The sequence below is a fragment of the Manis pentadactyla genome, chromosome 4 (genome assembly GCF_030020395.1).
Source record: "Manis pentadactyla isolate mManPen7 chromosome 4, mManPen7.hap1, whole genome shotgun sequence".
In the NCBI taxonomy this organism is placed as follows: domain Eukaryota; kingdom Metazoa; phylum Chordata; class Mammalia; order Pholidota; family Manidae; genus Manis; species Manis pentadactyla.
In genome coordinates, this window is record NC_080022.1 from 154034032 (window position 1) to 154106120 (window position 72089).

The window sequence follows — 72089 nt, forward strand, 5'->3', positions numbered from 1 at the left end:
ACTCTCTGTCCTGGGAACAGAGGGTGTCTTGTGATAAGGCTAAAACCGCAGGGGCAGACGGATCGCTGTCTGGTGCTTCTTCTGATAGGGCAATCGGCCGGGCTACTCTGTCAGCCTTATTGTTACCCCTTGTAATGGGGGAGTCGTCCTTTTGATGTGATTTGCAGTGGACTCTGCCCAGTCAGTGTGGGAGTTGTGAAGCCTCTAGAAGTTTAGTAATTAAGGCTGAATTAGTGATGGAATTTCCTTTTGTGGTGAGGAGGCCTCATTCTTTCCTTACTGCCGCGTGAGACAAGAGAATGTGGAATACGTATTTGGAGTCAGTGTACAGTGTGAGAGATGTGTCCCGGGCCAGAGTGCAAGCTCTGGTGGCTGCAATGAGTTCGGCCTGTTGATTGGTTGTACCGGGGGGTAGGGCTCGTGCCTCGATGATGTCTTCGAGGGAGACTACTGCGTATCCTACGTAATGGGTGCCCTCATGTTTAAAGGAGGACCCATCAGTAAACCAGATGAGGTCGGAGTGTGAGAGGGCTCCTTCGGAGATCGTGGAGTGGCACGGAAGGAAGTTGTGAAGGGCTTCCAGACAATCATGCAAGGGAGTATAAGGAGAGTAGGGTAGAGGAAGAAGAGTGGCTGGATTCAGGGGCTGGCAGGGGAGGAAATAAATGTCTGGATTTTGGAGGAAAGAGGACAGTAAGGTCAGGAGTCTGGAGGGAGGGAGAGTCTGTAAACTTTTGTAGGTTAAGAGGTCTTTTAGGTGATGTGGGGACAGAATGGTAAAGGGCGCCCCAAATATCAGTTTATGAGCTTCCTTCTGCAAGAGCTGTCCAGCTGCTAATGCCCGTAGGCAGGGGGCCCATCCCCAAACTGTGGGGTCTAATTGCTTGGAAAGATAAGCTACTGGGGCAAAGAATGGGCCATAATGTTGGCCTAGGACTCCTAGAGCTTGACTGGACCTCTCATGAATGTATAATGAGAAGGGCTTCGACAAATCAGGAAGATGGAGAGCTGGGGCTTCCACAAGGGCTTGACGGAGCTTAATGAAGGAGTGTTGGGGTGAGGAGGATAATGGTTCTTCAGGGGGGCCCTTGCTGAGGTCATATAGGGGTCTTGCCAACAGGGAGAAGTTAGGGATCCACGCTCTAAAATACCCAGCCAGGCCTAGAAAGGAAAGGATTTCTGTCTTGGTTTTGGGAATGGGCAGGTCAGAGAGGAGCCGTTTTCTGTCTAAGCTAATGGACTTTCTTTGTTGAGATAGAAGAAATCCGAGGTAAGTGACAGAAGGGGAAGAAATTTGAGCTTTGACAGGGGATAACCGGTAACCTCTGGAAGCTAGAAGGTTAAGTAGGGAGGCAGTGTCAAGTTGAGACTGTTCCCATGAGGGACTGCAGAGTAGAAGATCGTCCATGTATTGTAATAAGGTGGACTCGGAGTGATCATGATGAAACTGTTTGAGGTCCTGAGCTAGGACCTGTCCAAAAATATGGGGACTATCTCGGAAGCCTTGTGGCAAAACTGTCCAAGTGAGTTGTTCAGAATGTCTTGTGTATGGGTCCGTCCAGGTAAAGGCAAAAAAATCTTGGGAGGAGGGGTCCAGAGGGATAGAAAAAAATGCATCCTTGAGATCTAGGACTGAGAAGTGGGAGGCTGAGTCAGGGATTGTGATAAAAGGGTGTATGGATTTGGGACTAAGGGATGGATAGGGACGATGGCCATGTTGATGAGGCGAAGGTCTTGGACAAGGCAGAAAGATCCATTGGTTTTTTAACAGCTAATACGGGGGTATTAAATGGGGAGTAAGTGGGTCTGAGGTAATTTTTGTTTAAAAGATCTTGAATGATGGGTTGGAGGCCTATGAGGGCCGAAGTGGTTAGGGGGTATTGGGCCTGACAGATACACTGAGAGGGGTCACGTAATTTGATAGAGGCAGGAGGACATAGAGCCACAGAGGGGCTTGTAATGTCCCAAACTTTGGGATTTACAGGGTGTATGAGGGCAGAACTGGAGCTTTCATTGGGTAGAGGGGGGTCGTCGGCTATGAGGGCCATCAGAAAGGGAGTACTGGGGGCTGTGGGAGTGGATATAGTTATGGAAACATGGAGGAGAGAAAGGATGTCCCGTCCTAGTAAGGGGATGGGACACTGGGGCATAACCAGGAAGGAGTGGGAGAAAGGTATGGGATTGTCCTGGATTGTGCATAAAAGGGGGGGGGTTAATGGGAAAATCTGTTTACCTCCTACCCCGACTATAGGAGTAGGGCTTCGTGGTAGGGCCCCGGTATTCCCGCAAGACTGAGAAGGTGGCTCCTGTATCTAGGAGGAAGGAGATGGGGCGACCGTCTACTATTAAAGTAACCCTGGGCTCCTGTTTGGTGATGGAAATGGTCGGGCGAGAAGCCCCCGGGCCCCGTCAATCTTCTTCTGCCAGCCCCACTACGGAGGGCTTAGGATGGGGGTTGTTCGTCCAGCCTCCCCTTCGGGTGGCTGGGCAATCAGACCCCCAGTGGCCCTTTTTGTGGCATCTGGGGCATGGGGTGGTAGGAGATATGGGGGAGGGGCACGCCCTTGACCAATGTCCTTCTTGTCAGCACTTGAAACAAGCTCCTGGGGGGGGCTTGTTTGTAGAAGGGTGCCCAGGTTGTGGTTTTATCAGCTGGGCCAACATTTGGAAATTGGCCTGATCAGCCTTTTGTTTACGGCGTTCTTTCTCCTCCTCCCAGTTATGGAAGACTTTAAAGGCCACTGTTAGGATCTCAGTCTGTGGGGAAGCGGGGCCCTGTTCTAACTTTTTGAGTTTAGCTTTAATGTCGGGGTAGCTGTGAGCTAGGAAGTATGTCATAAGGACATGTCTCCCATCAGGCGTTTCTGGGTCCAGGCTGGTATACTGTAATAGGGCTTGAGTGAGTCTGTCTAAGAACTCGGAGGGAGTCTCCTCCCTCCTTTCAATTATGTCTTGGAGCTTTTGAAAATTGACTACTTTACGAGCTGCCTTTTTCAGACCTGCTATTAAGCAGGAGGCGAAAATATCTCGAGAGCGGAGACCCACAGCGGTGTTATAATCCCAGTGTGGGTCTTGTTCGGGGACAGCGGTGGGGCCAGGGGGATAGGTGGGGTCAGTCCTGTGGGTTTCGGTGGTGTGCGTTTGGGCGAAGTCCCAAACTCGTCTACGCTCTTCAGGAAGGAGGGTATTGGCCAGAAGCATGAAAATGTCATGATGTGTGAGGCTGTATGACTGGAGGGTCCATTGAAACTCCCTGATATATGTCGTGGGATCAGTGGAAAAGGAACCTAGGCGTTTCTCAAGTTGGGCTAAATCTCCTAAGGAGAAAGGGACGTGAACGCGCACGATGCTTCGGATCCTGCTACCTCCCAGAGGGGGGCGATAATTTTGGGAGGCCCTCGGGACCGAGTCTTAGGAGGACTGAAGGGTTCTGGCTCAGTCTGTGGGGGAGAAACAGGTGATGGGGGCAAAGACGGAGGAGGCTCCTGGAACTTAGTTAAAGGGGGTCTGAAAGGCTCAGGCTTGATCTGCAAGGGGGGGTGAGGTGGGGGAGGAGATGGTGGTGGAGGAAGGGGGAGGGGCTGTTGTAGGAGAGGAGGCGCAGGCCGCGGCAACGGCGGAAGAGGGTGGAGGGGTTGTAGGAGGGGGAGGGGCTGAAGGGGGAAGCCTGTATGGCGGAGGTTCATCGGCTGGGTCAAAGGTAATCGAGGAGGGACTGGGAGTGTGTGGAGGGGAGGGAGACGGCTTGCAGGCTAGAAGAACTTGGGGTGGGGAACAGGTGGTGCAGAGGCTGGGATTTTGAGCTAGGAGGCGAAAAGCTTCGATATAGGGAACTCCTTCCATTTTTTCAGGCGCTGGCAGTAGTTAAAGAGATCGCGAGTGATGTTAGGATCAAGAGCTCCCCCTGCGGGCCATTGGTTGTTATTGTCTAGGGGGTATGTCGGCCAATCTTGGGAGCAGTATTTACGGAGAAGTTTTGGTTTTATATCAGGCGTCAGGGAGAGAGTGGCTAGATGCTTGAGCAGGCATTCAAGAGGTGAGCTTTCAGGGAGGGATGAGGAGCCTCCCATGGCTAAAGGACAGAGAAGGAGACAAACAGGGGAAGACGAATGGAGATCCTCGGACTGGGAGCAGACGGCAAGGAGACAAAGGGCGTCCCCGATGATCCTTGGGGGTCTGCGGAAACTCGTATACGAGTCGGTTTCTTAGGAAGTGTGGGTCGTCACCCAGACTTCTCTAAGAAGGCAGAGTGCCGGAGTCACGAGGTACCTAGTACTAGGAATTTTCGGCAGAAGGAATTTCGGCGGAAGGAACAGAAGGTGGGGGGAAGGAGCATTCTCATCCTCAAAGGAGTCACCTCGTTTATAGCTGTTGGAGGAGGGGCCTGAGGGTCCGCCGCAGCCGTGAAGGCCTAAGGCGGGGAGAATTCCCTCCTCGTCCCCAAGCCTCAGGGCCTTGCCGGACGGTCACAGTCAATGGCTCTGCGATAGCTCGGGGAAGAGTGGCCCACTCCGGGGGAAAACTTACCCAAAGGCCAGAGAGGAGTGGTGAGTGTGAGGAGCCAGCGCCGGAAAAAGAGGACGAGGGCAAGCTGCTGCTGGTGTCGGGGGAAGATGGGGCCCAGTTGGGGTGTCCCGTTTCCTGGGTTCCGGCACCAATGAAGGGAAGGGAGAGACACACAGCAGCAATTCACCGGAGAATTCCGCTTTATTAGGGAAAGGTGTTGGGTTATATAGGAAGGGGCATGGGGTGATTGTGGTGTTACTTCTACAGGGCTGGTGGCTATTGGCTAGGTGCTGGGATTAGGGGGGCAAGGGGTGATTGGGTTTCAGGTGGCGCCAGCGGGAACTGAGGACCTGGAAGAGAAGCAGGAGGTTTGCCATCTTATGGGTGGGGGCCCTTCATAAAAGTTTTATGAAACAGTTTTATAAAAACTGTTTAATAAACAGTGTTGGAAAAACTGGGCAGCTACATGCAAGAAAATGAATCTAAATAATTGTCTTACAACATATACAAAAATACACTAAAAATGGATTAAAGACATGAAACCATAAAACACTTAAGAGAAAATACAGGCAGGAATCTACTGAATATCAGCAGTAGTAATTTCTTTCTGATACATCTTCCTGGGCAAGGGAAATAAAGCAAAAATGAACAAGTGGGACTCCATCAAACTGAAAAGCATTTGCACAACAACAAAACAAAAAGTCAACCTACAGAATGGGAGAATATATTTGCAAATGTTATATTTGATATGGGATTAACATCCAAAATATATATAGAACTCATACAACACCAGAAAACAATTCAATTAAAAAATGGGCAGAGGACCTGAATAGACATTTTCCAAAGAAGACATACAGATGCTCAACACACACATGACAAGATGTTCAACATCACTAATCATCAGGGAAATGCAGATCAAAACCACAGTGAGTTATCACCTCATACCAGCCAGAATGGCTTTTATCCAAAAGACAAGAAATAATAAGTGCTGGTGAGAATGTGGGAAAAGAGAATCCTCCTACTCTGTTAGTGGGAATGTAGATTGGTCCAGCCACTATGGAAGGCAATATGGAAGTTCCTCAAAAGACTAAATATAGAAATACCATATAACTCAGCAATTGCACTTATGGAAGTTTACCCAAAGAAAAAAATCACTGATTTGAAAAGATATATGTACTTCTATTTTTATTGCTTCATTATTTATAGTAGCAAGATATGGAACCATCAATAGATAAATGGATAAGGAAGATGTGGTATATATACACACATACATATACATATACATATAATGGAATATTACTCAGCCATAAAAAGAATGAAGCTGTGCCATTTGTAACAACATGGATGATGGACCTAGAGGGTATTATGCTAAATGAAATAAGCCAGGCAGAGAAAGACAAATACTGTATAATTTCACTTGTATTTGGAATCCCAAAAAACAAAACAGAAATAGACTCATGGACACAGAGAAGAGACTGGTGGTTGCCATGGGGGAGGGAGTAAGGGAGTCGGTTAAATAGGTTAGGGGGATAAAGAGGCACAAAATCCCAAGTATGGTATAAATTAGCCATGGGATGAAAGTACAGCATATGGAATATAATCAATAATATTGCAATATACTGGTAGTTGACAGATAGTAACATTTGTTGGGCTGAGCATTTAGTAATGTAGGCAACTGTCAAGTAACTATGTTGTACATTTGAAAACAATAAAATATTGTATATCAACTACACTTCAATAAAAGGAAAAAAAAAGAGAACCTCAGTATAACTTTTGACTCTCGCAAAACTGAACTTCTAAGAGCCTACTGTTAACTAGAAGCCTCACTTGACAACAAACAGTTGATTAACACTTACTTTATATATGTATACTGCATTTTTACAATAAAGTAAGCTAGAGAAAAGAAAATGTTCTTTTAAATTGCCACAAATTTCCAGGAAGTTTTCCAATTTTATTGAAAAAAATCCATATGTAAGTGGACCTGTGCAGTTCAAATTCATGTTGCTCAAGGGTCAACTGTATTAATACTGAATTAGTACCAGGCCGAGGTGGCAGCTGCCTTGAATCTTTGACCTCTGGTCTGACCTCTTTCCTCAGTCTCAGGCCCCTCCTAATGACACATCATCTTTATTTGAATGCTCCTTTTGGACTGCAAATTCAGTGGTTCTAAAACAAAAGTTAGAAAAACAAAAGCTAAACTGAAAAGATTCATCACTTAATTCCAAATGCCTCCCTCTAGGTTGTCATTCTCCTTAGCGACCCTCTCTCTCTTGCTCAGGACAAGCTGGTCATAATGACATTCACCTGGAACATTCTCTGCTCCTTCTCTGATTCCACCACTTGAACTAGCCTACAACTCGCCCATCCCCATCCCCAGGCCAGGTAGCAGGTGGCCACCCAACCTTGATTGGGTCCCCACCCTCTCTAGCTTAATGTCCCAAGGCTGCTGCCTGCCAGGTCTCTACCCAGCCTTAGCCATCTTCTTCCTCAAAGGAGTCCTCTGTTTTAGGCCAGCCTGTCCATGTCTCAATTCAGTGTTGTAGTTCACTATTCCCAAGGAGGGAATTGCCAAGGGCATTGCGGCTGAGAATCTGCCCAGGTGTCCTCAACCCTCTCTACTTCTTCAAGGGCAGCAGGGCAGCTACTTCCCCAAGGACCCTGCCCTCCCTTCTCTGAATGTGCTCTTTCAGCACTTAACTCTGCATCATCAAAGGGCTCTATTTCATTCCCCCACTAGACCAGGGGCTTTCCCTGGGACAGGCACTGTGTCTCCCCCATCAGATGAGTAGCTCCCTAAGGGCAGCAGCTGTGACTCCACCATCAGATTTGGGAGATATCCTAGGGCAGGGTCCATCTCCCACACCGGATCAGGGAGACTTCCTGCCCAGAGGCTGCCTCTCCCTGCATCAACCCAGGGGGTCCTCTTGGCAGAACCTATGTCCCCTCCATCAGCCCAGAAAAGGAAATGCCATGTTTCCTGTTCTTCTACAGCTCTGTCTGTGGAACTTGGGCCTCCTTTGGTGGGTCTTGGCTGAAGCCCCCTCTATCTAGGCACCCTGGATCCCACCTTTTCCAGCTGTGGCTGTCCTTAGTCCAGCTGAACAGAAAAGAGAGAGGCTACTGCGATTGCTCAGAGAGGAGCTCTCTGCCCAGGGCAGGGTCAGCCTGGAGTCTCATCTTCTTCAGTGCCTCACTCAAGGGCCCACAACACCTATTTACAGTCCTGCCACCTCCCCTTCCCCAATCCAGCAGGCCACAGGAGCCCAGGACTCCCAGAGTCACAGAGCCATTTGCTAATTAATTGCACTAATTAGCAAGGATGAGGCTGGACATCTGGACCCTGTCATGGTGAGTTCAGACCCTCAGCACACTCAGGCTGAGCATAGCTGCCCAGCAGGGACACCGTCTCCAGCCTGCCAAACCTGGGCCCCCTCCACAGGCACAGAGAACCCCACACAGAGTCAGTGCTCCAAAATGGGAAAAGAAGCCAAATTAGGCCAGAATCAGGGAGCCCTAAACTGCATCCCCACCAGACCCTCTCACCCCTAGTCTCTTCTGGGTGAGGAAGGAAGGGTGGGGATGCTTTGCCCAGGGCAGGAAGAAGGCCATTCAGTAGGTGGACAGCTGGGTTCCCTCTTTGTACCCCTGCTCATCTCCCCAGTGGTTCATTTGCTACTAAGCTCCCTTGAAGTTGCCACAATATTTGCCCCCACTTTTCAGATGAGCACACTAAGGCCCACTGTCATCTCTATTTGAATGCTCCTCTATGATCTTAAACTTGATGGTTCTAAAACAAAAGCAAACCTGCAGAGATTCATCAGTCCTGCCATTCATTCATTCATTCATTCACTCATTCATTCAACATTTATCGAGCACTGACATGAGTCAGGCACTATGCCAGTCACTGAGCATACTACTATAACCATAGATGTTAGATACCATAGAATATTATTCAGCCATAAAAAGGAATGAGCTTCCAATACATGTGACAACATACATGCACCTTGAAAACATTATGCTGAGTGAGCCAGACACAGAAGGATAAGTATTGTATGATTCCACTTATATAGATTACCTAAAACTACAAATTCAGAGACAGAAAGTAGAATAGGGGTTACCAGGAGTTGAGCAAGGAGGCAAGGAAGGAGTTACTGTTGAATGGGTATAGAGTTTATGTTGGGGATGATGAAAAAGAATAGGATATAGAGAGTAGTGATGGCTACAGAACATTGCAAATGTATCTAATGTTACTGATTTACAGATGATTGAAATGATAAGTACGTTATGTATATTTTACCACAGTGAAAATAATAATAATACAACAGAAGCTCCAACTCTAATGGAGCTCAGATTCCAATGGAAGGAGATAGATAACAAACAAAGTAAGTAAAATATATGAAAGATGGTGACAAGTACTATGAAAAAAAATGAAGTCAGAGAAGGGAACAGGGCTACAATATTAAGTAAGGTGGTCAGGAGGACCTCACTGAGCGGGCACCTCAGTGTGAGGCTGTGAAGGAAGTGAGGGAGGATGTGGACATTGCAGGGGTGAGGGAAGCATGCCAGGCAGAGGGGACAGAAGGCAAAGGCCGTGAGGAGCAGGTCTGGTGCCCATGTGGCCCAGCAAGGGGGCAGTGTGGAATGAGCAGAGAGGAGAGGGGAAAGAGAGGTGCTCAGGCCAGATAAGATAGAGCTGTGCATAGCTGGAGTGCTCATCATGCACCCAGTACATATCCGTGGAGACCTGCCACGCCCCGGCACCTACCAAGCACCTCTCCCACTGCCAGATGCATTCCTCATATCCCTCATCTACCTCTTATGTCCATAGACCCACTCCTCACACCTCTAAATGTGGCTCCCACTATATAACCCCCTCACCCCAGGTACCTCAATGCTCTCCTGAGTCTCCAACCCTCTCCTGGCTTCATTGCAACAACATTCAGACATTGTAGCTCCCACCTACACAGCCCTCCCTGGGCCAGCATTCTTCCACAATCTTTGCCTCCACTTCTCAGATGAGCACACTAAGGCACAGACATATAGAAGGGATCCAGCTCCTTTACCTGAAGCTTCTTATTCTGTTTCAGAAAGAGGAGGAAAGCCTCAGTTTAACTCTGTAAGACAGTATTGTGAAGCTCCAGGAAGCAATCTGCATGAGTATGCGTGTGTGTGTCTGTGTGTGCATGTACACACTCCCGGGTCAGGTCCCATTCAAAGTTCACATTCCGGAAGAAATGCCTGCCGTGGAACTCAGTGAAACAGAAAGGAGAAGGGGATTGGAGGATGTAAGCTGCTGGGGGCAGTGACCTGAATATCCTCTATACAGAAGAAAACCACCAAAAAGTACACTTTCAACACACTCAGAAGCACCCCACCCCAACCCTCTCTTGGCCTCATCACCCTCCATATGGGCTGCTGGCTCCAGCTCTTATCCCCTTACAATCTACTGTCAATCCAGGAGCCAGAAAGACCTCATCAAGCTAAGTCAGATCACATCCCACCCCTGCTCAAACTTTGCTATGGCTCCCAGCTTACCTCAGAGACAAAGTCCTTGCAGTGACCCACAAGGTCTACCCTGTCCCCCTTGCCTTTCCCTCTCTGACCTCCCGTCCTACCACATTCTCCCTCTCTCATGCCACGGGCTTCGCTGACCTCCTTGCCCTTCTTGAATGCACGAGGCCCAATCCTGCCTCAGGGCTTTTGCACTAGGTGGTCACTCTGCTCAGAAATCTCTTCCCCAGAATTCTGAACGGATCACCTAGTTCATGTTTTTGCTTAGATGTTACCCCTTCAGTGAAGCCTTCCTTGACTACCCTGTTTAAAACTGAATCCACTCCCACAACACCCTCTATGCTCCCTTTCCTCCCTCTTTTTCTCTGTAGCACTCCTCACCGTCTGACACTGCTTAATCACTATCTCCCTGGACTGGAATGGAAGCTCCATGGGGCACAGTTGTTTTTGTTTCTTTGCTCACTCTTTATACCCACTGCTCAGGAACCAGGAATCTGCCAGGAACTATAACGGGACAAGGGGAAGGAAGGAGCAAGCAGAAGGAAAAAGGAGCAAAACTGATACTTGTCTTGGCCTTTCTGTGAGCTGAGCACTTCACACTCAGGAGACTGATGCTCAGAGCTGAACTAACTTGCCCAGGGTCACAAAGCTTGGAAAGGCGGGGAAAGTGAGGTGTGTTTGCTCCAAAACCTGTTTAATTTACCCTGTGCTGCTTCCAAAATTTGGCACCCTGACCTCCTGGATACAGCTGCCCCCACTGCTTGTTCCCCGAAACACTGTCGTATAGTTGCGCCCTCCCCTCCCCATATAAGGCAACAAATCGCACTCCTCTCTGCCCCCACCCACAGAATTCCCACTGGGAATCCTGTTTTGGGACCTCTGGCGCGGGACTGAGTTCTATTACCAAGAACCCATATGACCATGAGCAAATTCCTGCCCTCCTCTACCTCCCCTCAATGCACACTTACTTTCTCATTGGTAAGTGCAGAGGCTGCATTAGATCTCGTAGACCCCTCTAGGCCCACTGAGTCCCAGACACCTGCCCTCTCCAGGTAGGTCGCACCCCCCACCTCCCGGCTGTGTGCACCTGCGGCCCTCGAGGGCTGGGCGCGGCCCGCTGAGCTCCGAGGGAGAGGAACCCTGAGGAGAAAGATGCGCACTGGACTTGCCGAACTCTACACGGCGCAAAGTCAGTGAAGCTTCGTCAAACAGGCGAAGGACATGAACGTACCTGAAACCCACAGGCCTCAGCCGGATTTCGCCTGAAGTCTGTGGGCGGGTCATTTGCCTCTTCTGATTGGACCGCCCCTTCCTGGCCACACCCACTTCCCAATTCGGGTCCCTCAGCTCCAAGCTCTCCGGGTTTATTCCCTAGTCTGTCTGCTTCACGTTCCGTTTCTGACTCCTCAGTTGTCAAAGGGGACAGTTGAAAAGCACTTGCCGAGTACCTGGCAACCATAAACGCTCAATAAATGTTACCTAACGTTGGTGATGGGGGAAGGGTGATGGAGTGAAGCTGAGGGGAAAAGAGTTCCCCACATGGACCCACCTTCAGGCCTTCCTCCCAGACCTTATGGGCTCAGCAGAAAAGACATTGAGGTGGCTTTAAGGTGGAAGCAGCTGAGTCTAAATAAAGAATAAGGCCCTGAGAGGAAGGGAGAGGCTGGAGAAGGGAACAGACGTTGGTTGAGCAACTATTAGGTGCTGAGTCTCCTTTTGCACTCTGGGCCCTTGTTGCCATTGCCCATCTCTGGCTGAATGCCCCATGCACCCTGTCATGGCTCACACCATATTTGCAATTATTTATTTCCCTATCTCTTTCCTGCTGTGGAACTTTTTGGGCGAAGGGTGGGACCTTATCTCTATTGGTGTCCCAGGGTGTTGTGCCCACGAAGGTAGGGTAGCTATTTTTTAAATCAAGAAATAAAAACATAGGAAATAAGTACCTTGCTCTGGCCATGCAGTAGGTTGAGTACTGTAAGTGGGATCAGGCCGTGTGAGTCCACGTGAGGGAAGGGGGAAAGGTTCTAGTGAGGCATAGGGGATGAGGGAGAGCGTGGTCTGAGCGCCTCTTCATGATTTAGCAGTTGCTGCACGATTGTTGCTACCATTATTGAGCACTCGATGTGTGCCCTGTATACCATGTTAAGGGCTTCATACAGTAATCTCATTTCTCTCCTGTGTGATAGGTCCTATTACTAGACACCGTTTTATAGGTGAGAACACTGAGGCTCAGAAGGCAAAGTGATCTGCCCATGATCACATGGCTGGAAAAAAAGGAGTTTCAGGATTAGAGCTCAGTTCTTCCTGACTTCAAAGGCCATGCCCTGAACTACTCGCCTGTTTTGCAGCCTTTAGCATAGGCACCAGTCACCCTGCCTCTTCCAGAATGTCCCAGTTTCCAGTCTCATATTTGGGACTCATGGATTGATTATTGACGGCTGCATCTGTGGTCTGGCTCTGCGGCCTCTCAGTCAGGCCCTGGGCAAGGACAGGAACGGGGTTGGAGGGAGGCAGGGGTCCTCCAACCCCAGGAAAGGCCCTCAGGCTACCCTTACCCCAGCAAGCCTGCTTCTGGTGCCTACAGCTGCCAACTCCACCCACCTTCCCTCCGCCCCTGGATTTAAAGGTACAGTGACAATTAATCATCTGATGACATGGAGGGCAGGCTGCAGAGGAGTTAATTAATTAGGGAACTTTCTCCCAGCCCTTTGAAGGTGAAATGTGTGGGGAGGGGACAGGTCCAGGGACAGTTATTATTCAAGTTGAACAAGCTGACTCTGAGAGAAGTCTTCCAGAGCAACTCCAGAGGAGCTTTAGAATGTGGAGACCTCACCAGTGTACCTCTGAGTATGCCCAAGGATGCCCTCCTTAGCTTGGCTCTAGGCCTCCCACCCCAGAGGGTGGGGACTCCCTCTCTAGCCAATGGGCTGGGACATTCCTAGAGGCAGAAGGGCCTTTAGGAACCAAGTAGAATAAGAAGGGCACAGCTGTTACCTGAACCACCTCACCAAACAAAAGCAACCAGTGGTACTTTGTATACCAAAGCCCCACAAGAATGACTTGAGTGTCATTCGCACAGCCTGGGTGCTCCAGACACACAGTTAACTGGGGCGGGGACTCTATCAGACCAGACCAGGCTCTGAGAGGGAAATCAGGAAGGGCAGTGTCTGTCACAAGATTGTGGGGGGCAGGGGGGCTCTTTAGCTCCCCTCCTCCTCTGCCACTCTGGCCTTGAAGGGTGATCCTCTTGTGCTGGTTGAGGTTCAGTGCTCTCTGTCAGGCTGGGTGGCTGCTCCCAGAAGCAAGGAGGGACTGGCCGGCCCTGGGGAGCCCAATATCACCCACAAATGGAGCACATTAAGGACAGCAGGAAGCCCCTCCCCCACAACTGTACACCAAATATAACCCTCTGCAGTGTCAAGACTTGGGAGCTAAAGAGACCTTGAGGTGACAAGATGATTAAGACCTAGTCCCTACCTCGAAGGCACCCACAGGCCCTTTTACAGCACTGACACCGACAAGGGTCTGAGCCAAAACATGGCAGCTGCAAAGCCCCGTGTGAGCACAAGGGAGGCCACAATTTGCACGGATTGGGGATCAGGAAGGACTCAAGGAGGAGCTGTCATCAGGGGTGATTGCCTGGAAAGCCAAAATGTCAACAGGCAAAGGGAATGGCCTGAGCAAAGGCACAGAGGTGGCAACTTGCACAACACACTTGGGAAAGAGTGGAATGGGGCTGCTGTCTGGACTGGATGGACATGGGGAGGGCTGGAAATGAGGCCAGAGAATCAGGGCAGGCCTGGCAGGAGAGGGCCTTACATGTGGAGACTGGACATGATTCAAACATGGTAGGAAGTCATTGGGAGTTTTAAGGCAAGGCCTGCCACGACTGGAGAGCTCTGGGCTTGTAGAAAGAGGACTCTAGCAGCTAGGGGACAATGGGTTCATTGAGGGGCAGGGAAGGGAGATGGGAAATCAGTGATGGGGCAGGTCTCAAGGTGCAGGAGAGAGGTGAAGAAGGCATTGGCCAGGACATAGAGCAAAGGGGAAGGTAGCTAAGGTTGGTTGTCCACCTACTATGTGCTGTACACTGCACCGGAGACTTTTCGTTCATCCTCTCCCTTGAGTAGGGCTTTATATTATGCCCAGGATTTTAAGGACAATTAGGGGGCTAACAAAGCTGGAATTAGCATGTTCTGCACAACTGAGCAGGTGTCTTTTCTCCATTCTTTTCTCTCCCCTCCCCCTTGAATCTCCTTCCCACCCTACAGGAGGATCAGGGGCCTGGGAACACTGCCCACGCCCAACTCAGGGACCCCGTGGAGAAATCATGAAAAGCAATGCCACACAGCCCACATTTCCCACCCCCCCACTCCCCCATCCCTGCCCCCTCCAATCATTTGTACGACAAGAAGAGAACCTAATCCTGAATCTGAAAAACTATGTGATGGAGGATTTACAGTATTAGAAGGCAAACAGTGGCAGGTGTAATTAGGAGAAAAATTTGTCATGCTCTCGACTTGGGGAAGAGAAGGGAAGGTCTGGCATCACAATCTCCCTGGTGTTTACCCAGTGTGTGCACACATGCGGGGGAGCGAGTGCTGGCCACGGGCAGATTAATATTTGATGCAAGGAAGAGAAACGCATGCTGTTCATGTTTATTTAGGATATTGTGAAATACAGTGAAATTTGCAATTTTATTGGATTTGGGGGGGATGGTGTTTTGGAGAAGACTTAAGCTGCATGGTAGGACACGCACATCTCTCTGGAGCATAGAGGCACCAGCTTTGGTGGTGAGCCCCCTTTCCTCCCCCTTCCCAAATCCAAATTTCTAGTTCCATTCCCCTCCTGAAATGAGAGAGGATTGGCCCCAGGGGTATGGGTGGAATAAGACAGAAATCTCAGCTGGGTCTCTTAATTTGGAGTTTAGTGGCATGTGGCTGGCACAGAGAGAGGCTGTCTCTGGGGGGTTCTTGTCAATTACAGGAGGGCTGGAAGCCATGGCTGGGCAGCTTTAGGTGCTGGTGACCCTGGCTGGCTTGCAGGGTGCTGGAAAGGGTGGGAAGAAAGGGTAGAGTGAGATGAAGAGCTGTCCTCTTTGTATTTAAGAAACTGGTTGATGGATAGAGCCTTAAAAGGTGAGTCTAACTTCCCTCCCCCAACAAAGGACTCAACTCTCCCATTTCCTGTCTTCAAGGGGTCATCTAGCCTGTTCTTCCACATCTCCAGTGTTGGGGAACTCATTATTAACTCATTCCATTGCTGGACACTGACTAATGGAAAACTTTTTCTTATAAATAATTTTCAAGCTGCATAGTTATGTTGGGATGTGGGGAGCAGGGAAAGGCAAGGATAAGGTCATAGAGCATTTGGGTGACAATAAAAAATATAGATGATGATGATAGATATAGATAGATGATAGATAGATAGATAGATAGGTGAAAGATAGATGATAGATAGATGATAGATAGATAGATAGATAGATAGATAGATAGATGATAGATGATAGATTAGATAGATAGATATAGTGATAGATAGATGATAGATAGATATAGATGATAGATGATAGATATAGATGATAGATGATAGATAGATAATAGATAGATAGATGATAGATAGATATAGATAGATAGATGATAGATAGATATAGATAGATAGATGATAGATAGATAGATAGATAGATAGATAGATAGATAGATAGATAGATAGATAGACAGACATAGATGAGAGATAGGTTGCTTGCTTGCACAGTATCATTATGAAAGAAACAGGGAATGGGTAGCAGTGACTGACTGGACAGAGAAACTGGATGCTGTGAAACTGGGGAGTCTGGGCAAGGAGAGAGGCCTATTTGTATACCTTTTGACCAATTTTAATTTCTCATCATGTGCATGTAGTACTTTTTCTCAAGAAAAATACTACTTTTTTTAAAAAAGTATTTTCTACTCAAAGAACAGACTGAGATAAAGAGGAAATTGTATGGTTTGAAAATGAAATAGGATGAGATATAGGGAAATAGATGAGACAATAAAGGCACTAAAATACAATAGGAGAATTCACACACACACACACACACACACACACACACATCACACCAATCATTATTTGAACTAAAGTGTGTCTGTCTCCTGAGCTTCTACCCACTTTCCTACAAGTCCAGTTCTACCAACTGGGTCACAAAGGAGTCCCTTCCCTCTGCCCATGGCAGCCCTTAAGGTATTCAGAGATAGAATGAAATGCCATTGGAACCATGTCTGGCACCTATAAATATCTGAGCTGGATGGCACTGGATCCTAGCCCCAGGATCACATACTGTCACCGTTTTTCAAGGATATGTCGTCATGAGGCTGTCACCTCTGGTCTTGCCCCCAGGCCTAGTGCTCCTCTTATGCTGGGATCTCAGAACTCAGCCAAGCCTTTTCCATTTTGGGGCCATCTCTGCAGTTGTCTCACACTCTCTAACCTGGACAGAGGCCAAACCTTCAACAACAAACTGGGCATCTGGAGCTTGATGGCTTCAGAGACTATCCAAATCTCAAAATTTTTAAATGGGTAAACTAAGGCTCAGGACAGGACAGAGAGACTGGTGTGAGATCATGGAAGCAAGATTTGCCCTTGGGTCTACTTCTCCTCCCTCTTTTGGGCCCCCCTGAACTCCTCCAGCATGGACACTTGGGCAAGGCCACTGGGAGAAGTGGAAGCAATGCTAGCCAGCCTGTTTTTGGAAGTGGCTCTGTTTTCAGTACAGATTGCAACAAAACCGAAAGAACTGGGCAAGTCAGACAAGGCATGAGGTTACCTCAGGCTTGCAGAGAAGACAGGGGCCAGGTAGGCATCAGCATGCAGCAGTAAGAGTGGGAGGTGGCTCTGCTGATGCTTGCTTGCATGTGCCCCTCTGTGACTGTGTGTGTGTGTGGCATGCATGCACACACAAACCAGCATGGGTGGTGGCTGTGTGAATGTCCACACAGGTGTGTGTGAGTGCAGAGATCATGTGTATGTGCACATGAGTGTATTGGAGAACATGTGTACCCACAATAATCAGGGTGTGAGTGTGAGAATGTATACCTGTGTTAATCTCTGCATCTGCTACAGCCTTCAGCACACTGACTTGCTGCACTTGTTTGAAAGGTTGCCTACTCTCCTGAATTGTGACCTAAGATTTTGTCTTTTTCTTAATTTCAGTATTCCCAATGCCAAGTACAGTCCATGGCATGGAGTAAGTGCTCAATCAACATTTGCTGGACCAAACTGGATTGAATTGAATTCAACTAAACTGCATTGAATTTTCCTGGTGAGTCTTTATGTATATATGAGTCTGTATCGGGGAAGGAGAATGAGTATGTGTGTGGCACATGGGTGAAGATTCGTGGAATGTCAGTGCATTCAGACTTGTTGGGGCAAGTCTCCACATTTGCATGTGGGGCTGCCTGCATGTTGTGAATTCAGGTCACAAGGAGGGCATGTGCACATGCGTGTGTGCATATACGTATGGGTGTGTGTGTGCCAGCTCCAACTGCCCTTTCAGGCATGTAGACAGCCCAGTGACTCCCTGGCTTCAGCTGAGCCAGGTTTCTTCCTAGTAAACCTGGGAGCAGCTAAAATTAGTACGAAAATGGTAGTGTTCGGTTAAAATGAAGGGGGGGTGGGAAAGATGAGGGTGCCCGTGAGTGCTATTTTATTTCGCAGTGAGAGGATAAAGTGATTTTTCCTACATAATTTTTGATGTAGAGGCTAAATTAGGCCGGAGGAGAGGGACAAAGCAACTTTTGCCCTCATTAGTATTCCGGCCGCGTTGGCCCAGCCACGGCAGTTATGTATTTTTGCAAGTATGCATATAATTTATTGTGGAGAACACAATTTACATGGTAGTCGATGCCTGTTTTATAGCCTCACAAATAGATGTATGAACTCAAGCATATAATGGCCCAACCAGCAGGCGCAAATACGTTCTAAATCTTCTAAATGTGCTTCACAAAAATGTAACTGAGGAATATAAAACAGATCAATTCTTGCATGTTATATATTGGTTTTTGATTTACAAATCTAATCTGGGACATTTCTTCAGAAATAAGGGGATTTTTCCCCACTCCTTCTCCTCCTCCTCCTCTTCTGCCAACTTCTCTGTGCACAGACCTCTCCTGCTGGTCAGGAGCCCCCAAGGCGCTGCCGCCTCAGGATGTGTGCGCATGCCCAGGTGCGTGCCCACATGGAGGGCATGCTCTTGCCCAGCTGCCTGAATGTGCACTTGTAGGTTTGTTGGGAAACTGCAGACTTTGGGTGGAAGGGATGGAGTTCTCTTTGCTCCATCTGTGTGACCTGCCCATTTGAAGCTGAAAATTTGGGGAGAAGGGCTGATGAGAGGACGCCCTAGGAGCATGGCTTCTCTCAGATCTGGTCCCTCTGGGATCCTGCCTAAGTGGCTTCTTTTCTCTGGGATCTACACTGCCTTTTATGATTGACAAGAACAGAAGAAGAAAGTGAGAGTCTTACAAGTGAAAATTAAATTAACATTCATGGAGTTCCATTTTTAATTTATATTATATTGGAAATATTTTTTTCAATTTATCTTCATGTACCTGGCTTAAAAAAAAAAGCCCATTCCATCAATAGTTCACACACTAATTGTGGTGGACTCATAAAATGGAATACAACACAGCAAAGAAAATGAGTAAACTACTGCATGCAACAATGTGGGTGAATCTCACACACATAATGTTAATGCAAACAGGCAGATGCCAAGGGGGACCTGCTGTATGGTTTGATTTCTATAAAGCCCAAAGCACAATCTGAACCAAACTATAGTGTAGAGAGATGCCAAACTACCATGAAAGCAAGGAATTACTTTCTATAAAAGTCAGCATGGTGGCTGTCATTGAGGGAAGGGGGTTTGGGTGACGGTATGAGGGTGCATCTGGGCTGCTGGCAATGTTCTAATTCTTGACTGGGTGGTGGTTCCATGGATGTTCCATTGGTGACACATTTCTGAGCTGAGTACTTCCCTTTTTATTCACTTTTCTGTACAGGTATATTTTCCAACAAAAGCATTTATAAAACAGCCCATAAATACTTATAATGGAAAGTAAATACCCCACCTCTCCCCACCTGCTCCCTGAAGGCAACTACTGGTAAGTATTTCTGGTTGTTCTCTCCACATCTCTAGAAAGGTTGTGGAGCTTCTTTCAAACCTCTATATCAATGAAGTTTTACAATCTTTTTATTTCTGTAAGGTCAGTAGTAGTGTCTCCACTTCCTGATTTTAGTCATTTGAGTCCTTATTTTCTTGGTCAGTCTAGCTAGAGGTCTGTCAATTTTGTTGATCTTTTCAGAAAACCAACTTTTGGTTTTGTTGATTTTCTTTTTGGTTTTTTAAATTTCCTATTTTGTTTATTGCCACTCTTTGTTATTTCCTTCCTTCTGCTTGCTTTGGAATTTGTATGCATTTCTTTTCCTAGTAAGGTGAAAAGTTAGGTCATTGATTTGAGATCTTTCTTCTATTTTAAAATAGGTGTTTACAGCTATAAATTTCCCTTTGAGCACTGCTTTTACTGCATCTCATAAATTTTGGCATGTTGTATTTTTATTTCCATTCATTTCAAAGTATTTCCTAATTTCCCACTCAATTTCTTCTTTGACCCAATGGTTTTTTAGGAGTTAATTTCCATATATTTATAAATTCTCCAAATTTCCTTCTGTTCTTGATTTCCAATTTCATTCCACCATTGTCAAAGAATATACTTTGTATGATTCCAATCTTTTTAAACTTATTAAAACTTGTTTTGTAGCCTAAGATATGGTCTCATCTGGAGAACATTCCATGAACACTTGAGAATGTGTACTCTGCAATTGTTGGGTAGAATATTCCATTAGATCATTGTTTGAAAATAAATTCTACCAGGCCTAGTTGGTTTATGGCATTTTCCAAGTCTCCTATTTCCTTGCTGATCTTCTATCTAGTTGTTCTATCCATTACATCAGTGGAATTTTGTATCTTACCTATGTGGTACTTAAAATGCACAAGTCACAGACCCAGTCTCGGGGGCCCACAATCCAAGAAGAGACGGAAGCATCAATTCTACTGAGCTGAGTCACTCCATCCCTGCTCCCCAATAAGGGATATTCCCTGTTATCCCACACTGTTCTGCAGGCTGGGATCTTGGGTTGCTGTAAAAGCCCGCATCTGCCTCAAAGATCTCCCACATTCCCAGGGTTACTAATCCTGGAAGAGCAAAGCAGAACTGAAAGTCTTGGAGGTCACATAGAGATCAGTGCCCTGCTGGTACAGATGGAGAAACTGAGGCCCAAAGAGGGGAAGAATCTTGTTCAAGGTCTCTCAGAGCCAGGCCTGCTAGTGTCCCATCACCAGCTCATCCCACAGCACTATGACTGACCCACTAGTTGTCAAGAAAAAAGGGACCTGGTAAAGTCACCCCCTGTGTTATTTCCTTTTGTAGTGCAGGGTGGCAGTAGGCAGGGGCAGGACTGGAGGGGTTGAGAAGATCTGTGTTGAATGGGCATCCCAGCACACTTAGAAGATGTACGCTTTCATCCCAGCCTCACTACTTTGAGCTATGTGACCTTGGCCAAGTCACTCTCTGAACTTCCCTTGTCTCTGAAAGCATCATGATATCACTGCCATCATTTCCTGAGTCCCCATTGTGCACCCAGTACTGTACCCATACAAGCTCATTCAACCTTCCTGTCAGCCTTGGAAGAGGTAAGTATCTTTGCAGTTGGAGGAAACCGAGGCCCCATAAAGCAAAGTAACTCCTGCAAAGCCATTCATCCACCACCCTCTGTGGCTCCACAGCTACAGCACAGAGAGCCACTCCTGCCAGATGGCCTCCATTCACCCTTGGAGCCACAGGAGAGCCACATAAACAAACATATTTAATGGCAATATCATCTAGACTGAGAATCAGATGCTCTTCACTGGAATCACTGCTCATTGGTTAGGTGCAATCACAGTGCAGTCAATTATCAGTGAGGGATCCGTACTGAAGTATTTCCACATGAAATGGCCTGCTGTCTGGGACTGGCTTTCAACTACTCCAGCAAAAGAAAAGGAAGATGGGACAGATGCAAATGCATGGGCAAAACTGATCATTGTTATAACTGAGGGATGAAACTGTTCATTAAACTGTTCTAGTTTTTTAATGTTTGTATTTTTCATAAAAAATCATTAACAAAACCCCTCAAGGATTCTGACTCCAGGTAGACTCCACCATAGGAGGGTTAGTGGTTCTCAGGTAAACCGGACAAGTCCCATACCCCTCAGCATTCCTGGGGCCAGCTGAGGAACTTTTCTTTTGGTGGAGTTGACTGTGTCATCTGAAACTCATGTGTTCCTCTTCTTTCCCTGGGCACCTTCCAGCAAGGACTCAAGGAGGCAGGAATCTCCAATCCTGAGACTTACGGCTCTCCAGGAAGACAGAGACAGTTATTTCCTCTCTTGACCCAGGAACACCCTCCTGATGGACAGTGGAAGGAATGGAGGCCTTTTCTGTAAATAATAGAGAGGGTAGATTGGAGAGCCCTTCAGTCCCATTCCCAGACAAACATATCCCAGCTGGGGGTCTCTACCTGCCAGGAAGGGGAGGGGTTGGAAGGTTCAGGCTGGACTTCAGGCCTGTATTCACTGCCAGTATCCCCATGGCAACAAGCTAGTTAGAGGGTCCTCAGGAAGGCCTCCTGGGGCCACTTATCAGCCCCACCCCCTGGAGGGCAGCATTAATGGGCTATCGGCCCTCCTCTTCACTCCCAGCTCTCAGGCCTTCTAAGGTGAACCCCCCACAAAAATCTCCATGGTGTACAGAACCCAGGAGACAAAGACCCCCCACCCCTAGCCAAATGCACCCTACACACCCTACACACCCTACACACACACACACACACACACACACACACACGGGAAGGTTCTGGCTCTGCTGTCAGGTGTAACCATACCAGTGTAGCAAGTCCTGCTCTACCAAATGTGGCAATAGGTAAGTTGATGATCCTTTTTGAGCCTCAGTTTCCTCATCTCTACAATGGGAATAATTAGACCAACCACCTATGACAGTTATAAAGATTAAATTTGATCACAAGAACACAGTGGGCATTCAATTAATGCTTCCTCCTTCCTTGCACTGAACGTGGGGCAGGCTCTGTCTTCGGAAAGCTGTGCTGGGTTCTAGTAGGTTAGATTTGGTTAGTTTTGGGAGCCAGCCAACCTGGTAGGTGACTCTGGGCTCTGCCACCAACCCCCTGCCTGACCTAAGCAATTATGAAATCTCTCGGAGACTCAGCCTTCTCGTCTCTGGGTAGCTGAGGATGAAATGAGTTAATAACGCATTTAGTACAGTGCTTCGGACATGGCCAGGGTAGTACCAGTACTCGTAGTAATAATAGCTACAGCAATAACAAAACCACAGTGTCGATGACAGCAAACACTGCCTGCATAGAGAGCTGACAGTGCCCCCTGCTCTTTAGTGATGGCTGGGCCTAGCTAGTCCTCACAAAGTCTGCAAGGGAGACAGAGTTATCATTTCACAGAAGGGAAAATGTTGAGGTACAGAGTCATTAGGAAATTCATTTAGGCCAAAGAGATAGAAAGTAGCAGCATGGAATTGGAGCCCGGACAGCTTGGCTCTCCTTCAATTCCTGGGCCACAGTGCAGTGCCAGGAAGTGGTGGCGCTGTCATCAGAGAGAGGTCACGGTCCACAGACCTGCTCAGCTGGAAGGCCAGACCCCCTCACTTGGCAGAGAGAAATGCGGTCCCAAGAGAGGCAGCTCCTTCCTGAGGTCGTCCCTGTCCCGTCACATGCCTGGCATCGTCTCCCCGGTCTTGTGTCCCCTAGAGTGGGCCTCCCAGGTCGAGGGCTGCAGAGATTTGGAGCATCTGCAGTGGCCTAGGAGGGGTCCTGGGGAGCCTGAGTCAGGCTCTCATTGGCGGAGCCACCTGAATCCTGCCCTAAATCCCACCACACCCTCTTTTTTCATTCCTCCCTCCATCCCTCCCTCTCTCTCCTCCTTCCTTTCTTTTCCCTTACACAAACCTGACCAAGTTTTTGTTCCTTGTATGCAGTCTCTTGTGCTCACCAAGACTCTGCCCTGTCCACCAAACTGGACAGCACACACGGGACTTCTCTGCTTCGGCAGAGTCCTTGACCATGCCCACCTCCTGGAACCGCTTGGTTTCTTCATCTGTAAAATTGGGCCCTAATTCACAAGGCTGTTTAAGGAGTCATTGAGAGAATTTGGGAAAACCCAAAGCCAAACGTCTACCTATGATGGGCACTCCAGAAATGCTGGGTATGTTTACTATTATTACCATCACCAGTCCTCAGCAGCCTCCCCAGGCCCCAGGCAGACCAAGTACTCCTCTTGCACTCCTTCCCTGAAGGCTCATCCCCTGGGTCCAGGGCTTATACATTTCTTTCCTCCTACAGTGATCAGGTGCTGAGAGCCCACAGGGCGCCAGGCCCTATGCCAGGTCTGATTATGATTTCCAGTAAGGCTCTGTCCTCAAGGACCCCACACTTGGCAGAAGAGAGAAGCGAGCACTCAAGCAAGTGAGGGAGACCCCCCCACCGACAGAGCAGCATGGAGACAGCCCACTCTGGTGGTTCTCATCACGGGGTGCACATGAGAATCTCCTGGGGTTCCCATGCCCAGGATGTACCCTGGCAATTAACCCAGAATTTTATTTTAAATCCCCAGGAGAGTCTAATGTGTATCAGGGGATTGAGAATTGCTGCTGGAGTATATGCCACCCCAGAGGCATGAGCAGAGATGTCCAGGGCTCCTAGGGACGACCATGGTGGGACAGGCCACTGGGGACAAAATCTGACATTGGTAGTCTCTCACCCCCCACATGCAGAAAACTGGGAAAGGAAGGAATGGCAGGGAGTGTGTACAGAGGGTGTAGGGCATGGGGGGCAGGGAGATGGGAAAAGGTGGGGGCTCAGCAGAGCCAAGGACCTTGAGTTAATTTCAGTGTCAACATCATCCACCCCTCTAGCCCACTGACACTGAGCAACTCCTCCCATGTCTTTGATTCCCACTCACCTAATGAAATAGCCACTGAAATGGCATCACGATGGGGTTGCCCGTGGGGCTGGAATGGACCACAGTGTTTCTAGGATCCCTGGTCACAGTCTGAGTTATGGAGAGGAGACAGAGCACAGAACCACCATTAGAGAAGGGTCTGGTGCCCACCCACTCTACCCCATCATGACCAAGTTATGGAAACAGGAAAGGTTAAAAAAAAGATTGGCTTTTAGATCCATGGACTCTCAAAGTTAGAAAGACTCTTGTCTTAGCAATTGTTGATCTCTCTATTAGGCGCTGAGCTCCCGAGAGCAGAGGCCAGGCATTTTATCAGAGCCTCCCCAGGAAGGGGCTGGCACACAGTGGGTGCTCAAAACACTGTTGGCTAAGTAACTAAATGGCAAAGAACTGCTTTAGAGAGGAATCTCTCAGGGGAAGGCCTCTGAGAATGCTGAGGTGGGAGACCACCCACGCACCTCACCTTCAACACAAGCCACCTTTACCAGCAGTGATTGACTCATGAGGCTCTTTATGTACTACTGTGCACCACCCCCTCCTGCAGTCCTCAAGGATTTGAGGCAGCTTGCAAAAATCACACAATAGGATAAAATAAAATTTTAGTAAGTGGAGATGAAATTGAGACCAAAGAAAAATGCGGGTAGAGATACCAGCCTCGGCATCATCCATTGAGCTCCTACCGTATGCAGGACACAGACTGGTGATTCCAATTTCTCAAGGGAAAAGGGGGCCTGGCCAGGGAGGAGACTGGTCATTTTAGAATTTCAGAGTTTTAGATTTGGAAAAGCTGCTAAAAGTGCCTGAATTCAATCCTCTGCACAAAGCAGAATGCCCTCTACTTCATTCATTCATTCATTTATTCATTCATTTATGCAAGAAATCCTTATTGAACACCTACTGTGTACCTGCTGATAAGCACTGATAAGACAGCCAGCCTGGACAGAATCACAGTTATCTATTACTGCTCCATCAATCTCCGCTTGTTATAGATCTCCAAGGGTTGTCTCTCTGGTGGCTCCTTGATGTGACCCTGCAGGGAAGCAGGACACAGATACAGAGCTGGGATCTGGCCTGCCGGGGCCATTTAATAAGAGTGGAACCCAGGCCCAACCCAGCTTTTCTGGAATGGGGAAGGGATGGATGCCAGGCATTCTAATACACCTTTAAATATATTTCATTTTCTGTATCATAATGCAGTATGATCTTAGACTGGATACTCAGCCTTCCGTGCCTCCCTAGACTCATTTGTAAAGTGGAGATTATTAAAAATTATAGGACCAAATGAACCCATGTTGGTTTGGACAAATGTATCATGGTTACATAACATGTTGACACAAGGGGAGACTGGGTGAAGGATTTAGGGAAACTCCCTGTACGATCTTTGCAACTTCTCTGTAAACCTTAAATTACTCCAAAGAGAAAAATTTATTTTAAAAAATTAGAAGACTGTCTTATGAGTTTGTTGTGAGGAAGACTTACAAAGCACATTATAAGTATTGATGATTATTACTTAATTCACACAAAATATTGTGATGGAGTTTTACTGTTCCCATTTTTCAGACTAGCCTCAGAGAAGTCAACAACTTGCCTAAAGTCATATAGATAGAATTAGGTGGCATCTGAATTTGAACCCAAGCCTGAAACACTCCAAAGGCATGCTCCTCTACTACACTCAGCTCCCTCTTATATTTTAGAACTTTTTAGGGACAAGGAAATGTCCACTTCACCAGGAGCAGTTCTGCTAGTTAAGAACTGATTGTTATAATGATAAATGACTAAATGTGCTCTCCTGCTGCTTTTACAGGTTGATTCTCATCTACCCTTAGGAATGCGTAGACCACTGCTCCACCCTGTGCTCCAGCCTGCCCTTGAGTGTATTAAACAGAGTCCACCTTCTATTCTGAGGCCACGTGTCCTTGGCACCTCCCATAGCCAAGAACTCATTGCTCAGGCCCCGGTTCCAAAGACCAAACAGATGTCCAGCTCCCCACACCCCGGTCCCCTAAGCTGACCCATCTCATCTGCCACTTCCTCGTACTTCCTTGCCTTGAGTGAAGGGCTCAGGAGAGGCCCAGGGCTCCGGGTGTGGCACTTGGGAGTTCAGCCATTCCCTTTCTTCCGGGATCTGGACAGCACGGTGCTGCCCACACAACCAGAGAGTAAGGTAGCTTCTGAGCAGCCTCACCTTTCAGCCTGAAGGGGACAGGGAGAGCGTGGCCCAGGCTGCTGGCATGTCCCCGTATCAGAAGACACACCTTTCAGTCCTGGCAACTCTGTATGGTTGTGTGGTCCTTTAACTTTCCTAAGCCTCAGTTTCTTCCTTTGTATCATAGGGAGACTAATAATAATACTTCCTGTCCCTACCTACCTCTCAAGCAGAGCCTCAAATGAAATAGGATGCCCCACCTCTGAGCCCACACGGTCCCTCACACTTCCCTTATAACACTGCACATCCCACACAGGACTGTCACACCAATTTTCTTGTATCTCTTCCCTGCCAGTCTGTCATTTCTTCTGGGGCCACAACTGTGTTTTATTTACCTTTAGGTAACCCCAGTGCCTAAAAAGATTAATAGTAGAAAACACTTATGTAGCACTTACTCTGAGCCAGGATCAACCCTGTGAGGGAGATACTATAATTATCCCTACTTTATAGATGAGGCAGGTGAGCCACAGAGAAATGTCTAGCACTGTACCTGGCACATACTTGTTTCTGTTAGAGAGATGGAAGGATGGAATGGTGAGTCAATGAGTGGATTGGTGGGTGGGTAGATAGGTGGGTTTATGAAAGAATGTGTAAATGGGTACATATAGGTGGGCAGATGGATTGGTAAATGGATGAGTATATGCGTGTGTAGGATTGGTATGCATGTGGAAGGATGAATGGATGGGTAGAAGGATAAATGGATGAGTGGAAGGGTGGGTGGGTGGATGGATGGATGGATGGATGGATGGATGGATGGATGGATGGGTGGTTGGATGATGTGTGGATGAGTGAGTGGATGGATGAATGAATATGTGCGTGGATGAGTGGACAAGTGATGGATAGTGGTTCAGAAAGTGCTGGTGTTACCAAGCCCCGACATGGGGAAAAAATCTTGCAACCATTTAAAGGGTGGAGGCATTTAGAAATAACAAAGGAAACTGAGAACAGGGGTTCCCCCACCCCAGATCCTCTGGCAGGCCGCCATCTCCCAGGCCTGTGATTTCTCCTCCCGCGGCCCTGACAACGCCCAGGGCAGCCCCCAGCACTGCCTGCGGATGAAGGGTTGGCAGAGGCAGCGGGTGGGCGGGCAGCTTGTTCCCTCATTGTCGGCAGCGGTAACCTTCCTCCCGGCTGCTTGTTCTGCGTAATGTTACACTTGTCTTCCCGCAACACTTGGATACCCGAGCCAATTTTGTCATGCAAATGAATTCAGCCCGTTGTAAATCCCAAGGAGGGAGCGGTCTAGGAGCTGGCGGGGGTGGGGCTGCATGGAACTCGCAGGTGGCTTCCTTGCTGTCCCCTTCACTGCCACCAAGGAAGGGGCATTCAGACCTTTGCTATGGACCCCTGGCCTTTTACAGTCAGATCAGGCTTTAGAGATGGATCACCTCCAATTATAGGTTAATACTCTGAGGCCCAGAGAGGCCCAGTGACTTGACACAGACACACAGCCAGTTGTCCAGGGCTCAGTCAAGACTCCTGATTCTCAGCCAGAATTCTCTCCACCAGGCTGAGCTGCCCCTGTCATCTTCCTCCTACAGAGCCCACTGGCCACCAGGTTGGCCTAAATCTACCCCTTCACCCAAACTAAGGGGTAGGGTGTCTCTGAGACCTTCTAGGGGCCAGGACCTCTCAGGAGCTAGCCCTGCTTCAGGGAGCAAGACTGAAATGGAAAAGGACAGATCTGGCCTGGAGAGGCAAGAGGGTCTAGGGAACAGCAGTCTCTGGGTCTAGGCAGGTGAAGGCTGTGTCCAGGGAGGACCAAAGCAGGGCCAGGCTGACAGGTATTACCAGTGGGGAGTAGGGATGGGGTGCAAAAGCCAGTGTCCCACCAAGGAGGGCAGATGGGATCAGACACCAGGATGTCTTGTGAGCAAAGACAAGAAAGGGCGGGAGGAGTGCTTGGACACAGGGAGACAGTGGCTGACTGAACCCATGTTGCTCCCTGCGGCCTCAGGGATGCTGAGCCCTGCGGGTGATCTCTGCCAGAGGAGGGCAAGGACACAGGCACCGGGCTAACTGGCCCCAAAAGGAATGACAGCAGCACACAGGGTAGGAGGGGAAGGGAGAACTGGCGTTTGTTTCAAGACTGCAACACACCAAGCCCTTTACATCATCTTCAGCTAATTTTTACAGTAATGTTGTGAAGATAATTGTTGTCCCCACTTTACAGATTAGAAAACTGAGTCCAAGGAGATTACATGCCTGGCCCCCAAGGCCACACAGCTTGAAGTAGAGACTTGAATCTCATTCCACAAGATTCAGGCATTCCAGAGTCTGCTCCTTCTGCTTCCCATCCTGCCACTCCTGCCAAACTCTGCCTTTGGGAATCAGCCCATCACTGAACACCAGAGGAGGGTAGGGTTGATCAGGACGGTGGTCACTGGCAGAGCCCAACTCTCCAAAAGGTGAGAGTTTCAAGCTATTCGGACACTTGGGGGCTCCCAGTGCTGCACTGGATACAGCCCTGAGTCCTTCCCCTGACATTTACACCCCCTGCACCCCACATCGCCCTGTCACACACATACCCAGCTCCCGACTCAGTGTTCATTCTATGCCCCTCCCTGCCACCAGGTCTCTATACAGGCTGTTCCCTCTGCTTGCAATGCCCTTACCCATCCTGTCTGCCTTCTGATCTTTAAGACTTGATTCAGGCATCCCCTTGACCCTCCCTTCCCTTCCCTGGACAGGGTTGGCCTCCCCCTCCTCTGTAGTCCCATTGTTTTCTCACTCACATCTATTACATTGTTTGTTCACCAGGATGTATAGTAAGTATCAGTTTTCCCCACTATTCCTAGAGGGCCAGAGTGTATTAACCACCCAACACTGTGCCCAGGCATGATAGAAACTTGATAGATGTTGCATAATAGAAGGAAGAAGGAAGGAAAGAAAAGAAGGAGGGAAGGAGAAAGGAACTGTGACCAGCTGGCTTCGAAGGAAGACATAGAGAAGATGTAAAGTGGATAAATCCTGGACTTGGGAGTCAGAGAGTCCTGGGCTCAAATCCCAGTTCTGACTTAATAGCTGTGTGATCTTAAGTCTATTACTTTCTCTCTCTGAGTCTCAGTTTCTCACCTGTAAACCAGGGATGGTCTTGGCCCCCTCCTAGGTGGCTGTAAGGATAACGGAAGGAGTGTAAAGCTCATTACATGTAGGAAGCTTAACAGATGCGGAGTCCTTTAACTTACCCCTGCCCAGTTTTGGAGTCTGGCCAAGTGCCCAGGAGTGGGGAGGGGGGCAATACTTGGCCCAATCATATACCAGGAGAGACTGTGTCTGGTGGCCACACTGCAGGCTCTGGGCCTGTGGTCCTGAAGCTGACCCTCTATACATCTCCAGGTCTGTCTGGGGCCCCTCTTCCTGCCCTGATTGCATTTCTCCTGCACCTGTCACTAAATTCCTGGGCTGCTGCTGCTGTTGCTTCTCAGGCAGACTGTGTCAACCCAAATGTAGGAGATCAATCAACTGCTAAAAGTGTTCACATTCTGGAGCCTGGTCCAGGTAATTCTGAGCAAGCTGCCTCAGATACAAGTTCAGGGCCCCTGGGGCCAGTGGCCAAGCCTTGGGTCCCCTCTGCAAGCACCAGTGCTCTCTCCTCCCCAGGTCAAAGCAGCCCAGAAGTCACAATGCTGCAAAGCAAAGCTACTCCCCAAGATCTCTGAGACTCAGTCCTTGTGCCGCTCTGCCTGGGACCCACTGTGTGCCCTGGGCCCCTCCCTTCCTTCTCTGGGCCACAGTTTCTCATCAGACAACTGAGAGGGATGGACTCAGGAAACACCAAGGCCTCACCTTTATAGGAGCAGGAGATAAAGAGAAAGCATTCATTTACAGCTCAGACAGCTCTGTCCAGGGTCCCCCCACGCTGGGCCAGATGAAGGAGAAAGCACTGAGATGTACAGAAGCCCCCTAGAGCCACAGGAGGGACAATAATTATAAATAAAATAACAGGTATATATTATAATGCCCAGGCATTGTGCTAACAAACCTTCTTAAACAAATGATCTCATCAGTCCTTACAGCCACCTGATGACACAGATTACAGCATTATCCCCATTTTGCAGATGGGAAAAATGGCCAGAGAAGAGCCCTCGTCCCAAGCTTCACAGAGCCCACTTCTGCTGACCCTGGCCTCTGCTTTCACTGTATGACTTGGTCCCAGCCAGGCTTTAGAGCTTGGCTTGAGGGCATTTGTGAGCCTCTCTGCCCAGATGTGCCCACTCCCCTTTGCTGGATTTTCAGTCAGGGGGTAGGAAGGTAGGAGGAAAATGGTCAGTGGGTTTACACACAAAATGTACTGGAGCACCTGGCTCCTCATGGGCACTCCAGAAGGATGTGTTAGAGGAAGTGGGGAGTGGGGAGGGAGACCCACAGGTCCTAGGTGCTAGGAGGATATGAGCCCTCCACATCTCCATGTGGACAATGGTCTGGGTTATGGGAGGCTTGCGTCTCTAAATGACTCCACATGTGAGGCATGCCCTGAGGCGGAAGACACCAGAATCAGCAGACCCTGCCCTGGCCTCCCTCACCCGGAGGCCTCAGGCACACCCCTCCCCTTCTCTGGACCTCATCTGGGAGGCGTGGCCTTGAACCCAGGAACTGCCTCCATCCTCCCCCACTGCCCTGCCACAAACCCCTGCAGCTCAGCAGGCCTTGGGGCCCCCCCACGCTGAGGAGACTGCCCAAGTGCGGGGGCTGGGGGCCCTGGCAAGCCCCTCTCGGCCATTCATACTCGCAGCCTGCGGGCCTGACACCGCCTTTCGCTGTTGCTGGCATAATGTATGCCCCGTGCTGCCGCCCCAGTCACTCAGTCCCAGCCGGTCTGCGGAGGCAGAGATAGTCCTTAATGAGAAGGGCCCGGGCTTTATCTGCTTTCTACTTCAGCCATTATCTCTCCCAGTCTATAGACACGCAGTTACCTCTGACAATAATGCTCAGAGGCAACAAATGCTGATGAGTTTTCTATGCAGGCCGCACAATAAGTCTATCAAAACAACCTCGGAAAATTATGAACCCCCGTGACAGACAAATACAACCAGCTTCGGCGTGAATTTAGAGCCCCCAACGCTCCGTTTCTGTTAATTCTTCAGGCCTCCCTTATCTCTGCTGTTCCTCTTCTGGTGGGGAGATAACAGTAATTCTTCTCCGTGCTGGGTTTTTTTTTTTCTCTCCCTCCCCCTTCTCCTTGCTTTTTTTTTTTTTCCACCCACTGAGTGAGATGTTTTCCATGTCTTTCTGCTTGCTAAAGATAAAGGGTTAAAGACCAACTTATGTTGGGTGCTGGGGAAGGGGGGAGGGGGCACTGCAGAGGGGGAAAAAGTAATCAGCATTCAAGAGATTGCTATCGGAGAATCCGCGCAGAGAGCAGTAATTTTGCTGCTTCGGCGAGGGCTCCCTCCACTCCCCCCCCCCTTTTTTATGAATGCACATAATGCCTGGAGTGTTGGGGGCAGATAAAAGAATTAGCAGCAGCCAGGGGGACGGAGGCCCGGAGAACAGGGGAGAATTAGAATGTCTATCTTTGTCTCTTCCGGCTCATCCAGCCAGCCGAGGCTCCCGGCTCGTAAACAATTTAATCTTTTTGCTACAGTTAAAATACAAAGACAGCAAGCCTCCTGGATCCAAATGGAAAAGGGAGGAGAAGCAGGGTAGGAGGAGAACTGGGGTTGGGGGGCTGGGGGTGAACACCGGATGAAGGAGAGGAAGATAGGAAAGGGCTGACACCACAAACTTTTCGTTGCCAGCTTAGCTCCTTGGCCTTGAGACTGCAAAACAATCCCCCCAAACCTGTACTGCCCCTGCTGTGGACACAGCCTAGACCTGGTTTGGTCCAGACTGCTTTCAGGACTGAAGGCTCAGCCACCGGTGGGCACAGGGTGGCAGATCCCGCCTAGGGTGCCCAGTCCCAGTCTGCCTGGCCATTCATCCCAGACTTTTCTTCCCTTCGTCTTCCCACAGTCAAGGCCTTTCCTTATTCCTCCTCCACTTCCTGGCTCCTTCTTCTAGGCTCTACTGAGCTCTCAGTTCCCACCAAGTGAGCCTGACTTCTCTTCCCGCCAGGCTGCCTGCCCCCTGAGGGCTGGGACTGCTGTGGTAACTGCCCTGTGGCGCTCCCGGCATGGGAAAGGATGGGACTACCTGAGATCAGTGAGGAAAGAGGCTGAGATGGGCTTTAAGGACATGCTCCTTCTCCCTCCCTCCTGCTCTTTCACATGTGTGCTGCACACAGTGGGGGGACAGAATTCTAGGGAAGAACACAGCCTTGAAAGAGAAGCCCTTCTGAAAGGACAGAATATGTTGAGGAATCTGAAAATAAGCCAGAATAAAGAAGCCTTCAGAGGGGCCCTAGCAATAAGTTAGAGGAGGTCGGACCCCCTATGTGACTGACCAGCTAGGCATCCTCAAGGCAATCCAAATAGCCAGTTCCCCCAAATGCTCACCGTACCTCCACAGTGTGGCCACTTTTAGCCATTCTAGCTGGACCCTTGTCACATGCAACATGAAAAGCCCAGCTTTCATAGGGTGAGGTTGGAAGCTGGTTTCTCCTTCTCTGCCCTTGTCTGAGGACAGATCCCAGTGTATTGGCATTGCATTTACTGAGCACTCCCAAACAGCCAGGGCCAGGTCTTCCTCACCCCTGAACACATAAGCCCAGCACAATACCTGCTCAAGCTGGGTGGATGCTTGCTAAGCAATCTGGGGGATGAAGAGATGAGTGAACGGGCAGAGGGGAGAGGGTGCAGGGAGAAGGGAGCATCTTTGGGCACCAGCCACACTTGAAGAGGGGCCACTCAAGGAAAGGATGGGAGGTGTGGTCCAGAGAGCTGGTCCCCTCTCCCCAGGCTCCACCAACTGAAGCCAGTCGATGAATGGAGTGAACCAAAGCAGTGATCAGAACTCAGCCAGCTGCATCCCTGCTGGTTCTCAGCCACACTGAGTGAATTCCCCAACCCCTTGGCTTGGGGCCCTTCCTAGGAAGGCAACAGCAAAAAGCCTGGGCCCTGGGGTCAAGGCACCTAGATCAACTCCCAGCTCTACCTCTTTGCTGTCTGTGTTAACTTGAGTAGGTCAATGGAAATAAAAATAGAAACAATAATGACGTCTACCTTCCAGCACACAGTAGGGACCCAGCATGTTTGGTCCTATCTAAGGAGAAGCAATACCTTATAATGACAAGCATAGCAGACACAATACACCAAGGATGCCCAAAACACAAAAAAATCTCAAAGCTCCACAGAGCAGCTTTCATTTATTTATTTTTAAAAATTACGCATCCTACCTCTGCCCTCCACTCCTTAGAAAATTGAGACTGGGCTGAGCTGTGATGTAAATAAAGCTGCTTCCGCAGCTCCTGTGTCCCCTCCCAAGACTAGGAGCGGGTGGTTTAGGAGAAGCAGGTGTGGGCTATAACCTAGCCCAGGGTCTACAGGTTTGCAGATAGCCACCAGCCTGCTCACTTTCCCTTTTGGTCTCTTCACATCTGTGACCTGCGGTAAACTCTCCCTCTCGTCCCAACTCTAAGCCCCACTTAAATATTCCTCCTTCCTAACCCTGACTCCACTGTTACCCTGAGAATAACCTCCAGGGTAGCTGAGGACACATGGGATGGAACATAGGGTATGACTGTAGATTTTTATGAATATTGTTCAAGTTATAATGTTTAGTGTTTATATCTAAAAACCAGAAACAATTATTTTCAAGTGTACATTAAATATATAGAATCTTGGTCATGTCCTAAGCCAGGGTATCCCAAATTGTCCACATGTCAGTATCACTTGGAGAGCTTTACAAAATATTAGATTCTGAGCCCAAGCCTAGAGATTCTGAATCAATGTGCGGTGCAGGGGTGAGGGTGGATTTTGGATGTTGTACGTAGGAAAGTGGATATTTTAAAGATCCCAGGTAATTCTGTTGAGGAGCCTAATTTGGATCTGCTGCCAGTAGCTGAAAAGAAATAGTTTTCATTTTATTCATTAGTTCAACAAATACTTTCTGAGCACCTGCTATCTTTGTGTGTGTGCTGGGATAGGAAGGAGGATAAAAAAGATGAAAAGCCCATAGGGCACAAGAAAGCAATATCTAACCTGCCATTGTGGACTCCCCACTTCCTAGCCTCAATCCAAAAATCCCACCCAACACTGATTTCTCCCCTTCTGATATCTGTAGGGTCCGGCACACCTTGTCTACCTAGGAATAGTAGATAGACATTAAGTAGTAGGTACACATAAAGTAAGGATCAGTGCCAAGCACCACATTAGGGATTTAACTGCACACATGATCACACGTAATCCCGGCAAAACCCCTGTGTGGTCGCCATTATTACTGAATGTTATTAATGAGGAAATAGAGGCACAAAGAGGCTGAGGAACTCTATTAAGTTCACAAGGCTAGCAAGGGGCAGGGTCATCTCCCTTCCCTTCCCCAAATTGTGTGCTGTTTAAGTGCAGGATTTTGGAATTCTTTTTCTTAGTTACTAGTCAGTGTCCAGCATTCAATCATTCAGTAATCCATTCAGAAAACCAGTAAACCACCCACTGTGTGCATGGCACTCAACTGTGGGGGGATAAGGTGCACAGGAGAGTGCAGAGTTGTGGAGGGACCTTGGGTGATTGCACAAATAATTCAGAGACAAAGTATGGGTGCAGTCAGAGTTCAGTGGAGAGAGATTCCTTCTAGCTTCAGGGGCTCAGAATGCCAGAAATCCAAACGTCTTGGCAAGCACTGAGGTCTTATTTCATCAGAGAGGTGAAGCACCTCACCCAAGTTCACACAGCTGGTTACACCATAAATATGTGATGAATGGAATGAGATTATTCACTAACTCCAATTACATCTTAACCACTAATAACTTGGCTCCAGCTCCCCTAATGGGATTTCCTCCTTGGACATCAGCCTTCTCTCCCGGCTTCCACTGACATCGGCCAATTAGAGAAGGGCAGGTGCTGTGATTGGGGTCATGGTGAGAGGAGATGAAGAGGATCCCAGAGCACCCCCACCCAAGGCTGAGAAGGAGGTGATCAGTTTGGATACTTGCAGCCTCTTGCGATGAGGCTGAGAAGACATGAAGAGTTTGGGAGAAGCTCACCCCCATAGAGAGAGGGGCAGACTTGGACGTCTAGTTCCCCCAACATGAATGCCTGGGAGGACACCTGCTTTGCACACAGCACCCTTTACGCCACACATCAGAAACCAGCAACTATGGGAGAAATGTGGGCTACACACAGATGTCCAGGCAGACCAGCAAACCTCAGACAGACAAGGAGTGTAAAAAAACCCAAGAAATACACACATACCAGAGAACAAACCCGGTATTGCTGTACACAGCCAAAGAACTTGCTTCTGAGAGATTGAGAGACCCAGAAAGGCACAGGCAGACACAAAAAGATTTTTGAGCAGAGTCTGAGAGCCACTCACTTACTCCACAGAAATGTATTAGGCACTACTGTGTGCAGGCACAGAGATGAAAGTGGTCTTTGCCCTCATAGAGCTCATGGTCTGGTGGGAGAGAGCAAGCATGGAAATGGCAATTACAATATTGTAAGCAAAAAACACAAAGATTAAAGGAAGAGGCCCAGAGGAGCACAAAAAGAGAATCAGAGAGAAAAAGACAAAGAAAAGCCCACAGGTGATGAGAAAGAAAAGCAGAAGCAGAGATACACACAAATATTTAGAAAGTGCAAGAGAGAGGCATGTACACATGTGCACACTCACACCACACCTCCGCTGTGCGGGCGTACAGGAGACCCCTTCACAGGACTCCCTCTCAACAGACCAGAGCTTTCTCCTGCAAGGATGTGGGAGTGGGGCTTAGGGACGGCTAAGCTTTCTCCTTGAGGGGCACAAAGGCTCAGGAAGGGGAAGAGCTGGGCCCTGATAAAGGCAAATGAAGTCTGCACATGTGTGGGCAGATGACAGGGAGATGGCAGCTACCAGGGCTGCTTCAAATCCTCCAACTGTCCTGGGAGCCAAGGGCCCAGCACCTGCACTGAGATGACCACGCTTGGATCAGCATCCCTCTTCCCCAAACCAAAAGCCCCTTGGCTGGCCCAGTGCAGAGTAAGGGTCTCTTCAGACCTTAAGAAAGTCCCCCATCACCTAATCTGGAACCATACAGTCCATAGAGTATTTGTCGGGTCTAACTTAAATCCGTACCGCAGCTTAGGCACAGTATCAGTGGTAGAGTGCAGGAGCTCAAGGCCACAGAACAGGTGTCTCAAAGATGACTGCTTTGTGCTCATCACCTGCTCAGGAGCCTGGCCCACTGGAAGTCGCCTGTTTAAACTAGCAGCCCCTCAGGAGGCTCCAGGCCCACCTCCATCACACAAAGGAGAAGAGTTGGGGTGGCAGAGCTTGCCCAAGATTTTGCACATATGGATTTAGAAAGGGTTCCTGACTCCTCAAAACACATGCCTTTCCCCCACAGCACCTGGCTACTGGTTCCCAGTAGGAGCAGGGTCTGGCCCCTGGTGGACTTGAACCCAAGAGCACACAGCCCACACACGGGGCCTGGAGAGGGTTTGGGTGTGGTTGTGGAGAACAGGAGGACAGAAGCCTGCCCCAGCCACTCCTGCCCCATGGGAGCCCTGCACCCCACCTAACAGCATGGGGTCAGACACCCACATCACCCAGTCCCATCACCTGAGCCCTTGGTCACCTGATTTCCTCAGACTCCTTTCTCACACCATGTTTCCATCCACTCACCAGAAGTCTGTTGAGGGCCTCCTCACAGGGCTAAGCACTGGGATGCCGAGGTGACAAAACGACAAAACTCCCTTAAGGAACTGGAACGGGGTGAGGGAAGCCAACCCAGGGTAAATAACCCCACAAAAGGCTTCATCAGGACAAACAGGGCTTGGAACAAGGAAGAGGCTCCCCCTCCCGCTGCCCTCGCCCCAGGCCTCTCCACCTGACCTGTCCCTGGACCCCTCTGGGCGGGCCTCTCCTACCTGGCTCCACATGGCCTGGGCAGACCTCGTTCCCCGTGCGCCCCAGCCCTTGGGACGCTCCAATTGCCCGCGCACCGCGGGCCTCTCCCACCCCACCTTGACCCTGACCCCGACCGGCGCCGCGACCCTGCGCCCGCGCCCACGTGGACGCCGCTGGAACTGTCCCTCGGCGGGCTGCTCGGCTCAGCGGCCTCGGGCGCTCAGGCCCTGCCGGGAGCGCGCGCGCGCCGGCCGCGGACGGGGGCGCGCGCCAGGGTCTCCCGAGGCTGTGGACGGCGCGCAGGGCCTCCTTCCCGGATGTTAAGTGCCGGGCCCAGACTTAAGTAGTAATTAAGGTTGCGGGGCGCGGGGAGAAAGAGAAGGCCAACAGCCTGTTTATTTCCCTCTCCCTACTGTCCCCTTCACACACAGCTAGTTGGAAGAAAAGAGGGGGAGAGAAAGGAAAACATCAACAAAAATACTGTACCAAACCTCACTGCAATTAAGAGAGATGGCTGGGGGAAAAAGATGTGTATTAAATGGATGTTTCTGCACAAAAACCCCAGGCTGACATCTCTGGCCTTGTAAAGGGGAAATGACCGTGCCTCGGTGTTTACATAGCCGAAATCAGGGGGAATTATGCTGTCATACTGACAACTGTAGGAGGACAATTTTAAAATTACACCGTTCAACACCTTTAATGATTTGTAACAGAAGAGGTGTGGCTACTCCTATTAAATGTGTTGCCAAATCAATAAAAGGGATAATTGGAGTTGTTAGAGCAAATTATAGCAGCGTCTCTTCTGTTGCTGTACAATGTTCCCTTGTAAACTGCTATTACAGGCAGCGCCGTATTTCTCTCTTATTTGGCTGCTTTGTAATGAGTTGGCATTTTGCAGCATAATAGTTCCACTTTCTTTTATGGAGCTCTCACTTTAACTTTTTCTCCTTTGTGCAGCCTATAATTTCCTCGCCTTCCCAGCCTCCCTGCCTGTTGTCAGAGGTGGCCGCGCTGCCTGTCAGCAGCCTCTGGGTGATAAACTATATTATTTCACATTATTTTCAGGCCTTTTCAATTGGCAGTCAGATGGGGTTGAGGGGTAGATGGGTCTGAGGGGATGGGACTGAGGAAGGGAGGTAGAGAGGCGACAGGGCCAGGAGGAGAACTAAACCTTCACAGAAATCAGAAGAAAAGGGAATGAGGAGCACAAGGCTGACTTCGTTCGCGGGAGCAGGAGTCTGGCCCTTTAAAAACAGGACTTGCCAGAGGGGACTGAGCTGAGAAGAGACTCTGCCTAGTAACTTAGCTATTGGTGTGAAGGGGTGTGCAATTGCCAGAGCCCAAACCTGCTAGACCCAGGCTTCACCCTCAGCACCCCAGAACCTCTGCCTCTCCCTGTCCATAAAAATAAAACTGTTAAAACAGCTCAGAACTAAGAAGCTCTTGGTTCTCCCTACACCTCACCCACCTTCTCTGCCTGGGCAGAGACAAGCACCTGGAGCTTAAGCCAGGCTGTGGAAAGAGTGTAGGAGCTGCACCCCGGGGAGTACCTTGGGACTCCAGATGAATGCGTCTTGGAGGATGGATGAGCTGCTCCCATGGCAGACAAAGCCTGAAGCCACCAGGAAATCTAAGGGGTGGTGATCATGGCAGAGGCAGGGAGATAGAAATTGTCACAGGCCTGTTCCTGGGGATGTATCACGAGACCAGAAGCCTAGTTTCAAGTCTGAATGTACCTCCTCATTTCCCCCACATTCTGGCCTTGGCCCCTGGCTGGAAAGGACAGTGTCCATGGGCAGCTAGGGACCAATCTTGTGTGTATCATTCAGTTCCTGACATAATGATAAAAATCCTGGCCCAGAAAACCTCACTCCATTCCTGCATTGGGCTACAGGACAATCAGTCTGAATTACTGAGAAGTCTCAATGAGAGACAATTGGAAATGAAACGCCACTTTATTACTTCCACAGAGCTGCCATGCCTGGAACCCATCTGCTGCCGAGCAATACGGCAGCAAGACCTGCTCAGATGAGCAGATAAGACTTGATGGTGAGCAAATAAGATCCATTTGCAATGAGCAGCACCAGTTTGCTTGCCAACAATGAGCAAAGTCCTAATTCTCTTTGGTAGATGCCTTGTGGCCTTTGGAGTGCCCTCTTGTTTCCAACCTTCGTGGTTCAAGCTACATTTTTTCCCAAGAGGGCAAATAAAAGCCAACTGGCGTAGGTGCAACTGGAGAGGAAGCTTTAGATTATTGAGGTTTGAGGAATGTCGTTTCACCTGTGACAGAGTTCCAGGCACCTGTCACCACATTTCCTAGTTTGAGCAATAATGAGTCCCATAAAACCCCAGCCAAATGAAAACGTGTAGACAATCCCATAGCAGCCACTTTTAACAAGAGCTGACATTTTTCTTTATACTGGTCTTTACTAACAAGGCTCCAATACAACCAATGGTAACTGTCTTTGCTATTCCAGGCACTGTACTGAATGCCAGGGACCCAGCCGTGAGTGATTTAGACACCATCACGGCCCTCTGGGTGCTGATGGTCTAGTGAAGAGTTAGAAACAAAAGCAACAGCAATAGTCTTAACATAGTAATCCTTATATTAGAATTGTGCAAAAGTGGCAGAAGAAGGCTATGTCTCCTCGGAGGCAGTGGGGTATGGTAGGAGCAGGAGTGCTGAATAGACAGGAAACTGGCTTCCAGCCCCATGTCTGCAACCACAGGCGTCTTTCCTCTCAGAGCATCAGTTTCTTCATTTGTAAACTGAGGGCACATTCATTCAGTCAGCAAGTATTTATTGAGGACTTACTATATCTGGGTACTGCAGTAGGTACTGGAGATACAATAATGAGCACATAAGTGTAAGGCTTGTTCCTATGAAGCTCACAGTCTAGTAGCAGAGACAGACATCAATCAAATAGTCACATCAGTATATAATTACAGAATGTGATGAATTCTGGGAAGGAGAAAGACTGAGCTTTGTTAATAGCCCCAAGCGGGATCAACCTGAACGCCCAAAGGAGGCTTAGAGTGGCTGGAGTGTAAGGGGGAGGATGGTCCAGATGAAGCTAGAGAGGTGGGCAGGGGTTCTGGGCAGCTGAGGACAGGTCAATGATTGGCCCTGGATCCAAAGGGCAAGAGAAAGCCACAAATGGGTTTTAAGCAGGAGAGTAACATGATCCAGTTTACATGTTAGGACCACCACCTGCTGCAGATGTACTGGGAAGATGGGATTGGAGAGACACAAAGCAGAAACAAGAAAGTCGGTTAGGCTACTGGTTAGACTTCCCAGTAGTCAGTGAGAGCATCAACAGTGGCTTGCAGTTAACAACTAAAAGGATGCTTAGCGTCATTAATCATCAGAAAAAACACAAAGTACAACCACCCTGAGGGTCTACTGCATGTCTATCAGAACAGCTAAAATTTGAAAGTCTGACAATACCAAGGATTAGTGAGGATGTGAAGCAACTGGGACTCTCTTACACTCTTGATAGGAATGTAGATTGTAGTATGACCACTTTGGAAAAAATATTTGGTGATATATATTAAATATAAGTATATCCAGGACCCAGAATAAGGCCCACCAAAAGACACGAGCTTTATTTGTAAAAAAAAAAGCTGGAAACACCCAAATGTACAACTGCAGAATGGGCAAATGGACTGTGGTGTAGCCACCATGGAACACTGAAAGAGCAATGAAAAGGAACAATCTATTGGCACACACCATGTGGATGACTCTCACAACATTAGAGGAGACATATTGTATTTTTCTACTCATATGAAGTTCAAAAACAGGCAAAAGAAATCTATGACTGCAGTGAGAATACTTGTATTCTATACAGTGAATATCATTCTATACAGTGAAGTATCTGGCTTTCTAGAATGTGTAGATTCAACCAGAAGACCCAGCACCATCCAGAGGACTGACTAGGCTGAGAGACAGCCAAGGTTTCCTGGTAGTAAAAAGGCCACTTGGTTTCCAGCTGCAGTATAACCAGTAGTGGCTGCCCCCAGGTCCCTCCTTAGCCTATTTGCACTGAATCACACCATTTTCATGGGATAACAGGATTTTCACAGACGACATGGGTTTGCAGCTAAGACTGGATCATGAGGCTGCTGCTAGTGAAATAGGATGAGCTTCCCAAGTGCCCTCCCCACAATCCGGCGAGCTGGCATTTCTAACGGATGAGGCCACAAAAGCTCGAAAAGGGGAAGTGGGTCACCCAGCCCAGGCTGGTAAGGGCAGAGCTGAAACTTGGAACTTGAACCAGACCTTCCAACTCAGTGATGCTCTCACCACACAGCAGTCACCCCGCTGGTCCATTGGTGCTGTCCCTCCTTCCCCCACAGCCCAAGCTCTGACAGCATCAACTATAGCCAAACCAAGTTCACAGGCCTTAACAGGCATAGGCTCAAATGCAAAAGGTCACTGGGAAGTAACCTCATTCAGCAGACTCCCCTGTTTTTTTAATCTCCCAGGGGGCCATTTCATGGCTCACTCCTCTTGAAGGTCCCCCAGAGAGCAGTGTGGCCCGAAAGGAGACAGTCCACTGGGACATTAATGATGCACTTATGGGCAACCAGTCATATCTGCTCTGAAAGTTTTTTAGGCCCAGATCATTCTTACCATGATCAATGGTGTGAAATTGTGGATCTAAATCAAGTTCCTGCCTATAAGCATTATGGATACATCCTGAGAGGAAACCCTGAGTTTGCTTACAAAGGGGCACTCCAGTCCTCCAGTCCACCTGTATTGCAGCTGGGGTGACCGTCTAGGTGGGGAGAACACAAATCCATCTCCTTAACTTCTGTCTAGGATGTTGTTCACTCTTCTGGGTTCCAAAGCCTGAGAACCTCCCCGTCCTCCCTTGGGTGGTGTGAAATTCCAGGTTTCCTTCTGCAGGCTCAGAGAATAGTGCAGCCTTGGGACATACTTCTGCAGCCCGGAGCAAATGTCCAACTAAGGGCAGTGAGTGCAAGTCTCTGTCCAAAGATTCAAAGTGTAAGACAAAACTTTCTTCATTTTTCTTTAATGCAATTTAATTCCCATGCTGAGTCCTCATGCCCCTGGCAGTAGAAAACAATTCAGGCTCAGGCATTTCTGGATTTTCTCCAGCTCGTATCCTTTCACTAGGCTTACTTGTTAGCGATGGGGCCTTATGCAGTGCACACGATCCACCATGTTACCTATTCACACAGGCCCGCTAAGAGAACGCTCTTTCTTGCCCTAGTAGCACCTTCAGTTGTGCCCTCATAGACTATGGTGAAAGGTGTACAAGTGCTTCTGCATACTAGTTCCCTGGGCCTGGGATTCTCTGTGAAGCCACTTAGCTGCCAGTTGCCTGGACCACCTCTCAGCCATGTTCTCTTGGTGCTCACGGCTCTGCCAGGGCTCAGTCCTTATCTTCTGAGGTCCAGCAAAGCCTATACTCTCAACCTGGAAATACTGCCCATTCCCCTGAGGACCTAAGGCCTTGAGCCCCAAAGCCTCATGATTTCTACTTTCCACCTTGCCCCATCCTCCACTGAGGCAAAGGTACTGAAGTCCAGAGGGAGGGAAAGTCATCATGGGGGTGGGGGGACTCAATAAACATTTCAAAAATATCTCACACAGAGTGACCTTCAGGAAGTCTCTTTATTCAACAATAAATATCTATTAATACCTAGAATATGCCAAGTACTAGGTTAGGGTAAAGAAAGATCCAGTGTGCTAAGTTAGAGACTGATGTAAAGGAGAACTCACACTCTGGCTTCACTCTGCCTGGGTTCTAATCACCATTCTGTCACTCCAGCCCCGTGACCCCCATGCAAGTTCCAAAACCTCTCTGACTTTAATTTATCCATAAAATGGATGCAATCCACGGTCTAAATGCAGTAATATTCATATTCTTAAAAAGTGCCTAACACTTTTCTGCCCACTTTCCCTCCACCCCCTCACCTGCAATGCACCACACTACTCTGAGCTGAGCCCCGGGCTCCTGCTAAGCTAGCGCTGCAGTCCTCTCCCTCCAGCCACCATCGTGATCGTCTACGGGGACCTCATCAGCCATGAGGACATGTTCTCTGACATCTGCAAGGTCCGGGAGATCGGAGACCGGCTGTGCCCGGAAGTGGAGGGAAAGGTGGTCAGTAGGACAGAGGGTAACACTGTGACTCGCCATTGGTGGAAATGCCTCCGCTGGAGGTCCCGAGGGCGAAGGTCCTGGAAGCACAGAAATCACCGGTGCTGATACTGTCCTGAACAAGCACTTGCTGGGAAGCAGCTTCACAAGAGGAGCTTACAGCAAGTACATCAAAGATTGTATGAAATCAGTCAAAGGCAAACGTGAAGAAGAGACCAGAAAGAGTAAAACCTTTTATGGCAGGAGCTGCCAAACAAAGCAAGGACATCCTTGCTAATTTCAGAAACTCCCCATTCTTGATTGGTGAAAACGTGAGCCCAGATGGCATGGTTGCTCTGCTGGACTGCCGTGAGGATGGTGTGACCCCATATAGGAGTTTATTTAAGGATGGCTTAGAAATGGGAAAATGTTAGCAAATTTGACAATTTGGATCTGTGACTGGTCATCGTTAACTGACTGGTGCTTTTCATCTACACAAAACCAGGACTTAGACAAATGGGACTGCTGTCATCTGAGCTCTTCATTTATTTCAACCTTGATTTATTTGGAGCAGAGGCATTATTTTAAAGAAAAAAACATGTCATGTAGTTTGTCTGAAAATAAAATGCATTTAAACTCATTTGAGAGACTGCTTCTTAGTTTAATACATATTTAAATCCATCCTGTAAAGGGTTCCTGGAGAAGCTAGAGCCTGGTTGTAGACCATTACTAGAAAGCATAAGACCGTCTCAGATAAATTCTGCAGTGAAAACTACTTCTGGGACTGGAATATGAAAACCAAGAATCAAAAGTCTTAATTCTGAGTGAACCAAAGGGCAAGACCATGCTCAAAAGAGTGCCAGCATTTGAAGTGGATTCCCTACACATGTCATCACCTCCAAATGGAAGTAGTTAACTCTGGAAGAGATTACCAAAAGAATAAAAAGAAACTAATAGAGCTTCGGGGGAAAAGGTACCTAATACAGTGCTTGGCATACAGTAGGTACCTAATAAAAAATGTAGTCTCTATGCAAAAGAAGCTGTGATAGCTCAGAGAAGTGGGTACATGCCAAGTGACATGAAAGCAACGAGGTGGCATTCAGTATATGTATTTTTTACTTTAAGATATGCTTACATATAAAGAAAAAAAAACAGTCAACCATAGTCCTACCACCCAGAATTAACCAATATTATAATATTGACACATTTGGGCATCTTGCTCCAGATTTTTCTTCTAAAGTAAGATCTCTCCATTGTTTTTGCAAGCATTATCACACTCATCCTAAAGAATTCAAACAATTACTAAAAATTCCAAGCAAAGAGCAAACACATTCACACCAAATCCCTCCGCTTGGGTTACTGATGAATTTTAAGTCTGTAGAGTGTGGGGGTAACAACGGACCTGCGTATTAGAAAGATTGCAGGCTGCTGGGTGGAGGAGAGTCTAGAGGCAGACCAGGCAAGTGACGAGGACCCACCCAGGTGGTGGCAGTGGGAAAGAGGATGGACTGGATTTGACAGACTGCTGGGGCACACGTTCCAGTGGGTCATCTAAACCCTTGCCTTCTTCAAGCTAAATCCCTAGAAAGTGACACACCTGGACCCCATAAGGTTAGCCCCCTGCAGGATCGCCTTCACTGAGTCTGAGCTTTCACAGTGTGCCCTCAGCTTTTATTGAGGGCAGATGCAAGAAACAGCCACATGAAGATCAGGGCTGCACCTGCTGTAAATCTGCTATGGAAGGCTTTGTTCATTATGCCGCTCTGAGTCCTGAGCAATGCCTGGGTGATGCCTGCCTATTTGAATGTAGTACCAGGGAACACTTCGTTTCTCTTGAAGAAAAGGGGGGTGTTTTTTTCTCCCAGGTAGTGGAAGTGATGTAATCTAATATATTACCCTTTTTGCCCTGGTTGCCAAGAAGCTCAGAGCGTAATTTCATGTTACCTGAGTTCTGTGCGTAAACTCCTTTATCTCTTTATTGCTTTTCCATCTTACTTTCAGTAGCTTTGTTGCAAATGTATCTTTTGAAAAAATCCTTATGAAAAAAGAACTCTCACCTCAGAGGCCAGTTGACAGTAGGTATTCAGTAAGTGTTTGATGAATGAAGTAGTAAATAAAAAAGCCACATTTTGATTCTGCTGGGTAGCCAAGCAGGGTGATTCAGAGGCAGATACCTCTGATGGCCATGCACGGATCCCACAGGAAATGATGGGGCATTTAAGTAATTAGTAAGGAATTAATGAAACAGTCTCTTCTAGACTGAGTAAGCATAACTTTGGTCCTCTCAGAGCCTAAGTACTATTCAGGAGACACTGAGTCAGTAAAGCAAGAAACAGAACTGTGTGGCATGAGTGTGTGTGTGTGTGTGTGTGTGTGTGTGTGTGTGTGTGTGTGTGTGTGTATGCACGTGTGGCACACGCTTGATCATCTGAAATATCCTTGGCAACAACTACCCACTGTCAAATTCTTACCCATCTTTCAGCATGTAAGGCAAGTCAACCCTGGATCCCCGCTTCCATGATTATAATCATAACCCACTGCATGTACACAGTGCCTTACAAACTGCACGCACATCAACCTCTCATTCAATTCTTGCAACAGCTCTGGGAAATGGGTGGTGGTAGAGTTGTCTCTATTTCCCAGATGAAAAACACTGGGGCTCTTGAGCTGTGCTGGCCCACATGGTAGGCCACTAGCAACATGTAGCTACTAAACACTTGAAATTTGGCTAGTCCAAATTGAGATGTGCTCTGAGTGCAAAATAAACAACAGTACAAAAAGTATAAAATATCTGATTAACAATCTTTACATTGAATGCATGTTGAAATGATAATACCAACTTAAATAAGATATACTCAAAATTAATGTTTCTTTTTCACTTTTTGAAATGTGGCATACAGTGCTGCTCTAGATCAGGGGTCAGCAAACACTTTTCGTAAAATATTTCTGTGAAACCAGATTGTAAATACTTTAGGCTTTATTGGCCAGATGGTCTCATTGCAACTACATAATTCTGCCATTATAGTACGAAAACAACCTAGATGATAGCAAGTGAGTGGGTGTGGCTGGGCTCCAATAATTTCATTTACAAAAACAGTCAGCAGGCTGAGCAGTGATTTGCTGACTCTTGCTCAGAGCAAAAGAGAAGCAGCATGGTGCAAGAGCTCAGCTTTGGAATAAGAGAGGTTTGTATTCTGCTCTGCCTGTTGCCAATTGTGTAACTGTGGGTAGGTTACTTAACTACTCTGAGCCTCAGTTTCTTTGTCTGAAAAATGGAGATAATAAACCCAAAAGAAAGCGGGCAAAAAATACAGGTAGACAATTCATGGCCCAATATAAATGGCCGAGAGGTTTAGAAAATATGTTTAACCTCATTGCAAGAGACAATGATGCTTAAGACAATAATGAGATATATTTACTTTCCAATTGAAAAGTTTTTAAAAATTATAAAGCGTGCACTTAAATGTGTATCTCCTACATAGTTAGTGGGGATATAAATCAATATGACCATTCTAGAAAGCAATTGGGCAACATGGATAAAAAAATCTTTAAAAATTTATACCCTTTGACCTAGTAATTCCTCTTCAAGGAATCTATCTTAAGGAAATAATCTGAGATGTGGGCAGAGATTTACGTACAAAGATGTTCACTGTAGCATTATTTATAATAATGAAAAACTGGAAGCAACCTATATATCCAATAATTAGAATAATAGTTAAATAAATTTTGACATATCAATTTGAGCAATACTGAGCAAACATAAAAATTGTGTTTAAAATATTTAATAACACAAGGAAATGTGCCCTTAATAAGGATGTCAAGTGAAAAAAAGAGTACAAGAGTATATATACCATGCTCTGCTAAGATTGGTAGAGGAAGCACATACGTTTGTGTAGAAAAAAAAGGTGGCAAAAATGTACCAGTATGTTGCCAAGTGTTGGCAGGGTCCTGGGATTATGTGTGATATTTATTTTCTTTTTTTCACTATTGTCTGTGTTTTCCAATGTCCTTCATTTAGAATGCCTTACTTTCATATGCAGAAAAATAATATTATAAAAACCTTAAGTTCGCAACCCAATCAAAAAATGGGCAAATCATATGCATGGATTAAATGTAAAAAGGGCAAAGGAGACAAAAAAAATAGCAAATAAATATAAAGGTCCCCAATCTCAGTAGCAATCAGGGAAATTAAAACAACAAAAGGTTTTTTTTTATACATCAGCTAGGCAAAAATGGAAAAAATATGTATAATAGTCACTAGTGGCAAAGATGATATAAAGTGATGGGGGTCCTCTTGTATGCTTGGGTTGGGTGCATACAGCCTTTTTGAGGACAGTTTGGCAACAGCTATAAACATTTTAAAGGCACTTTCTGTTCCACTCAGCAATTGTACTTCCAGGTATTGAGCACATGTGCCAAAAGGGCGTATATTAGAATGTTCAGAGAAGAATTGCTTGTTGCATTCAATATCAAAGAATTGGAAACAACCAGTATATCCACCAGTGGGATAATTATGGTGAATCCATTCTGTGGAATAATAGCTAGAAGTTAAAATAAAGAAATAGATCTACATATACCAACAGTAAATGAAAGAGAAAAGAAAGCAAACTACGGAAAAATACAATAGAATGATCACATTCATGAGGGAAAATCCAAAAAATATATATGTGTGTGTGTGTATGTGTATGGTGCTGGGAAAATTCTACCTCATAGCTCTTTGGGGAGACAAGAGGTGAAGGAGTATGTAGTTGGGGTGGAGGGAGGCAACAGCAGACTTCTCCTTTTGATTCCACAATCTTCTCTCAGGATTAACAGTTTTGGATTAATAGCTCAAACTCTGGAGACAGACTGCCGAGGCTCCACCACTTATTGAACCACTTTGGACAGGCTGCTTAACCTCCTCAAAAAACCTCAGTTTCTCCAACTGTAAAATGGGTATAATCATACTACTCACCTCAAAAGTTTATTCAGAAAGAAAATGAGACAGATAAAACACTTAACACAGTGCCTGGAACACAGTAGGCCCTCAAATATAACCTACCAATCTTAGAACTGTCATGATCAGAAACATGGCACTTAAACTACTTTCATTAAATACTTGCACCAAGATAAAAAAATGTTAAAGGCCAAAAAATTTATATATAACTAAATGGGAATGTGGATCCCAAACTGGCAAGGGAGCTGTGGAAATGAAGGCACCTGGCACACAACAGGTTATATGCTTGAGAGCTTGACTTCTGTGGTCAGCCTCAGTTCCAATCCAGAATCTTCCACTTGCTAGTTACACGAATTCTCTGCATCTTCACTTCTCTACTCCTCAGGTTCCTCATCTACAGACCGGTGGGTAATAATAGCAGTGCCTGTCTTACGAGGTTAGGAGGATGAAATGAGTTTATACCAGATAATGGCTTGCAAAAGTGCCTGACACAGAGTAAGTGCTAAGTAGGCTGGTTGTTGTTATTGACAGCGTTATTACTGGTTCAGTAGTAGTAGAGGTACCACAACTACCACTATTACTAAATGTCTTATCTCCCCCAAGTGGCCTCTAGACTCCTTCAGGGCACTGGCAACACCTTTTTCTTGTGAGTCCCTCACCAGTGTCTGACAAATAGTAGGCACTTACATATTTGCAAGATTGCTATCACTGTTTTAGTTTGATGTATCATCTTAAAATCAGAAGAGCAAAGGCAGCCTGAGGGAATGGGAAAAACACAGAGTAGGGTAGCCTTGAGTCCCAATCCTGGTTCTTACCACCTGGGTGACCTCAGGCTGGCATGCCATTGACCGAATCTCCCTGGTTCTCAGACTCCTCGCCAGTGAGATGGTTTAATAATATTATATACTTCATACGATCATTGAGAAAAATAAAGACATGTGATACACCCTGGGCCCCAGTAGGCACCTGGTACTGCTGTCTCTTTAATGCTACTCCCTATGCTTAATAGGGATGACAAAGGTGAATGTGTACAAGCCTGCTTGGATGTTTGGACCATAATCAGACACCACCACATGCCTGTTGATAGCATGCCACAACTCAGACCAAGTGCCTAAGAAGATAGAGCCACTTGGAATGCAGAGCCCGTGAAGGGGTCATAACTTCGTAGAGGCAGGACTCTATAAAATGGGCAGGGTAGCAGTGGGTAGAATCTGAATATTAATAAAAAGAATGATAACAATAGAAATAGTATCTGTGGCAGGCACTGAGCTAGGCACTTTACATGTATTGACTTCTTTATTTTTTACAACATTCCTAGAAGGCTTCATGCCAATATAATTACCCCCAATTTACAGATGGGGAAATTGAGTCTGCAAGCAGTGAAGAAACTCTCCTAAGTCACAGAGCAGGAAAGGGCAAAGCAAGGACCTGAACCCAGGCCTATCTGGTTCTAGGACTTAAACTCTGAGCGGCTTCCTTGGAGAAGGATAGAGCACACACACAACTAGCCTCAGGGCACCTGTGGGCAAGGATGGGTGGGTCTTTAAGGCCTCAGAGGTATCCACCCTTGTTTTGTCTTCTTTGGTGGAGGAAAAAGGAGCATGACACAACACATCTAGGCAGAGCTGAGGCCCTGAACCCCCAAGTCTGGCTCCTGGCTCAACAGCTGGAGCAGCCCTTGTGTGCCTGCACACATAAGCATCTACACCAGTAATAATATATATACTTTTCTGAGGGATTAAATATCTTTACGGTAAAAAATAATGCAAAAAGAAAAAAAGAGGCTCAAAGGGTGGGGAGCCAGGAGTCAGGTGCTCAGGATGACACTAGTAAAATCAGGGAAGACCCAGCTGTGCTGCCCTCTTGGGGCCAGCAGGTGGCGGGGCAGGGGCAGCAGGCCAGGGACAGAGAGGTCCCAGTCTGGTCTAAGCAGCAGCCACCACCCTCTCAAGCCCAGAGCACCCTGGCATGGGGCACCTTGGACCATCCCTCGCCCAGGCAGTGATGGTCTGACTGGTTGTCTGACGGTTTTTCTTTCTTGCAAGATGAACAGGGTCTCAGCTCTAGACACGAGGGCAGTTGGGTGTCATGACAGAGATGAGAAACTGTGGCCAGTGGGACCCCTTCCATACTCCCCTCATCTCATCACCAGAAGATACGCTTTGTGAAAAGGCAAAGGGTCTCTGTGAGAATTTGATGTGTGAGAGCAGGAGGGACAATGAGGATCCGAGTCAAGAGCAAGCCCATGTGTGTGCCCAGTCCACACGGTAGCGTGCAAGCATCTGCGTAGAAGCGCTCATGTGAGAGCTGCAAAGAGAAGCCAGCCAGACACTCTCCATGTAACCTTAGAGGTTTTTTCCAGGCCCAGCATCCAGGGTTTGGGTTTCAGAGAGTAAGAAGGAGTCAAATGGTGAAACCGCTGTGTTCAAGTGTGCAAGATGCAGCGAGGGGGAGCTCAGAAGCTTCACGAGGGGTGTGTGTCAGGAAACAGAGCTAGCCGGGAGAGGCCACTGCTCTTTTCCTACCTAATCAAACCTTCTGGCATTGACAGAGGTGAATTGGGGGTGGAGAGATCTGCCTCACCATTATCTCTGCTCTCATGGCACCTTCTCTCCCTCCCTCCCTCCATCCCAGCTTTGCTCCTGCCTATGAAAAATCAGCAAATAAAAAGTTACATTAACCCCACCCTGACCTCGCCGACATAATACACTGCAGGCTGATGCGCAGCCTTTGCAGGCTCGCTGAGAACCTGTCACTCTCCAATGTCCCGAGCACAGCCTGGGGAGCATTTACCGGATAATTAATATATTAAATGCATGAAAAATAGTTACACAGACTTCCCCTCCCCACCTAGGGAAGAGGGGTGGGATGCAAAAAAGACAGATTCAGGCTGTATACCATCAATATAAAAGCATCCCCCGAATAGCCGTCATAAAAACTGTTCATAATTTTATAGCTTCATTCCTGTTGGAGCACCATAAAGGCAAGTCATATTTTTTACACTCAGGATGCCCCATAAAAAAAAATAAAAAAAAATAAAAAGAAAAGGAACAAGAGAGAAAACGAGAACTTGGCAGGAGGCTCTTTTGCTCTCACCTGAGGGTGAGGGACAACGAGGCGCCCCCCACATTTGTCCTCTCTGACCCCCTTCTGCCACCCTTCCTTGGCCCAGCTGTGAATCCTGATGAGTCCATCAGAATACTTACTAATTGGATGACTTTATTACTTTTTATTTGGCCTTTTTTTTTCCTTTTTGCTGATTCCATATTTGCGTTTCATGAGATTGGAGGCAGGGGTGGAGATGGAGTATCTCTTTGTCCAGGTTTTACCTTTCTTCTCAGAGGCTGGGGTATGAGAGCAAAATGATGGGGGTCTGGTTGGACCACCTGCATCTGTTAAGGTTCAGGTGCAGAAAGGAGCAGGGGCTATGCTAGGAGATGATAAGGGCCCCAAATCACCTAATGGAGAGAGAAGGGAGAAAGCTTGGACACAGAGTAACTTCAGGGCCTCTGATCTCCTAACCTTAAGCAGGCACAGACTGAGCCCCTCAGGGGCCTGGCAGAAGCCAGGCGTTCCTGCACAAGATTCTGATAAGACTCCTGCAGACAACCAGATTGGGAAAGGGAGCACTTGCGAGCAGTCACAGACCCAGGCCTGACCCCAACCTTATGAACAGGGCAGCCAGAGCTCAGAATGAAATTGTTCTTCTTCTAGTCAGCCCTGCACTGTCCCAAAAAGACATGATTAGTAAGACAACCCCTTTGAAGCAACAATCCCAAACACACAAACACACTCACTCCTGGAGAGACCTAATCCTGGAGAGACCTAACCCACCCCTGCTGACCCCAAGAGGAAGCCCTGACCACCCTCCTAACACGAGAGTGGTTGAGGATGTAGGGGAAGTATCCCCCTTCTTCATGGGATCAAGTCCACCGCCCAGCCACTGTGCTGGAGGGAGACGCTGACATGCACTCCCAAAGCCTCTGTGAGAGCTATGGACGCATGGGGGAGACAGACACTCACAGAGAGACATGTGAGGGAGGCGCCCCATCGCCTTTCACACACCCTGGCCGCCTGCCCCTCAGGCCTGGGGTTCCTGTGGACAGAGAGATGGTGAAACGGGATGTTCCCAGGCACTGAGGTAAAGCGGTCTGTGGCAGGGCTTCCCACAGGGCCTTGCAGGTCCAGCTTGGCGTGCCCAGCCTCCCTGGGTATCTGCCACTTTGATAAGCTTAGGTTGGGTTGATTTCTCCCCCACTAAAGCAGACGATGTATGTCTCCCTTTTTGGGGGGTTTCAGCAATCTGCCTGCCTTCACTTCCCCTGCCCCTGTCAGGATTGAAGCTGCCCCAGGGTGGGTACTATGTCTCTTCAATATGACTGAGGGATCTGTCACTGCAGAAAAGGCCTCCTCCTGATTATACTGGCATTCTATGAGGCCAAGGGGTCTGTTTCCCCCAGCAGTCTGGGAACACCCTGAGAGCAGTCTCTGGTATCTCTCAACAGAGGGGCTTTCTCTAGGCTGTTATTCTCATCAGACTGAAATTTCTCCAAAACATAGTTTGTCTCCCCCACTTGACTGGGATTTTACTGTGCCTAGGTTGTACATATCTCACCACATTTGGAGCAAGAATTGTCTCCACCATCAAAGTGGGAGCTCCACCTGAACCCCATCCTTCCCACACCCTCTCTCAAAGGCTATGTCTCCTCTGTCAGACTAGGGTTTTCCTCAAATGCAGGGACCCAGAGTCCCCAACCAGATTAGAAGCCCTCCACTCTGATCAGAAGCTGGGCTTCTCTCATTGGACTGGCGTGCTTCCCAGACCAGGGGCTGAAACTGTCCCATAAGACTGGGCCTCCAACTTGCTGCATCAATGGACAGTGACTGCACTGGGATATGGGTGGGGACTTGATAATATGGGTAAATGTAGTAACCACATTGTTTTTTCATGTGAAACGTTCATAAGAGTGTATATCAATCATACCTTAATAAATAATTAAAAAAAAAAAAAAGACTGGACCCCCACCCACAATGGGCACTCTGATTCATCCCTAAGACTGGGAGCCCCTCAAGTATAGGGGTTCCACCAACAAACCAGAAATCCTTAGATCAGAGGCTGAGTTTCTCCCATAAGACTAGAGGCCTCCAGAATAGGAACTATGACTTCTTCATAGGAGCCTGGGGACCCCTCAAAGGCAGCTGTTCCCCCATTACACTGGAAATCCCCACATATTAGGCTTCCCCAGGGCAAGAGGTGTGTATCCTTTGGTCAGCCCTGTACCAAGGAGAGGTGCTTGGTTCCTGCTCTGGTTGAGTTTGACTGCATCATCTGTAAACCTGACAAAAGAAACTAACATTATCAGCCCCCTCCATGTACCAGCCATGGCCCCAGGCCCTTCACACCCATTGTCTCATGGCCTCACCACTATCCTGCATGGCAGATTTCCTTATCCCCTTTCTGCACATGAGAGGATACTGACACTCAGGAGTCCAGCAGCAGCTCCCCCGACCCGCAGTCCTGGCCTCCCCCACCTGCCCCTCCCCCATGCTCCTTCCCTGCTGATCCATTCCTATAAAAGCAGCCATGTGGACCAGCTCAGGGCCATAATCCCAGGGTTGAAAAGAAATCAGTCTTCAAGCAAAGAAGCTGTACACCAAGGAACATTCTTCCTTCTCCTTGAGTATTTAGGGCTGTGGGCAGTGGCCAGGGGGGTGGGAACAGGCCTTCAGCTAACCAGGGAACTGGGACTCCCATTTTCTCTAGAAGTCCCCTTAGCTGTAATTCTGCATGCACTGAGAAAGGGGGAGGTGAGGAGAGAAAGGGAGAGCCACAGGGGTAGTCACTGTGAATCAGATTTTCTGATTCCACTTTTCCTATTTTTTTTTTCTAAATGGAAACCTAAGCCCTCCTCCTCTTTCTCATACCCAACAGTGTCTCAACATGTTGGAGTGAGAGAAGCTATTAGCATTTCTGTATTATACATTGTTTACTGTGTGTGTGTTTAATAAAAACAGGTCCACCTCCTCTTCTAGTCCAGAACTAAAAACAGAGGGGGGAGATAAGCACTCCCCAAAAGGAAAAGCATCAACTAATTTGAAAAATATTTAAGAAACTCTGGGTCGTCATCCACTCGCCTCTCCCTGCTCCATAATTACACTGCAGTGCCTGATATTTTCATGGGACATTAAACCAGGAGTCAGGTGATGGGTTCCTTCCGTCTACGCCTATCCGTTAGCCGCCAGGCCCCTGCGGACCTTGACATTATTAATAGTCCTATTCATTAAGTATTACTCTTGTAGAATGAGTAGCATAATATTGGCCTGGAGATAGGAACAGGCAGAAGGAATAAGTCAAATTAATTTTCCGGAGCAAACGCCCCGGTTCTGTAAATGACATTCTGTACTGTTAGCATTTTAAATGTGGCACAAATGGCAGGAGACACAATTTGAAAGCAAAATACTAGAAGACATGGCTCAGGGTGGAATGTGGCAGCAAGAAAATCTAAGAGCGTCAGGGACCTGGGGGTGGGAGGGTCTGGCCCATGTAGTGACAGGAAGAGGAGGATTTTTTAATGGGCATTTATTTAAAATGCAGTTGAGGGAGGAAGAAGGTAGGAGGGCAGGTAGTGAGGTCTGTGTGTGTGACAGTGTGTGAGTGTGTGGAGGAGTGGCTCATGGAATAGGAAGGAGGAATCAATCACGGATTTTTCCCTCTCCCCTTCCAAGAGGCTGGTCTAGGGTTGGGGCTGAGGGCTTTCTGCCACTTACTCCCCCAGGGGGATGTTTTTCATCCCTTCCAAGCCTTTCTGACCAAGCTTAGGGAAAGTTAACTCATGCATTCTTACTTAATGTGAGGTTTGGTAGGTAAGAACACTCATTCACTCAACTGTCCACCCATCTATTTAACAATACATGCCAATTCTGGGATGAATCCTGTGTTATATTTTAGAGAATTGGGCACACACAGATTAGTTTGGAAAGGCCCCTTACTCTCCAGAAGCTTAGAGTCCAGGGCTTGAGCCAGGAGGAACCCAGGTAACTGTGGCACAATGCAGTGTGTAACAAGGGCAATGAGGGAGGGAAATAAAAAGCTGAAGAATGCTCAAGACAGTGAGAGCCCATTCTATTAGAGGACACTTGCTAGAGGTGATGGCATTTAACATAGGCTTTAAAGGATGGGCAGAATTTGGACATGGAATAACAAGGAGGGCAATTCAGATGAAGGGACCAGGATGAGCCAAGAGTGAAGATATCTAAGGGTAACATAAAAGAGGGACAATGGGCTATTGTCCAGGACAGAAGGCTTGGAAACTGTCATCATTAGCAATGAGGTTGGGACTCTCAGAGAGTCCTGTACATCATTCAACCAAACAAGCAAGTCTGATAAGATGGTGCCTTCCCTGTAGTCCATACTCCCACCTCACTGTCTCTCAGACACAAGGGCAAGTGCTTGCCAGGAGCAGGGGAAGGGCACTGTGGACTGCAGCCCATACTTTGAATGGTTTCTGGGCCCATACCACTGAATCCCAGTCAAATCAGTAGACTGGTTGGAAATAAAATTGCACCTCAACAAAGTTAGGCTGTAAGCAAACAAAAGATGAATGTTCACCCATGCATCCCACTATTCCCACAGGAAACCAGAAGCAGGGTTCTACTTAGCACTCACTTACTAGTGGGCTTTTGTGAGTCTGGCACCCATCACCACCTATTTATATACTCTCATGTGTTTCAAACATCCCAAGAGGCCAGGCAGAGCCTTCATCCTGGCATCCTGCCTGGAATTTGCTTTTACATAACTATGTTCCTGTCCTTACTCCATCCTCATTCAAGCTTCAGAAGACTTTTTTCTCCTTCTCTTTGGGGAAGACAATATCTGAACTTAATGGGATCCTGACTAGGACCTGAGGCCATTCAAGACCTGAGGGTGCAAAATCTCTGAGGTGCAGACCCTGGAATCCATCCTTAAGGAAGTTGAATATCAGATATAAATACACAAACAATGTAATGCATTACAGTCTATGATAGGGGCCTCAAGGGAAGCACATTTAACATGTTATATCAACAATGGCTATCACTCACATAGCAATTACTATACACCAGACACTGCTAAGTACTTTTATATATATTAACTCATTTAATCCTTACGTCAACTTTATGAGACCAGTACTATTATCCCCATTTTGTAGGTGAGAAAACTGAAGCACAAAGGAGTAAATTTGCTCAAAGTTCTACCAAAGTGGCATGTCCAGGATTTAAATTTAAGTGGTTTGGCTCCAGAGTCTATGTTCTTCATGTCAATAGGTCAGCCAGGGCCTAGGGGATCCAGGGCCGGCAAAGTAGTCTGGAAGGTTCTAGGAACGTGTGTTATCATCTCAGACAGGGCTGAGTGACCAAAAGAATCCCTCTTTCCCAAGTCCAGGGGAGGAGATGCTGTCTTAGGTCCCCCTGCTCCGTGTTTACATTTGGCCCGTCTGGAGTAGAGTGCTGCACATCCAGGATGCTGACTCGTCATAGTTCTGACACTGGTGCTGTTGATGCTACCATGAAAAAGGAATGGGTGCTGTGGGGAAGAGCACTGTGTTGGAAGTCAAGAGCCTAGTTCATCCCTATGGATCTTGGAGAAGTCATGGCCTGAGCCTCAACTCCTCATCTGTGAAATGAAGAACTTAAACTGGGTGCTTTCCAAAGTACCTCCCAGCTCTGACATGCTACTGAAGTGATTCTCAACTTTGGATGCACACTGGAATCATCTGGGTAGCTTTTTTAAAAAAATAGCACTGACACTCAGGCCCCACCTGGACCAATAGAATCAGAATCTCTGGAGATATACCCAAGACACTGGCATTTTAAAAACCTTTCCAGGTGACTCTAATACACATTCATGGTCTTTAGAACCCAGGTGCATAGAATGGAAGCTGTGCTTTCATTCTCACCTAATCAGACATCTTAGGGACTGGTGATCAGGCCATAGCTGGAGGGCTGTGGAGAAGTTGTTGACAGGTAAACAGACCATCCCAGTGGGCCCAAGAGTCCCAAAGTAGCCTCAGGGCTTACAGAGAAGTAGTATCTCAAGAATGACTAATTAGGATCAAACCGCTTGTTTCTGTGGACAGGTGTCCAAGCTGGGAACCCCACAGTGTCCCTTGGGACATTGGGTCTGGCTCACTCCTCTTACTCCTGGCATTCCAAACCCTTAATGCCTAGTTTCTCCCCCTGTTTTTAGAGGTGTCTGCTTCCATAAGCTCCTTCCAGAGAACTGAGGTTCTCACCTCCCTCCGGTCCCATCGGGGCACCACACCGTTTGGGAAAACAGGTTAGGGAGGTGGACCTCTTCCACACAATGCCAGAGGAGGAGCTACATCTTCCCCCCACGGTACTGAATAAATACATTAGGCACCGCCTCCACCTTTTTTTCCCCCAATTTAGTATTGTTTAATATGCATTTAATCAGGCCATTCGGTATTACAGCGGCTATGTAGCGTGACTCCCCCTGTGGGCGCGGGGGGAGGGCGTTATAGGCCATTAGGCTAAAGTAATATGTATGAGGAGTCACTTTTCCCCAGGGCGCAGTAACTATTTTTGCTCCCCAGTCGTCCCCATTAAATCATTAAACCTCATGACTATACTTTCTGAACTCTACCATGATCTTTAAAAAGCCAAGCATTAAAGGGCAGCTGTCACCCTCCACCGCCCAAGCCTCGGCCGCTTTACGTATTCACAGCATTAAGTCCTTTGTCAGTCTATACATCATTGGTACGGCGCTGGGGGGTAGGAGTGGTTACAGCGCCAGAGGAGTCGACGTTCAACACCCAGCTCTACCCCGGGAAGGGCCCAAGGGGTGTGGTGCCGGAAACTCCCGGGAAGAAGGCGCCAGGCACAGCCGACTGGCCAGAGGGCGAGGGCGGGAATCTAGGAACTGTCCGTGGTTCTGAAGCGCCGTTCCGCACACGGACAATACCCATCTGCCCCTCTAACCAATTACATTTGGCTTTCTCAACTGGCAAGAGTCATTTCATAACCGAATGTTTCCTGAAAATCCCTATTTTTTCTCTCTACAGTGGTATAATACTGCCCAAGGAAAGCTGTGAAGTAGTAGAAGTATCTGTGGATTAGGATTTTAAAAGCTGCTACCTGGCACAATTTGGAGCTGATAATACTGATCACATAGGATTGTTAGATTTAGATGATATTATGTTTGTTAAAGTTATTTGCAAACCATAACTCTGCACATATAATACATTAATGTGTTCATGATAAATATTAATTGATACTAATTTTGGTTTTTTATAATACAGTAAGTACTTATTTTTATGTGTTACTACTATTTATTATTATTGCTATTGTTTATAGCTATTACTCAAGAACCACTTCCCAGGAACTTCTTCTCCCCTAGGAAATCTCTCCCCACAGGGATGCAAAAGAGGACCACCACCAGGAGAAAAAGAGAAGTGGTATGGTTTTATTTTATTTACCTCCTCTGAGTTGGAGAGGACCCTTGAGTCCCTTCTCCCAAGACCTGGTCCCAACCCTGTGGGGTCCCTGTCTAACCTTAATTCCAACTCCCCAGTCATCACCCCTGACACGCAGGTGCTTTTCTCACTTTGCATGCTCATGACGGCCTCACCATCAAAAAGCTGGGCAGGAAAGGGTTAAGCATCTCAGCAACCCCCAACAGGGTCCTCCTCACAGGCTGGGAAACAATGGAGCCATCAGTCTATATTTGACCTTTGCTCCCACAGCGTTTATGACTTATTCCTCTCCTCTACTGCCTGCTGCGATTCAGCCTTCAATCTCCCACCCCTTGCCAAAGCAGAGATGGCCCTCCCCCAACACTCTCCCCAGCCTCTAGGCCTCCCTCTTCCCCTTTCTTCCTCACCTCTCCCAGATCCCTCCCTGAGTCATTCCCCATTCTCTTGTATTTTCTCCCTCCCCTGCTCTCCACCCCAATTTCCATTTCTCTGTCCCATTTTTCTCTTTCTTGCCTTTATATCTCCTTCCTCCCTTTCTCCTCAGTGTTCTCCTCTTATCAAACCCATTCAGCAGTTGATGTGCCAGATTCTGGGGAGGGCTTTGGGGAATTCAGTTTGCCCTCTTCTCTTCTCTCCCTCTAACACTCTCAAACCTACAGATCCCTCTTTGCTCATCCTCCATCCCCTGACACATTGTGTCCAAAAGAAGTCATGAGTTGGCATAGTGAAGGTATGGGGAATGGCAGAGGTGCTGTATCCATTCATGGGGATGGGGTCTCAGAGAGTGGGGCGTAATATCACCCAGATGGGAGCAAAGATGAATAGAGGGTCTTACCAAAGAGAAGGAACTCTGGTGTGTATAAACGGGAAGAGAGCACACAGGTCTGATATCAGAAAGAAACAGATTCCAGTCCTAGCTCATCCACTACTGAGTGACCTTGGGCAAGCCATTTATCCTCTGAGCTTCCTCCTGCCCTGCAAAATGGAGTTAATAATGCCGCCTTGACCTGGCTTGCAAGGCTGCTGTAAGGTTCAAGAAATAAAAAGAGCGTAAAACTGTGTTGTAAACTGTAGAGGGCTGTATAAACCCAGGAGAGGGGGGTATCTTATATTATGTTTTGTTTGGAGTCACATCTGGCTGCCCTGCCCTCACCCCTGTCCACCCCACTCCCATCCCTGCAGCAGGATCGAGGAAGGAAGGATCCATCCCACACACCCTCCAATTTAAACCCACTTTGACAGCTTTTTCACTTTTAGAACAGCCAATGGACAGAGGGCATATCATCAGCCCCATTTTACAGATGTGGGCACTAAGGATGAAGCAGGTTTGAAGTAATTCATCCAAGGCCATAACACTGGTAAATAATAAAGCCAAGACTCAAGTCTCAGTTTTCAGCCTCCAAGTTCAGTGTGGCTTCTCACTTCCCTCAGGTCCCCCAGGCTGGAGGCACCTTTCACACCAGCCTGTCACCCTCCTTGTACTGTCTGTTTACAGGCTCATCTTCCTCCAGCAAAGGTGAGTTCCTTGACGGTAAAGAACAGGTCTGGTGGGCACTTAGTGAAATTGTTTTCCAAGTGAATGAGTGAATGAGCACTCCTCCACACCCCATCACTCAGCATTGGTCCTGGGGCCAGGCGTCTGTCCTAGAAGGTGAGTTGCAACTCAGCCCTCTTCTGCACAACTCCAGAGCACTGCTGTGTGGCCACAGGGTGGGCTCTGGGCTCTGGCATGAGAGTCTCTCTGGGGGAGGGATTCAGCTTGCCACCCTTCCACCCCCCAAGGATTGCTCAGCCCCTGCCCCCAGCCCTGTGACAGCAGTCTCTGTAATGAATGACTCTGCAGCGGGGCCCAGCAAAAGGACAGGAGGGCACGAGACAAATCATAGCTGCCAGGCGCTAATCTTCCCCTGGGAAAGTCACCTCCACCCCCCTCATCCATCACTGGGCACAGGGCTGCCACCATACCCCACCACGTACGTACCCAAGACAACTGCCTGTGCCCTATAGACGTGTGCGAGAGTGCACAGAGAGCCAGGGTGCAGCAAACACACGGGAGCTTCTGCACACGGGAAAAAAAAGGACTGCTTTGCTCCGTATAGGGCCCCTGCCTCAGCTCTCCCACCCCCAAGAAAAAGTGAAGTCTGATGATTTTAAATAAAACTTCCAAGCCATACATTTGTTAATTGCCTTAAAAAATGTTTCTTGGGAATCTATTTCCAGTTAAGCAATATGGTGCAGAGGACACAGAGATGAACAGAACTGGGCCTAGTCATGAAGGAGTTTGTGGTCCAGCAGGGGAGCAGAAACAGGCAGAAGGGCATTGGGAGGAAAGGGACACAGGCAGAGAGAGAGACAGAAGATGGAGAGTCGGGAGGGATTCCTCCCAGCTGAGGGCTCAGGGACAGTTTTGAGAAGGAGGATGGATGGATTTTGCAGGGACAGGAAGAAAGCAATCTGGGAGTAGGGAAGAGGGTGAGCCAAAGCAGAGTGTGGCAGGCAAGCTGTGCCTATGAGAGAGGGTAATATGTTGTGCGTGGAGGGAGGCAAGGAAAGAGGCAGTTGAGATCTGTCCTCTGAATGCCACAGGTTTCCCCACACCTGCCCATTCCCAAATACATACACACAAGGAATCCCAGCCTCATGAAAGAAAGGAGCAGGTCCAACACCTGCCATGGCTGTTATATGGAGATGTGTCCAGCCACGTGTATATTTTCTCCCAGAGAAGAAGCTATGGAAGCACAGACCTATATCCATAAGCCATGTCACCGTAGAGCCACTGTGTACACAGTCACCCTCCTGGCCAGCACTCACTAATCACTGTTCTAAAAACTTCACATGCATTATCTCCCACGGGGCAGCAAATGTCTGACTCCCCAGAGCTCAGAACAGCGTTGGCTCATAGGTGTTCAATAAGCTTTCATTGAGTGAATGGGTGATCTCATGGCCTCATTTAATAGGGTTGTTATGCTATAAGATAGATACAAATTTACCACCCCTCTCATTTTACAGAAGAGAAAACTCAGTCTCTGAGAGAGCCAGTAAATTGCCAGCTGGTCATGCAACTAGTAAGTGGAGGATCCTAGATGCAAATCCAGCCCTGTCACCAGTGTGAGCTCTCTGCCAGCTGTGCTAGGGAGCCACAGCTCTGTATCTCACTTTTATCTCTGCATCGTTCGGCTTCCAGGAGGCATAATTTGAGCCTGCTCTCAGAATCTGCATAATCATGAACCATTGTAACAAGGTACTCATATATACATTTATACAGTTCTATAGTTATACAGTCAGCCCACTTTAAGAGAGCCCAACACAAATGAAAACACCCAATTTCCAAAGTAGATAAATCTAAGAGGGCTCATTTGCTGTACAGAAAAATTCTTTACACTATAAAAAAGAGGAGTCATCCAATGGATTTAAAAGTACCAGAACTCCTCTGGGCACGGCAGTGTTTACCTCAAGGGGACTGGAGGGTGAATGAGGACACTGACGTTTGCAGATCACCCGCTGTATGCCAGGCACTTGACTTCCTGCAGAGGAGATATTTTTAGCCCCTTTTTATAGATGAGGAAACTGAGGATCAGATTCAACACCTTCATTCATTCAACATCATCGAATCCTGCTCTGTGCTAGAAACCAGGGCAGGCCCCAGGGAACCAGATACATACAGACCCATCTTTGCCCCCCACCCCCACCACACACACACACACACAGCACTTGCATTCTGACGGAGAGAGATTGGTAATAAAAAGTAAATGAATACGTGAACACATCTTCCAGAGGATATCACATGATGATAAGTGCTATGCAGGAAACACATCAGGTGATAGGAGAGAGGTGGTGTGTCTAATACAGATAGGGAAGCAGGAGGGGACCCCTTGGGCTTCTCAGCTAGAAACTGGCTAACTTCATCTCTAGCTCCTCAGCCCCAGCACGGAGAAGGAAGGCAAGAAGGATGGAAGGAAGGGAGGGAGGAAGAGACGGAAGCATTCTACCGGCTCCTTCTACCATAGCACACTGCCTTGGCAGAAATCCAAGTGGAAGACTTTTTGGAAAAGCAAACATATTAGCAGCCATTGTCCATCACAAACCCATCTGAGGTTAGCTCTGAAGCCCTGGCACCAATTCTCTGAGAAAACAGGAATGTGATTTGTAAAATTTCAGCTCCGCCAGCTTCGTGGGAGCACTGGGGCAAGTCCGTCTGGGGCTGTGGGTGGACAGGGTGATAGTCTGAGGGAAGTGAGGCTCAGTGAAGGATTAAGAGCCAGACCTTTCAGATTCAACTTCTGGCTCAGCTAATAAAGCACGTGTAGCTTCAGAAAGGTTGTTGGACCTCTTCTCACTCCAGTCTTCTTGTCTGTGAAATGGGACTAATGAAAATGCTCCACTCCAAGGGTCGTGGGGAGCATTAAGTGAATCGGTGTGCACCACGGCCTGCTGTGCAGTGGCAATCATTAGGTCTTAGCATTAGCCTAGAGGGGCAGCCAGAGTGACTCTGAGGATGCAGATGGCGAAAGAACGGCAGGTGGAAGAATAAGGGAGAACTAAAGTGGAAGAAGGGCCCCTGAGGAGAAAGACAGCAAGTCACAAGGTTTGTGCATGGAGTCACAAGGTTTCCCTCAACTGCCCCCGGAGCTTAATGGATTTCTAACGGGCTTATCACCACCACCTATGAATTATTTTAAAGGACTTAATTATAAAACACCAAACTAGTTAATTAGGTTTCCTGAGCTCGCCTTGACACGGGTGCAAACAGGCACTCTGGACAGTCGTCCTGGCAGAGCCTGATCAGTGGGACAGGAGGGGACTGTCCAGAGGCTTACACCCAGCCTGTGACCATATTGCCCCCTCCTGCCACTCTCAGGCCTCCCAAGAGGCTCGCTGCCTGGCCTCTCACCTGGTGGGGGGAGTAGAGGACCTGCAGAACAGAGCCCAGCTTCCCTTGGGCCCTTCTGGGTTTGGGGCTGAGGATGAAGCAAGTGAGTGTCCCCAGAATCCAGTTTATGAGGGGCTGCATCCAGGAGGATTGGTTTGAGGAATCATTCCTCTCTGGAAGAAAAATGCCCAAGATAGGGCCCATGGAGATGCTGAGAAAAATGCGCTCTTAACACATCATTGGAGGGAATGGTGCACTTGGGGTGTAAAATGGCAGAGAGGGCTACACCCCCAACTAGATTAGAGGACCCCTGGGGGGTGAGAGGCAGAGTTCTCAAACGCTGTGATGGCCTACACGATGCCCTCTCTCCTTTACAGTGATTTCCAAAGCGTGTTGCCCAAGCTGGGAACATCAACATCACCTGGGAACTTCTTAGAAATGCGAATTATCGGACCTGCCCAGGGAAGCGACGAAGTATACCGTGTTTTAATGAGCCTGCTAGGAGGTTGTGAGGAATGCCCAGTCTGAGAGCCACCGCTCTTCTGTATCCAGAAGGAGCCCGTGTATCAGTGAGGGGGTGCTCGGGGAGGCCTGCTCCTTAAATTAAACTAAATGATGGCCATTAAAGGGGCATCCCCTGTGCATAATTAATTCTCCTTTTGCTAAGAGTGGCAGGGGAGAACTGGACAGCTAATGACGAGCACCCAGCGCCCCACCCTCATCCCTCCACCAGCCTCGTCCCCCCCAGGGGCTCTCTCTTTGGGCCCCACCACTCAAGTCTGATTCTCTGTCCACACAGGGGCCCCACAAGAGTCTGAGATCCATGAGATACACAGAACTCACTTCCCCAAGCTCCATAGTACCATCGCTTTCTCCAAGTCAGTCACCACTCTTGCCAACTCTGTCCTCGTCCCCCAGCTCCTCTGCAGCCATACAGGGCCCCAATATCTCTCTTTCACCAGACCATTTCCACTTTTACTAGCCTGACATATTAAGCTTGTAGTAGAAATTTGTTTACTGTTTAAACCAGAGGTGCTGCAGCTTTAAAAGGTGTGGAAACCGAAGCTAGAAGCTCCCCCCTCCACCCCCAGGCCTTTTTCCAGCTCCAGCTGACTAAGCAAACCAAAAATCCTGGGGCTCTGGACTTAGCAGATCAGACCATCCTTTACCAGCTGTCCACTCACCTCTCGGAGCCTCATTTCCACAGCTCTCACATGCAGGTAATGCCCATATCTCTTCAGACAGTGAGGATGAACAGAAACTACATGGGAGGCACTCAGGCAGCACCCGTTACACGTTAGGGCTGGGCACGCATCTCCCTCTCCACTCCCTCCAGATGGGCTCCGATGGGGCTTGTTCTCATGGACCCAGACATGTCTTCTGGGTTCCACCCCTCTCATTCCGTTAATAAATCCTGGAGTCCAGGTGCTGGGCCAAGCTCAGTGCAGTTCAACCAAACTTTCATGGGCGCCTGTTTGTGCCAGGCACCTTGACAGTGTCTCTGAAGGTGCAGAGGTGGAACAAGAAAGGACCCTGTACCCTAGAAGCTCAAGTGGAGTGGAAAGACACATTAATAATGCAGCCTTCAGAAGATGGGATTGAAGAGGAGGGAGGAGGCAGAGTGGTGCAGAAAACGGGGTAGTTGGGGAGACCTGGGTCCAAATTTTGATTTCCCCACCAAGTAACCAGGTAACCTTGTACTTATGTACTTAACCTCTCTGTGTCCCCTTTTCCTCCTTTATAAGATGGAGAAGAAATAAGAACTTGAAAGAACAAGGCTTACAGATGTTGTGGGTAAGCACCTGGTGTGTGTCGAGGCTCAGAAAATCGTGTTACTATTATTATTACCAAGGCAGTGGCTTCCTGTCCTCTAGGAGCCCACCCTGCCCCTGTAGCGTCAGGGTCTGAACCATTCTGGTGGCCCTGGGCTTTGGGGTTAACCAGATGATCCTTTACTACACAAAGAAAGCCCAAATAGCTTAACCTCAGTAGAGGCACAGAGGGCCCAGCCGCCCGGCGTATGCTGGCCCCGAATCCTGTGCTCCATTATTGCGTCTGAAAATCCGTTAAAATTTCACACAATTTCCCGCACAGCAGTGCACTTCATAATGCTGGGAGCCAAACCGGCCCAGTAATTGGGACTGGAGTGGGGAACAGTCCAAAGCAATTAATCCAGCCTCCTTCCTTGTTTGCGCCAGGATAAGCCTGATGGGGTGGAGAGTAATTGGAAAGGAGCGGCTTCCATCCCCAACTCCAAATTAATATTTTCCTGTCCTGATTTAATTCCGCCCGGGAACAGTGGCACAGAGACATGCCGTGTCAAGCGCTAAGTAATCTGCCATGAGCCACCAGAGGAGGAAAGGACTTTTCCTTTTCTTTGCCGTTGGTGGAGACAGAGGGGGTGGCAGCTAAGGAGACAGAACCTCAGAAGTTGGAGGGCCTTCCAAGACTACCTGTGGCCCCACTTCCCTCCCAGTGCAGGGACATGTCACTGAGGAAAAGGCAGACTTGAAAGGCAGGTGGACCTGAATTCAAATCCTGACTTTCCCAGTTACATGTGTGACCCCTGGGTAAGTCAATCCCACCATGCCTCAGTTTTCTCACCTGTCAAATGGTGATAATATTGTCTACCATGAATGATTGTCATAAGGAGTCTTTAAGGATGAAATAAATATAAAGTACTCAATGCCTTTTGGTGACTGTAAATGGTAGTTCTTTTTCATGTTATTCTCGGTTTTACAACCAGGATCCGAGCACAATGCTAGGCACAAAGACTCCAAAGGGAAAGAAAACATGGCCCCCAACCTCTAAGGAGCTTGCATTCTAGTCCCATATATCCCGGGTAGGTGTTTAATATAGGCCAGCTCCCTGCCTTCTTCTGACGGCATCCCTAGGCAGGTGATCATTCAGTCTCTGCTTGATCACTTTCAATCATCCCACTGTTAATGCATTTGCCTCCTCTTGAGCTTCTAGCTGCCTCCCCACGAGCTCATCTCCCTAGTTCTAGCTCTGTTCTAGGGCCAGCTGGACAGAGAAGTCCAGGCACAGGAGTTGAGACTCAGGAGTTTGCAGCTCTGCAGAAGACTTCCCTGTCCTGCCCGGGCCCTTTCCCAGTTGGCTCACAGCCTTCTGGGGAGAGGAGAGCTCCCCACTGGTCCTCTCTCATCCCTGGTGTGCTCACCCCAGGGGTGTAGGCACATTGACCATCTGGAGAACTAGGGTGGGATTAAGCCCAACTACCCAAGGAGGTATCCTTCCCTGACCCACTCCCAGATATCCCTTTCACCTCCCAAATGCACACTGCCATTGAATCCTTGCCTCAGGCTTTGCTTCTGGGCAACATTAAACTAAGACAACCACATATTCCATAAACCCTGAGGCCCAAGCAGCCCTGCTGCAGAACCCCTCAAACAAAGGGCAACACCAAGGGAAGAGGGGGCAGAACACACCGTCTTAACACTGGGCAACTCTAGCACCCTAAGGGTTTTAAGGTGTTGGCACAGGGGCTCGGCAGAAGGGCAGAGGTTGCCCCGTGGTGGGGGGAGACCTACTCAGGATCACAGTGAAACCCTCCCCACCCCCTCAGGACCCTCAGGAACCCTTGAATGCTACTAGTCAGAGGACACCTTGTAGGCTCACAAAGGGACAGGAGGAAAATCTGGCTATGCACGTGCCTCTCCCTCCAGACTGTGGAGTGAACAAGTTCAAGGTGGGGAACGAAGAAGAAGCCTCAGTGGGCTCCAAACTCCCCCAGATAAAACCACTAAAGCCAAAGCAAGGAGTTACCAGAAAAACCGTGTATTAGACAAAACACTATGCAAATGTCAAGCTGATGAGGAGAGGAGGGAGGAGAGGGACAGGAATAAACCAATCATTAAATCAAAGCAGTAGGAGAATAATAGCTAAACTCCCTCTTACTTGTAGCACTCAATTCCACAGTCGATATGTTTAGGAATGAATGAACGGCCTGCTCGGAGCCACATCTAAATTCAGTGTATGTAGCACCCCAAGCCCCATGAAGGGAGCCAACCGTCCAGGAGAAACCCTGCCCCAGCCAGCACCTCCCACCCACAGGGGCAAACAAGCAGCCAAGCTTAGACCCTCCCACGCAGCTGGGGCATAGGGGCTGGTGATGCCGCCGAGTCTCATCCCCTCTCTCAGACTCAGGGAATCAATGGGGGGATCAGCTTCAGGGGCTTGTTGGGCACGGAGGGGCACAGAGGCCTGGGTTGGCCACCGTGCAAAGAAGGGGATAAAGCAGGTTGAATGGGGCCAGGTGGTCTGTGTCCTGTCAGGCTTTTATTTTGCTGCATAGATGCAAAACAAGGGTTTGAATTTTTTTTTTTTTTTAAGAAACTGAGAATGGAGAGGGGGAGTGTGATGTCTGGAAAGAGAGGAGAAAGAAGCCCAGCGGGTGGTATGATTTGTTTGGAGTGCGGTGTGTGATGTCATCTGCTCCCCTCTTCCCATGAAAACATCCATTCTGCTCACACCTTGGGAATCACAAATCTATGTGATGAGTGCAACAGAGTGAGAGCGTGGGTAGGGCAGAGCTAAAGGGCCCAGCTGCATTTGGGTTCCACATGTGGAGGACCCCACTTGTGGTCCATGGACCACATGCCATGGCTGGGAACAGCCTTGAATATGAGGTGGGCCTGGCCTCAGTCAAAGACCAGAGGGGAGGACACAGCAGACATATCAGTTCACAGCCTAGGAGGAATTCTGCATGCAAGGCCAGGTTCTAGGGCCAGAGGACAAAGGAGCCTTACCTGAGCAGCTTCTGGGAGCCAGGGCGGGGCCAGCACTTACATTTTCTCACTCATTTCCTCAGAAACTTGGGTCAGGGTCACACAGCTGGGAAGAGGTAAAGGTGGATGTAAACCCAAGTGTGTAACTTTGACACCAGTATTGCTCACAACTCACCGATGCATGCTTACACAGAAATGAGGATGCTTGGCAGTGAAGACAGGGCACTTTTTCCTTTGCCCAGAGCAGCCTCAGTGCTACACTGCTGTCTCCAAGCTCTCCTGACATGTGAAGGACCCCTCACCCCAGCCTTGGGCTTTATCCCACCTGCCTCCAAAGTTCTAGACATGACTTAGGACTGGAACAGCCTCACCTATTCTGCCTTCACCTGTCCACTGCTTCTGCCTCTGACCTCAGGGCTTCCAGTGAACATCTGTGGCTTTCATCTACCCCGAATCTCTTTCTTTTGAAACTGTAACTCAAATTCCTTTGAGGAAATTTGTAGGAAAACAGCCTGCATCCCTCTCCTGCTATCAGTCTATGTGGCTCTACAGGGGCAGAGCCCACTCCCTGACTCCAGGGATAGCTATGGACCTGAAATCCTCCCTCTGCCCCCAGCTATAGTGGCTGCTTCATGAGTAGGCATGTGATCTAAGCTGGGCCAGTGAAATTCAGTCTTGAGAATTTTACTGTTACTGTTGAGGAGATACTCCCTTTGTTGAACCATTAGGATGTGGGCCTGGTGCTACTGGCAGCCATTTTGTCACAGTGAGTCGAAAGTGTGTCTGAGAAAGAAGCCAACCTACAGAAAGACAAGAAGAGCTGAGAGAAGAAGACTGATGTTGACAATGTGGTCTGAACTTCCAGGTCACATTGCACCTGAAGACTCCCTTGGCCTGTTCAATAGTCAATAACCTCCTTGTTGCTTAAGCCAGTTTGAGTTTCTGGCTTCTCTTCTTTTTTTTTTTTTTTTTCCTTGAGAGTGAATGAGTTTATCAGATATTTCCTGAGAACAGGTTTTTCAGAGAGCGAGGGGGTACAAAAGGCACTGGGATCCTGGCCAGAGCAGCAGGCCAGGCAAGTGAGGTGAGAACAAAGTAGGGAGATGAGGCATGTGCAGCTCCTTTCCAGTCTGGCTGATGTGGGCCTCAGCAAGCTGGGAGCAGACCCCAGGGACTACGATGGATAAATCCAGGCCTCAGGGGAGGACAGACTTCACAGGCACATGGAGGTACTTGCTAGGAACAGACCAGACAAGTAACCCTGGAGCTCTTGAGAGACACCACCACCCTGACTCCGGAAGTGGGCAGGAAGTAGGAGCATCTCTGGACAAGACCCCAAGGCCCCACAATGCTGGGCTGACACCGGGTCCCAGGATCTGCTGTGTCTGCAGGAGGACAAGTTGGCCCAGAGCCCGCATGCCCCCAGATGCCAGGCTGGGAAGTTGCTAGCTGAGTCTTTCTATCAGCCTCTTTCCCCAAAATGAATAGTTGGGGCTGATACAAGCATCAACATCTTGTGGGATTTGTGCCAGTGTGTCAACCTCAGCCCATTCTAATCCTCTGGAAGGAACCTCAGATGCACTGAGTCCAAATCCATCTTATACCATGGAGGAAACTGAATCCCAGATTTATTTTTTAAAGTAACTTATCTAAAGTCTCAGAGCCAGTTGGGGCAGAACTGAGATCTGAACTCAGACCTTAAGACTCTTACTCCTGTGTCGTTTTTGGATCATTCTGTGATCCATTTTATCTAGCTCTGAAAATGATTGTATGCAGAGCATATACATAGTGTGTGTGTGTGTGTGTGTGTGTGTGTGTGCATGTGTCTGTCCTCAGAGAGCTACTGAGGTCCCCAAGGGCCAGGTTTGTGCCACGGATATCCCTGACATTTCCCAGAACCAAGGCAATACAGTGGGTCCCCCAAGTTTATTTATACTTGATCCCCGGACATCAAGTATAAATAGGTTTCCTGAGGATGTCACGCTGGCATGCCCACAGCTGGGAAATAATGTGGTTCTGGAACTGACATGCTGTGTGTCCAGGGGAAGAGTTTAACTCTTCTGAGACTCAGGCTGATACCATGTTGAACATAATAATACTAGCAAAAAATATAACACTCTTGAGTTATTGCTTGTGAAAAAGTGAGGCAATTGCTAAAAAGAAAGCTACTGAGAATGTTCTGCTTTAAGAAAATCCAATACCCAAAATCTAAAAAATTTCCTTCTGAATGTAGAGGATTAAGGACAGTTTTATAAAAGGATTCTAAGTCTTACAGCAGTTCCATTCAGGAGCCATGGTGAGTGTTTACAGGCCTCCCGAGCAGAAGGGCAGAAATAAGGGAAACAAAAGCACTTAGAGACAAAAGGCCAAAGCCATGCCCACAGAGGAGCCCTGAGAGAAAGGCCAGGACCTCGGAGTGAGCCGCGTGTCCATGAAGACACATGATCGCGCAGAGGGGGAGCCCGTGTAAAGCAGCTGCACCGTTCCTGATTGCACTGGGCGAAACCCCCTTGTCCGTCCAAGCAAGACCCGCCTGGATCCAAGCCCAGGAGGGTATGGTACAGCTTATCCACTGCCTTCCCCCCAACCCACGCCTACAGGGCCTCTCCCTGCAGCCCATCCTCCTGTGGAAAGAATGAACTTTCCACTCCATTGACATTGGACTTAATGATATGACTCCTTTTGGCAAATGGAATGGGAGAAGTGACATATGCCATGTCCAAGCAAAAACTTTAGGAGCATCACATGTTTCCACCATCTTTTTTGCTCTGCCACTGGAATAACATGTTTTTGATAGGGGCTGCATTTTCAGTTGGAACCCCAGAATGAAGATACAAGCTGAGCCACAAATGACCCACCACAGATATATACCGTGAGCCAAAATTTAAGCCATGTTTAAATGTGTGTTGCTATAAACCACTGAGATTTGGGGATTGTTTGTTGTTGCATCATAAACTAGCAAAAGCTGACTAACACAAAGGGTGACATTTACAGCTTTAAGGCCACCTCTGAGAACCTAATGGGCTAAGTGGCTCAGATGTGTCACCTCAGATCAACAGACACAGTCATTTACACTGAACATAGATGACAGTCACTTGGGATACTTAATCAAATGCAGTACCAGATCCCCTTATTGAGGTCTGGAGCCGTTTCATCCAAGGAGAAGCCCAGGGATTAGTGTTTCTCACAAGCTCTGAAGATGACACGTGGGCTTTGAGAAATCCTGACCTAATGAGTCCAGTCTTTTTGCCATCCAGAGAGGCACAGTGACATGCCCAAGGTCACACAGTAAAGTGCTAACAGGAACAGATCTTCAATTTTTTTCCCTGAAGCACACCGTCTTTCTCCAGAGAAACAGAGGGAAGTCAGAAGGAAAAATGGGAACTCACAGATTGAAGATGCAGCTCAAGAGACAAAGACCATGGAGGCCAGCAATTCAGGTGGAGCCGGGGTCTGGCTCCAAGCTGGCGCGGTGGCTGCCCTGAGGGTAGGCGGCTAGGTGGCCCCTTGCGGGCCTTCCCTGGAAGAGTGGGGGTGGGGAGAGAGGAGTCAGATTACAAAGCAGGGAGGCAGAGGAAAGAAAAAGAAAAAATAAATACAAATAGAAGGAGAAAAAAAAATCTTCCAGCCCTGGTGAGCCCAGACATCCCCAGCATCGCTGCAGGAGCCGCCCCAGCCCTCTTCGATTTTGATGTACAGTTTGAAACAAATCAATAGCGGTATAATAATACTCAGCACGCTGTGTAATTTTTATATCATT

General features: G+C 48.1%; 1 long non-coding RNA gene and 1 pseudogene across 1 annotated transcript; both read left to right on the plus strand.

Moving 5' to 3' along the window:
- The first annotated feature begins 14741 nt into the window (after positions 1-14741).
- LOC118925286 (uncharacterized) lies at positions 14742-26501 on the plus strand. The gene is made up of 3 exons (XR_005029983.2): positions 14742-14813; positions 17206-17314; positions 25875-26501. It is a non-coding gene; the product is annotated as an uncharacterized LOC118925286 (long non-coding RNA).
- A 14889-nt stretch (positions 26502-41390) lies between these two features.
- Positions 41391-43752, plus strand: LOC118925287 (translationally-controlled tumor protein-like; annotated as a pseudogene).
- Positions 43753-72089: the final 28337 nt, after the last annotated feature.